Raw genomic sequence first — 72,089 nt, forward strand, 5'->3', positions numbered from 1 at the left:
AAACATCCCGTGTGTCTAACAAGCTATTTTTTTTATAGAACACTAACTATTTATTTGTATCTAGCCTAAGATTTGGGAGACGTCCGCTTTCGCGTCCGTTACCTAAGGCGTCAGAGCATTGTAATAACTCAAGTAGGGTAAGCGCAGAAGCTTGAGCGGCTGTAGTTAGAAAAATATGCTCCGAATTGCTTTTTTTTTTTTGTTTAATTGTCCTTGTAATGCTAACGTATACACTATAGTACCATTTCATTTAAGAGAACATCCTATATTAAAGGAAAGACCTGTGACATTGGCTTTTTCCTCGTAACGCAAATAAAGACGATGCAAGTTAGATCTACCCATGTAGCACAAGCAGCATCCCCCGACCGTAAGGCTTCTCTAACAGATAGCACCTAGCCCGGCAGGAGGAGCATTGTTTTAGAATAGTTTTCTGTTATTGCGGGAAAAATAAAAAAGGGAAACACGATCACCGTTCGGAGGCCTCAGTATGCGTATCCAGTGAGCGGTCAGGAATCGTTACTGGTCCAAACGTCATGAGTCCTTCAAAGCTGAGAGGTTTCAGTTTTTGTCTGCAGTCGACGGCGTTGACGTTGTTCAATTTTTCGATTTGAACGAATTTGCAGGAACTTCATTTGTTTTAATCATGAAAATCGGATGGCAAAATCTAACCTTCAGCCAGCTTCCTCCGCATTTTGTCACATATTAGCTCTAAATAAAAGCAGAGAGCTTTGCAAATTGAACGGGCTCGTGGAGTAGCGCACCGCGTATCTAACCTCTATAACTTATTCACTCCAGGCTAAAAAAACTAAATAATAACCGACAGGAACAGTAGCTTATAATAAAATCAAATAACAACAACAACAGCAGCAGCAACTAATAAGTCAGCGTCGTTGCCCAAGGCAGTTTCTATTCTGCAGGAACCTTGATGGTTGCCAGAATGATGCAAAGTTTTGCCCCGTCATATCCTGAAAAGCTTTATTTGGGCTTCGTCGGCTTCCCACTTATTAACAACCGCGTGCGGAATTGCGTATGGAACAGCAACTTTGGGCAAGAGCGATCCTGTTAGCTGCGCTGTACCTAATTGAACGAAGTAATGAGCGAAGTAATTGGCGTCACATGCTGAGGGACGCCATAACTTGAGAAGTACCGGCATAGTATTTTGAGCCGAATTTCGGCTGGAACAACGTTTATATATCGTGAATAAAATTGGTAAATAGGAGAGGGATGAGAATAGAGTCCTAAGGTACACTTGAAGGGCCTGTTTCTCGAGAAGTGTTTTAATCGACTATATGATCTACTTTTACTTTGGTCAACTTCACAGTTATAATATCGTAATTGTCATAGTCGAAAGACGCTGGCAAGGGTGCCTTATCGTTGTTTTGAGTACCGTTATTACCGATACAACAATTCTCGGTAATAACTAAGACCAAAGAAACACCACAAAAACACTTTTCAAACTTTGCGAAATCATGCAGGCGTCTGTATGAAGGCGGCGATGACGAAACAGAACAAAAAAATTGAAAAAACTAGTCAGTTTTTATAGTATAGTCGTACTATATTTATGTTTTTTTGTGCGCATTTTCCAACATATAAATTGATCAAGTGTTGTTTGCAGATGTTAATTACTTACCTACTGTGATTTGTCGTAAGTAAATGCGTCTTGATGTTTAATTCTGGATTGTCATGGTAGCTCTCCAGAATATTTACTTTTAGAGACGAACGCCCATTTATATTGCAAGTTTCTGCAAACTCTGAAATTTTACGTCAAAAGGTTTCAAGCACATTATTTCAACGTAAGGATATTCAAAATTTGACTCCTGAGAATATCATTTTAGCTCAAAAATGAAAATGAAATGGCCCACAAATTTAATTTGGATTCAAAATTCTTTATACTTCATTACCCTACCTTGACCTTAAAATAGGATGTATTCCGAAAGAAGGACCTGAAATTTTTTTAAGTACTAACTGTAGCCCGGACGATAGGATACCTCATTCAGAATAAAATTATTTGTGTTTTAATTATTTGCAATTTAATTGTTAGCTAAAACAATATGGAAGAGATAAACGGTTGCTTAGAATTTACAACGGGACGATCTGTACGGTTAACGGCTGGATACCAATGTTTCTTCATGAATCAGATAAAAATCTTCCTGGAAATACCAAACGCAGAGGCTATCGAAATGCTAGCTGGAGGGTCCAAACGCTTCGTAATGTAAAACTTATAATGTTTACAATGCTGGAAACAATGATTGTTGGCATTGAATAGGACGGATAGTGCTAATTATAGGAAAATCAAGTAAGTGTTCCATTGAAGTTTTTTTAAATGTGCTTTTTTTCACGACTCTTTAGGATCTGTTTATTTTATTGTTCTTCTTGTTCACTCCCGTGTTCAGCTAAAAAGTCGAGTTGAGTAAGCACGACATCTCATGAGATTTTTTAAGAGAACAAATCTTAGTCAAGTTAGTACGGATGTAAAGTCTAACGAATTGCTGGCAGGTAAATAGCTTGAAAGCGACAAAAAATCTTTAGACGTCAGAGTTATTGCTGCACGACGGAAACAACAAACTGCCATTGCGAGCCTGTAGCAATAGTGCGCTACTTAACTCGGAAATTACGATACGAAAACCACTCTGTGCAGCCTTGATCTAGAGGCAATGACAGAGGTACGAAGAGTGTCAACAACTTACCTGTTATGTCCAAGCGCCCCTTACCTTTGGTCGAAAGCGTCGTTATCGTGAAGTTTTACTTGCGATAAGTTTTATCTAAAGTTCCCCAGTTCAGCGAAGAAATCAAAGGGCCCGGCGTCGGGTTTTGGTTTTTACTGGACGGATTAATGAGGTGGTTAGAATCGATTAATCTTTCGATCAGATCATGTCCTACCTCTAGTGACTTTGTTTGCTCTAATGGACATGATCGCCATTTAATCGAGGTTATTATATGGCAAACCCTGGTCACTTCGCCAATAATTGCCATCTTAAATTTTTTCATCAAGAAGTCAATTGTCGGATTGACTGTTGAGAACCAGCTTACCTTTAGGGGCATACAAGCATAGTAGATCGCTAAAAGCGACAATGCAATCATCCAATTACGTTTGCATTATCTAGCACATAAATAAATTTGCATTATCAGAATGAGTTCTTCTATAATTCTGACTAGGGTAGAACATGGTAGCAATTCAGGTAAGGCAGGCTAAACCAATTTTTCTTGGGATTTAAGGACTGTACGCCACGCCGGGTAGGAATTGAAGGCGTGATTCGTGGAAAACGTACGTCAGACAACCCGCCCAATGATCTTCTGCCAAACAGAGTGTTTCGACAGTAACAGAAACAGAAACCTTAAGTAAACAAAGTCTAGCCCGAAGCAAGTATCTCTTGTTTAAAAAAGACCGTTTCCGCTGCAGAGTCCAAGTCACCTATTTCTGGTCTTAGTCAGCCTAGAAACTCTGTCGCCCACAACCGACTTGTGTAATAGGTTTACCCAGGTTAGGATCGATGCTGTTTCATTTTTTCAGATCCTACTGAGCCCTATTGGACACAGTAGGTTTTTACATTTCCCCTGCCTCAGCATCGATCTCAATAGGTGTACTGTTAAAAAAAAAGTTAGCTTCCATTTTTGTCTGAGTTCGCCCGTGTACATACCTAGTTGAAGCTAAGCCATTTACAAAACACTGAATACTGTTCTGATCTCAGAGTTAGCTTACATTCAAAAAAACGAACGATGATCGATGATCAGCAATGCTAATCTATTGAACTGTCTTGAATAGACGGCGCAGTTGGTATGGAACTACCCAATAGAAGGTTAACCCACTTCTAATTCACGTATCAGAGGCCGTCACGGGGGTCAGCTCGTTGGGCCAGGCCGGATTAAAATTATAAAAACGTAATTTACCAAAGGATGTTGAGAATTTTATTTTTGTCGTTGCGTCCTGGCATTGAATCCCGTTACACAAGGGTATCGTATGCTTTTAAGCAAAATGAATTCACTCAACTACTTCTGCTACAGTTTGAAACTTCATCTGTTTAACGAGGCATGCTAGTAATAAAGATTGATATGTTACGGTTCCTTGGTAGCTTTGCGTTAGTGTCATCGTATCGTAAATACTGATCCTAGCGTTTTTTTTTGCTTTCAGCAACAGAGCTCTACACAGTAATAGGCGAATAAGATATTTTATGTATTTCTTATTGCTTTTATTAATCGTTGATAGGAGCGAGCTTTTAGGAACTTTCCTCGTGAAGATCTCGGTCAAAAGTTTCCTTTACTGAGAGCGCTGCTAAACTTCCAATGAGGCATAATAACACGATCATTACAGATGGAACCCATTGATAAGTGGCTTGCCCCTGCAATGCGTAAGTTTAGCTTATTGATCTACTTATCCAATGGAACGGTGGATGTCACATATGCGGAGGGCAAAATCTATCAATCGGCATTTTATGCACAGGAAAATAGATAGAGAGCCTTTAAACACGTAAGGATGCATGATATGATGTCATCAATCAGCCAGATTAGATGCTGTTCAATCTATAGTAAATTTTATGCCTAGAGAGGTATTGGGCATTGTTTGCAATCGCACGTCTCGTAACATTTTACCAGCCATATTTTAAGCTAACCTTATGAGCTTTGTAATTTTCAGTAGCTGCTCAGCTGCACATATTACGCACCGTGATAGCTCGTTGTTTTTTTTTTGGCCAAACAACGTCAGCTTTGCAATAGTCTCTAGAGGCTAATTAGAGGTGTGCTTGTGTGCAAATCGAGCCCATTTATTCTACAAGTAATACTTTGCAACGTCAAAATAGAAACCAGAGAGTGCATTTTTTTGGACGTTGCCGGCTAGGGTCACGATTAGAAGAAAATACTTGCAAGGTAATCTATGAAGGGACTAAGGAGACCAGCCAGATTAGCACACGTGTAGACGAAGCCAGCGATTAAAGATCGCAAGCCGCTGGGATAAAGCTCGGCTAGATGCACCCTTTGAACAGATCCATGAACGTCCATACAAAGTCGACATATCACTAAGCTTGCGAACCGCGCAAACCAGAAACCTGTTAACGAATAAGCATACGCAGTTACCGTTTTTAAACTAATGCAACTTCTAATATATAAGTTCGCATGTTTATAGGTGTCGCTGTCAACATGAGGTATGGTCATCGACCGTTCTTAATACTACAACGACATTGTGCAGCTTCAAGCCAATACACATGTCGTATCTAAGGTTAAGAAGGATCCAAATAGAGTACATGCAACCGCAGTAACTGTTGGATGCCAGCTCAACGGTTGCAGGGCACAGGAGCAGATCCGCATAGCACATGATCACTGAATATTCGTCCGATAAACACCGTATCGTCTACGTCCGTGTGTAGCTTCATTATTTCGAATAACACACGTATATTCGCTACGAAATCACTTTAACCATTGTAATGCGTTGCTGTTTACTGTCGGTTTTCCGCAGACCAGGTCATATGTAGCTTCCCTGGGATAGGGCGTACCATTAGAGAAGATATAGTAGACGCTCATTGCTCCCGCTGTAATTGTAAAAGCTGAGGCCGCCGCTATCCGTCTAGGAGTTGTCCGCACGACGATCGTGTCCAGTACTCGGTTGGGAAGCTCGCAGAGGGAAGTTAAAGCAAAACTCAGGAACGGGTTAAGTCCCACAGTGACCGATGACACCGTCAGGTGATACCAGAGAACATACACAACCATTCTGGATTGGTGTCGTAGTACCGAAAAACGGAAATGTACATTTATTAGTCATCTACTATATCCTCTGCCTGGTAAGACCAGCGCGGTTAGCACCGCTACTTATAATTATTCCAAAATAGATTCAGTTAAATCTTGTCATTTTTTTAATGACACAGGCCATGCTTACTTGGTGCATGAATCCTGCAGAATGTAACAACGTGATGTTTATGGTGCTCAGAGGTGCTGTTAACAAAAGGCCCACCTACTATACGAAAACATCGAGCCTTGGCTATGAACTCGCCAAAAATTAAAAAGAAAAAGTGAATCTGCAAAAGTAGTTCCTCTGTTACTTACAAGACGATCTGGCTGAGTATATTCCTTGTGAGATAGATGGTAAAGCATTTGTCAAAAAAAAAATAGTGTATATTGAAAGCTTGCTCTACTTCACAAAGCTCGAAATTTTGGGTGCTTTATGTTCCCAGATCAGAAAACACACTGAGAGCAAACGTGAATTGTAGGATTAATTTTTCGGCTATGGTTTTTACGAATGGTAGGTGAAGGCTAGCCTCCCATTGCGATACTTGCGTTGCGTACTTGGAGTAGCAGAAGACAACGGTTGAACGCCAAAATTGTTCGCCAAATAGTTTAACAATAGTCCCTTTACTTTTGTGAGGTATCTGAAATTATTTAGTGTAGTACCAAGGTATTTTGGACTTAGATTGAAGGAAGCAAATATTGAAAATGAAAGTATATAGTAGCCATTTATATATAGGCATATTTTCGATCTGTTACAAACATAACAGATCTAGAAGTGTCACTTGTACCGTTTGCAAAACATCACATATGCTGTATGAAATAGAAAAGCTAAAGCTACTTGTATGACCAGTGCTCAATTTTTTTGTAGTTTCGTTAACTAAAAAATTACCAATAATTTCTTTTCGCTATATATATATAGTTCCTCCTCGTGGCCATATAAAATATTTACAAATGCTTTCGCAAACCTGCTTCTTTTTTTCTACGAGAACTTACCATGGCATTCCGCGTTTTAATGTCGTCGATAAAATTATTAATATCATCTACTGTGATGTCGTCGGTGACGGAAAACCGATTTTTCTGCCGGCTACGAAGGACTTTAATTAAAGTCCTATGAGCTTGTGTAAGCCGGCCCGTTTCAAGTAGCCATCGTGGAGATTCATCGATAAAGCTTTTACAGAACAACAAAAAAGAGCAAACAAAATATTATATAACTGGCTCACGCTTATAGCAAATCTATACCGCCAACTCGTATCGATAGTCCCTAACCATATATTTACTTCAACCTAATAATACGAAGCGCCATTAACATATGGTACTTCCTAGATGACCCACAGAATGCCCAATAAGGCTATCAGCTATCAAGTAAGTGAACTTCGTGTAAGCCATTACCAATAACTGTTTATACATAGGCTAACATTGTCGACAACAGTCTCAAGTTAGTTGAAGGGTAGGGATTGTGGCCTTGCTGTTGATTTGCGTCCATATATATGACCGGCTGACCTAATGGACACCATGTACATTTTCGCTTTGTCTAAGTAAAGTTATAATTAATTAGAGAAAATACGTATAAGCAAAAGAGTAGTTAAGGAGTTGATTTTTTCTGCACGGCGAAAAAAGCTGCACGGCCGACTAGAAGAAGAAGGCGCAACGCACAAGGTCAGACCAAGCAGAAGCACGAATGGGGCTGCAATGACGAGTTGCTGTACTCTCCAGTTCGGGACGAGATACGAAACCACAGGCAGGAGAATCATTCCTACGGTCCATCCTAGACCAGCGGTCAACGTTACCACGTAGCGTTGATTAGCAGAAACAGACTCGACCACTAGAAATCATACAATGAAGCCAACCTTTATACGCTTTGAGAAATGACCCGATCATCGCACAACACCCTAACATGACGAGCTGAGTCTTCAAGTTGAAGCAATATTATTTTGAGAAAACAATTGTTATTATTGGCCGAATGTACGATTTACGGTTGATGTAAGCTTTTCGCTCCTTTGCCGCATCGGCGTTCCTGTAGAGTCTGCCTAATGAAACATAGATGCCGATATGACAAATTAAGTATATATGTATATACGATTGGTTTCCAGCAGAAATGTTTGAAGCGGTACTACTCAGATGGATTGTCTCTGGAAGACGTTTTTTTTTTGAAATTGCAGTGTCTCGTATGACAGTTTTAACATCTTCTATACGGCAGCTGATTTACCACTTGAAAAGATAATTCTACCCTACGTCTAATGTGTCGCCAATATTTAAAAGACGAAACTACTATATATATATATATATATATATATATATATGAGAATAATGCTTTTAGATGTAAATAATGCAGTATAAAATAAACATATATTATAATGCAAAAAACGGATAGCTCCATAAGGGTGTGTATATATACATAATTTATAACCAACCACCTAATACAGCTGGGATCGAATCCTCAGTCCCCGATTGTTTACATCAACTGTGGTAATTCTCGTTCTGACCGCGTCGGACGGCCCGAGTGCTTAGCAGTAGTTTCCTAAACCAGCGTACAAGGTTAGCGTAAATTTGTTGCTGACTGCAATACTATATGTGGCCTTAGCACACTAATTATGGCAAACGCCTTTGCAACATTCACTGTTTCATACCACCTAAACCTTCAGGGCTGCATTAAGCCCTGCTTCCTCATGGACTTAATTCTCACAAGCCTGGAAATAATTGAAAATTTCTGAAGTGCTGTTGAAGCACCATCCATGCCTGAAGTCATGATGGCGAATCCAGTCAGCAACAGTCGAAACAACTATGAAGAAAGTAATTATCCTGAAACAATCTAAGGGTATTAAAAGCGGCCATCATTAAGCCACGATGTTGTTGTAAAGTATTGGAACCCGTTTTTGCTACCGCAGGGGAACGCAGTTTGTAGCGCCTTGAAAGCGGATGTAAAAGCTGTGAAAAAATGTGAAGGTGACAGCTTTATATAAAGCGTGGCTAACATAGTGTACCACAATCTAATGGTAGGCCGAAGTTGACCCTATGTAAATGATTGGTATGTTAGGTTTGGCCAGCACGGATGTTCGGCACTTACTCAAGCGATTAACCTATGCTTAGTGATAATAACTTGAACATCGCATATTTTACTAGCTTGCGTTATTTTGAAAACAGTAAGCGTTTTTAATAGTCGCTGAGTGAACTGCGTGGTCTCACGTTTTTCGGGAGGGGATACGTTTTTCCTTATGTGGCAGAGAACGCTAACAGTTAGCACTACTGATCTGCACGTTAGCAATCGTCTATATATAGCCACAGTTCTTCGTATCAGATCGAATGTGTCCTTTGCTGTCATCACAGCTACGGTAAAATGTCTGACTGAAGAAGCTTACGGTGTCTACGATTTTCACGGTTACTGTAAATTTATGACAATCGCAATGGTGTGCAGTCACAGCGCCTTTAATGACGAATGCAAACGTGATGAGGAGACACGTACCGCCGCTGACCTAGCAAAAGCGTTGCGTTCGTAACGATTACCTCCTCCAGTCAAGCCAGGACCCCGCTGATTTCGCCCAGGGTGCATCGACGGTTAGCGCCAATCCCGCGGAATAATGCGTTCGATACGAGCGCACAACCAAATCCATTCCATTGTTACCCGAGATGGAAATACTACGACGGAGGCCAGAGTGGAGTTGTTAGAACGTTCCGGTTTTCGTGAGACCACCACAAGCTCAGCTGAATTATGGACGGTTACTAGCACCAAAAAGACGACTGAGTATTGGATAGATTCCGATGGTCAGGCGGATGGGCCTGTTGTGATGCACGAGTTCTGTTGAGCTCCAGTGTGGACAGTTCGACCGTGTTCGGAAATCGTCCAAAATCCACCTGAAGATGCGTTTTCGCGATAGCCAGAACTACAAACTGCTAGAGTAAAGAGTTCACATGATAAACTAACTTTGGAGGTAAACCGTAAATGTAGTAACGCCAGCCGTTGTTGGACTTCCTTTGGTAGCACAAAGACGGAGGGGAAATCTTTGAAAAGGAAGCACTGGAAGCGCGTACCCATTACCTCACAGATACTTTCTTCAGGCTGTTAGAGACTTCAGGCTGTCCTGAAATTTGCCGAGAAGGCTGTTTGACTTAACTGAAACTTATGAAGAAACGCTGGCACGAAGCGATCTACTTTGAGCAAGTAATTTCTCTGTCAGCTATTTCACAGGCCAGCGAAACAAATGTACACGCTCGTTTTTCATCATCTCTACGTAAATACCGAACAAAATTGTGGCTAATAAAAATCAATTGTAGTTTTCGATTTTACCTAGCTCGCGTGTCCTTCTGTTGATTATTAGGTTTTCCTATCTCGAAATTTTTATATAAACTAGCTCGCCTACAATGGCCAGTGCGCTTCATACGTCAGGTGAGTCATCTGTGATAATATTTCGTTGATCAGAGACTGCGTTTATCTTTAAATATGATTAGGGGCTTCCATAGGTCACGATGCCCAGGTTCACGACACCGCTCGAGTTCGCGATAGATTCCTAATGCGTTTTCCTAAAAAAGATCCTAATTACGATTTAGCACATGTGAAGCTGGATGGCATTTGTTATTGCACAGATATAGCTGGATAGCATGTGTTCTGATATGTCACGTCTGTTTCGAAGCCACGTTACTGGATTCGTTTATTTCTCCCAGCTGGTCTTTGATAGAGAGATACTGCTCGCGTTCACGTTACATTATATAAGCGTTAAATGAAGAATGTCAACTATGGATTCTTGCTGGATCACTTGAAACTAAACAGAATCCCTAAAATTATCCTGTTAGTGATCACGTCAAGGACAGCCACGAGTGAAGGTCCTTAAAAGACTATATGTCGTCGATAAAAATCGTTCTAAATAAATTGCAGCCGGAAATTTTGCGCGGTAATAAAGCATGTTTAGGTCTGACAGATAAATCGAACTGATTTTAAAGTCTGATAATATTCACAAGTCATTTTGATTAAGCGAAAATTTCGAGCAAATCCGATATTAGTCAAGGGCCCTTCGCCGGCCACCCAATCTTCGGGGCAAGTTTAATAGCAATGAAACAAATGAACAGAGTGCCGATATAGGCGAGTCCACGTTATGCTGCACTTTTCTTCAACCAGAGAATTCGCTGAGATGTTTCACACGTTTTTTTCTTCCTGCAATAGAACCACGCGCGTGCCGCGTTTGGAAAACCTTAGTTCCCACTCTTATTATATATAGTCAGAACGATTTAAATATATCTTTAAATTTTAGCTTGATTTAAATCTGACTTGCTATGCGGCGAAATCAATGGAACTCTGCACCTGACTATTTTTTGCTTTACTTGCACCACTGATCACTCGTAGACGACTCCGTAGAGTTCTACGTAGACGTAGAAAGTGTATCTTGTAAAAGTTTGTCATGTCTGACATATAAGACATAAAACTGTAGTGATGTTGTCTCTTTTTTTCGCAATTCCAAATATCTAGGCGTTATAAAATCGACGATGTTACTTTACTTATGATAATTTCCTTGGTAGATGAGACTCAATGGAAAGGTCGTAACATAGTACAGGTATCAGATTCTATCTTTATCTAACCTGATGCCCATATAACAGTGTAATACTCTCATTATCATAGGCATGACGTAAGTGTGCAACATGACCGAAAAGGACATCTGTTTCGTTCTATTTTACGCTCGCTGTCTATGCTGTAGGCGTTTTCAGTGTAGCTGGCTTTTGCAAACGATGTGTGCCTACGCCCGGATTTGAACCTAGACCGCGTGTCTGTAAGTCTATCTGGTCCAATATGGTATTTCTTACGCTATCACGAAACGGAGAGGAGATCTAAGAGCTGCTGTGGCAGTTGATTCATAGAAATACAAAAGGTGCCTGAGTGATAGCGCAATAGGTAATATATTTGTTCGCTAAACTTAATGACATGCGGTGGGCTACTTTTAAATCTTGGCATATCCACACTTCGTTTCGTGCTGGAAGCCAGCCGTACGAGGTAATACTCAACGACTTAATTCCCGGACGTAAAACACCAAAATTATTTTTTTAGGCAACTCAAACAACGCCACGAGGACGGCGCTAGTCTACATGCCTGAGTAATGAACTAAGTATAAGTTGCCAATGTCTTCCGACGTTTGTCTACGAGTGTTTGCTGGCTAGAAAAATACCTTCATGGGTGCCTGGTGTACGACTGGGTCAATCATGACCAGTCTGTCTAAGATTCATTGGCGACAGGATTGGATAGAAATGCTTTACCCATTGTGATACCCGCCACGTCGCTATTAAACAGTGTATGTGAACGTAGATAATGTTGTCTACCATTAGCCGATACACTAGCCAATGGTCTTGCAGCAAGCTTGCTGTGACGCTTTCTAGAGTTGGACCAACTGGTTGGATCGCCGCGCATAGAAACCGCATTATAGGAATCATTTTCAACGATAGCAAATAGAACTGCCAAGCTTCACTGAGCGGAAGGATTGAAAACCCTTTCAGATGGTCGTGTCTACTGAGGTTTTTTTTAAGTCTTGGTACTGTTATTAAATTGGTGCGCATCAGTATTGCTGCGTGCCACGTTGAACTGATCACTATTATATTGATGCAAACCCTAACTTAGTTAGAACTAACTTATAACGAAGTTAAAGTTAGTTCTAACTCTAACACCTAGTTAGGGTTGGGGCTGTCCGTTTAAATAGAAAGGCGCTTGACATAAAACTAACAACCTGATCTAATATTTGCTTCGTTCTTTCCCATTAGGTATGGATGTTGTAACCGTATTCCTGTTATCATTCCTGCAGCTTCTTTTTAACGTAGCTAGTTCTCTGTTTGGCACTATCCGAGTGAGATTTTAGAGTGGCTCGCTCACAAGAAACCTGGGAGCAGAAAGCGTATGCATCTAGCGGTCCCTTGGGGTGCAATAGTTTTCTATTACGGGAAAATTACTCTTTTCTGCTCGGCTCTACATTTAAGACAGGTGTTCCCATATGAAAACATTCTTCGACGATTCGAGCTTAAGTAACCGTGCTGATAAAACTTTATTTTCAATACTACTATTCGCGAGGCACGCGCACGCCGCACGCTTCCACGAAATCCAAGCACGTAAATATAGAACTCGTTTTCAAGACCCAAATACTACGCTATACGGGCCTTATTATGAGTCCATTAATATTGACAAACTCTCCACAGTGGGTTACTGGCTTAATCTCGGACCGTATTTAAATCAGTATCGTGCAACGATTCGCGCTCGATATATGTATACATAAATATCGATAGATAGACAATAAGTCAGGCTTGACATGAATTTCTTTTGACGCGTAGCTTTTATTCTAGCAAGCGTTGTTTTTGATTTGTAATCCCCCTCCATGCCCACGTGATAGCTTAGCAAGTAACGTATTCACCTGCTGGTCTTAATTTGACGCGCTGGGTAGAACTAGACAAACAACGAGCAACCTAGTTTTGAAAAAATGCATGGACCACTCTTATTTATTTTAGGCGTAATAGGAACATTCAAAGTTGTCAAGCTTCAACGGCTCTACGTGAACCTCTGCAGCGGTCAGCAAGCTGCAGTACACACAGACTATTTCAAAACAAGCGATTATTCTTTATGTAACCGGTACTATTAAAGCAAGACTTAGCGCTGCAATAGATTTGAATAAGAAAAAATGCTAAATCAGCTTCATTTACTTAGGGTACATTTTAGAGAAGGAGATATCTTCTCACGTAATCAGGCGAACGGTTCATAGCTCGTCATCCTCATCAAGAACTTTGATTCAATTCAGTCGGGTTGTCATTTAGCATCCGTAAAATATTAATCTATTCTATAATATTTTTAGCCGGCCAGCAGCGTTTTTGTGTCTTTTTCACTGCGTGCGATTATAGGTTTTTTAAATCACACACTTCACACGCTCGTAGAAGATACAGCTTTAGTCATTCAATATGAATGTGTTGGGCTTATCATATGAGCCTTACCTTCGTAGATCTCTCGAGATATCTGACGGACAGCTTTGAACGTACTGACGACGGTACAACCGAATCTATACGAATGCTATTGAATCATTTGTATGGTTAACTCCAGCGTAAATGTATGAAATAGTACATAACAATGGCTTACTACATGTCTAGTAGACGGTCACTCTGTGATATTTTTCAAAGTATTATCACAGTCCTTTTTTGGTCAAACAAGATGCGTGTATCTGGGAGAAGGCTTTAGGTACAACTATTAAGATATATGAATAGGTTTAATGCTCACGCGCTCAATGGGGTCAGGAACTCGAAGTAGATAAATAAAGTATATAATAAAGTTTCATATAAGATCACATTACAAATTTTGGATTTGCTAAATTCTGGATTTTGGACTCGATCAATTCTGTCTTTCCCTCTTCCGCCCTCCGCCTCAAGTTTTTTGTTACTTACGTTAAAGTTTATTGGTAGACAGCCAATGGATAAGCTGAACCTTTGGAAAAAGCCGATGTCCAACTGTGTAAGTGGTTTGGGATTACCTTGATGACAAGATAAACGGTCAGTCGCTTAAGCTCTACACGGATCTTCTACGACATAGGATGGACGACGATCATTTCAGCGGTAATGGTGACGATCTCTCGTTCGATTTGAATCTGGGGGGAAACCGTCGCTGTTTTCTGATCGACAGCAGCAGTGACAGGTTTAACAAACCGATCTTATATTCCCCTATGGAGACAGCCGTCTTGAAAGCGTCAGTCGGGGCTCGCTCGGTGAGATCCGAAACGATGCACTGGCGGTTACATTGGTAGTAGCTGTTTGTCCACTGACTCAGATTGGGCATTGTTCATATCTATATCAACACCGGCATTGACTCTATTAGTGACACGCCATAAGAACGTCAGAACGGGCTTAGGTGTCAAATCCATCCTGTACGATGTCCGTCAACTGAACCTATCATGGTTAGACAACTAATAAGACATCACATAATCTAAACTTAAAGGGCTGTTCAGGCGTTTTGATATGATGGCATCCAATTGATCGCCAAGGATGGCAATGAGTCCACGCACATATTCTGTTAACCTAGAAAAAAGCGGTACAAACTGATGTAGAAGTTTAGCTCATTTATACAAGCGACCGCTCAATCCGGTGTAGCATCTTAGAGTACAAGCTGCAAGTGATTACAAGTTCCTCAAAAGAAAAAAAATAGTTTAAAAAAAATGACTCATTCGAGATGGGGTAAAAAGTTGCTACTATACCAACATAGGGCCGTAATGACAATGCGATTATCAGTAATTAGTTTATTTCATTTCAATAGGGAATAAGTAGAAGTATTATGGCTCGGTTATGGGCAAGCATCGTGCGTCTGCTGCCTTGCAAGACTAGTTTTTAACTTAGCTTCGTGCAACTTATTTAATAAAACTTCACATCCGGTTAGTAATTTGATTTTGAAGTTTAAATTAGCAATTAACTAATTTAGGTGTGATTTGAATAGACATTGCACACTTACTTTCAGTTGTTTCATTTTTGTAGGAAATAATAAGCTGTGGCAGCTGACCCAGGGTCAAGTTCAGGATATTGAAAATCTAATTTTATAAATAACTTAAGTCTGAAGAGAACACGTACAATTCCGAACTGCTGTAAAAACTACTTTTCAATATGATACGCCAATACATCATTCTCATCAAGCTAACTCTCAGAAATAATATAATTGACAACATGACAAGTTTTTCAGTTATTTATTCTAAAGTATAAATATAGATATTCAATAATTCTCCATCATGATTACAATTACGCCATTGATGTAGCCGAAAATAGTAACGATATATTTATACATTTTAAGCACAGGGGGAACTAAGCAGCTAAGTAGGCAGTATAATATTTTCGTCTAGCAAAATTCCGTATAATATTTCCACAATTGCTTTTCAAATTTACTTTTAGCAGCTGTTGAGGATTTAATTAATTGTCTATTTTTTCTATTCTCTAAGTAAGTATCGTAAGGTAAGTATCGTTTGTCAAGTTCTGCATGTTTAACAACTTACATAGAATTGTTGCTGCATCGTAGTAACCACTCGAGCTGACAGCGGAAAAAAAACGCAAAATATTATAGACGGCCATTGAGGGTGAGCACGCAAGAAGGACGCCCATCAATAGGCTACAGACGAGTGAGATCACGCAGGCCCTTTTGCGCCCGTACCTGAATCGAATCGTCACTTTGCAGTGTGGTATAATGCAACATAGTCTTTTTTCGATACGATTCATAAAGCAGTGAAACATAGAGCCACAGGTCACACTGACTGAATAGGTAGGTGCACGTCCTACTTTCGAGCAGCTTTATGGTGCTACTGATGTTTGAAATTTATAGTTATCGGCCCAAATACAAATAGTTATTAAACTTTTCATCTATGCAACCTGTCAACAGTTCTGAAAAAAATCACTTACTCATTTTCATCAAAAGATCAATGACAGTTAAGATCAACTTAGTAATCATTCCTAACTTACCAGTCGGCCACATGAGAGAATATGGTCGTGCTAAAAATAAGTCCAAACATATACAAGCTCTGAGATAAAGAGGCTATCCATCTCCGGCCGCATACGAGATCCCACTGCAAGCAAATCAGGTGAAACACTCAACAATATGTGCAGTAGAGATATTGAATTGCCGCCGATACTATAGCTACATACACAAACAGAATGGGAAAAAAATATCTTTGCAACTTAAAAGTCGTTATTATAGTAGCAGAAGAATAAAATATCGTAAACAAGTTAAGTGTACAAAAAGAAAAAATAAACTTTTCTCTGGTTATTAAGACATCCAGCTCAGCCAACATCTACACATCAGTGCTGTTTACGTACGAAAGCGGCTACCTGTCCGCAAAGATTGCTAGACTCGTTATAAAATGCCGAATGCTGACTTACAATTAGGACCTAACATTTACAGTACAAAACTGGTGTGGTATAAAAAAAGTTGTTCCATTTGTCAATGTTTAGAGTTTTAAGCCCGGTATTGCCGTTAGACGTTGCTCAATACGGTTAACTAGCAGCACGGAATAGTATGTCTACGTTCAGCTCCAAGCCTGGACCCCCGTGTATTCTTAAACTGATTATAACTAGCGCTATGTCTTGAGTTTGATACCCGGTATCGCCGTCAAGCTTTCGTTAGACGGCTGGCTCCTAACACTAGACGAAATCTACCTATGCCCAACCCGTAGCAGATTTTAAATAGCCAGCTTAGGCAATGAAATTTAACTATGCAGTAACTAAATCCTGGCGGGCAATGTGGACAATTATGTTGTTAAAGATAAACGTTCTTTGTTGCGATCCGTCTACTGATAATGACCTTCTTTCACTAGATGACAAAAACGATCGAGCTACGTTTTTGGCGGAAATTGGCTTTATATTTGGATCTGTTTGAAGTACAGATTATCGAATACGTACCTCATCTACCAGCGTGGTCCCCTTGTATACAGAATGGTCAAATGACCAAGCGGTGCAAATAACCATATCGCTACGCTCTGTCATACTGCTGTTGTCTGTCGTCGAGATATTATGATCATGCGTATCTATGACGGAGTCTACTTTCCGCACCGTACACTGGTCTTCGTTTGCCATCCAACCGGGCAGCGTATTACAACGAAAGTTTTGCTCTGCCGGAGCTGCGAACACTACCGCCATAAGCATCATCGCCGACGGAAGCCCTCGAATGACAGCAAACGTAATTAGCTAGATATGCAAGCAACAAAAAAAATTACGTAAGTCAAGCAGATTTTCTATTTACTTAATTAGCCGTGTGAATCTTTATGTCTTAACGCTGCCGCTTCATTTTCAAACACGTCGTGTATATATATGTGTATATATAAAGTTTAATTAGTTCATTTTACATATAAACAAACGTCTTGTATCGATCTTAACAGGCTTTTTCAAAATAGTACGAACTAAGTGCCTGACCGTTTATTAAAGCTGATAATTTAGATCTTTGCTTACTATCGTGGGGCCATGAATCATAAAAGCTTCGAAACTCGGTGATCTGGGCCACTGCCTAAAACTACTGGTGAACTACTTGGAACAGACGCACTAACGTATCTGGAAACGGCACGTCCCCGAAGATCGCTGAGTGTCTCTAAAACGTACAGCCTCGTTGGGAAAAGGTACTTACAGTAACAGATCATCAGCTAGAATTGAATTAAAGGTTAAACCCCATCAAAACCTAAACCTAGAAAAGAGAGACACTTTTCCTAAGTCATTTTTAGCGGTTCTGGTTAAATCATCAGACATTTCGAAAGGCATGCCCAGATGTATAATAACGTTTTATAAACAGGCGGAGTGCACGCTCGTCTCTATAGACATCGATTTTTCTATTTTGTCCTAACCTTTGAATCCTTGAAGTAACCTTTGAATCAACGCAAAGATATGAATTGTTATTGGCTTCTTTTCTTGTCAACGGCTGCCATACATTTGATAAGCGAGTCTGACCGTGATACTTATCATGGTATCAGCACGTGGATGACGTCCAACTGTCGTGCTGATAGACGCGTGCTGCATGAAGCGTGCTCTGTCTGTTCAGCGAGTCTTTAGAGGGACTCCCTGATTACGCTCAGAAGGCTCATATAAACGTCCCAGATAGAAATTAATAAAGTATAGTTTAGGAATTTACTTCTTGAAGAATATTCAGCTTTTTCATATCGTTACCAAGCTAAAATAAAGTTGATCTAGCATTGAATTATAGATTTTCATTATTATCAATAAATGAGTTGGTCTTTTTATGAAGGTGTTTCCCTTTTTATTTATACTCAGACATCAACTTATGAGACCACCTCACTTAGTTTTATTTATTCGCTTAGAGAAAAAAGACTAGTTTGCCGGTCAAATACCCTGGGAATTAGCAACACGTTCCTGTAACATAAATTATTGATATGTGTCGCATCATTAAGAGAACGAAATGACCATGAAGCCCTGATCGAGAATAAAATGAGACAAGAAACTGAAAATTGATTCGTCCTTATGCCACTTTATGTCAAATGAACTTCAAATCGCTAGATCGCTACTAAAATAGTAATAAAAAAAAATACGACATAACATATTGTTATGCCCTAACTTTAAGGGCATGAAACAGGTGTTTACAATTTCAGCTAACTCTATCACTATCCGATCCTCTTAAATACAGCTAACCTATGGCAGTCATTGGGATTCTTATTTATGAACAACTTTATTCTTAGATAGTTCGAACTAGTGATGCACTTTATCCGTAAGTTTAACGGGCCAAATGCCGTTAAAAGGTCACCTTTGCGCTGTTTGTACTGACAGATCTATTCTTCAAATAGTCTGTAAAACAAAATACAATTGTCCTATTGTGGTACAGCTCCTACAAACGTCTACCATTGAATACAGTTTCCTTGAAAGCGTTACTTGGTACTTATTTTTTTACCTAGTGTTTTTGCTTTGGTACTCTAATATCTTGCAGTTACAATAGGCTCCCATGCATCATGGCAGAATTAACCATCTAGCACGCCCTCATAATCGATGCTGCTTTATTTCTGTTAATAAAAAGTTTAAAGAAAGTCAAATTGTCCACTTGCTATCCAACTACAATTAACACCTATTTCTTGACCAGCATTATTATATAAGTTGTATGTATTTGACCCATTATACAACTGACCGGAATGTGCCATGTCGAGAATACTCCGAACAGCGTGTCCAGGCTCAGGCCATCGTTTCCTTTTACTTCATCCTTCCGACAACTTTTTTCAGCGGTTTTATCCATACCGTCACCAACAGATCAAGTTTCACCGCTACCTCACCGTACGCACACCGTAAGCCACCAAGTCACTCAAAATGTTTTCAAAAAAATACAGAGAACAACACACGCTGCTCAGAGCCGTCGAACGAGCCGTTTTTGTTAAACCTTAAATTCTCACCGCGAGTAATAGCAGTAAGAAGAAACACAGGTCGACGTAGTCCTATCCATCTTACAAATTGCATTAGTTTTTGAGAAGGCCACGCGGGGGCAAGGATTACTATAAAGAAGACATATAGAGTGCAGTAACACTAATGGCAAACCAACAATTGCTGCTTCTAGCTCTGTTTGATCGAGCTATTCATGTTATCGAAGCGGCCCCCATTCGATTGCTCACGCCAGCGAGTACTCCAGAACGCTTGAACTCTGTTCTTTCTTAGCCATCTTCCGTAATCGATTACGTGCTCTCTCTTCCAGTTTTAGCACTCTCATCAAAAGTATTCGGGCAGAAAATTAGCACGTGTCTTTCACTAAATTTCGGTATAATGCCCTTAGAAACGTAGTTCGAAAGGTAGTCAAACACGATAGAGCTATGGACAAGCTCGCCAGGGATGCGAGGGGGAACGCAGCGTCCTTTACTTGTACATAGAAATTGGGTATGGCAGAGGATACTTAACATAAGCACATAAATTAAATCGTTTCATTTCGTCCCTACGGTATCTATAGTAATGAAACAAATCCGTGACGAAAATTGATGGTTGCAGTACTTCGTTTCCGCTCCTTTTGTCTGGTAGGCTAATTGATAGAGTCCTCAAAAACCTTCAACCTCAAAAATTTCATTCTTCTCAGACATACGTAGGTCTATTTTGTAGAGAGTTTTTACTTTTCGCCGTACACCCCCGTTGAATAGGCATAGTGGACCGTTAAAAGTGGCGCCATTACTTGTACTCGTTTAACGCCAATATGGCAGCAAAGCATCTAGATGCCGATAGAGTTCATAAATGGGAAATGAAAACTGTAGCCTATTTAATTAAATCGTTTACCCTCGACGACTTCGAATAGTGACAGGCCATTGACGAGCCAACACTGCTAGTACCCTGCAGAATTCAAGCTTTACTACGTATGATAGTTATATTATTTGTTGTATCTTAATATTGTTTCACCTCATTTTGTCATTATAGGCAATTATAGTAGGATTTTTAGAGAAAGAAACTGATGCTTCTCCATAATTGTTAGTCAAATAGAAACGCTAGCCCTGGTCCTGTGCCATGCTCGCTGGAGCGGTGATTGGCCTTTAGAAACTCTTAGATACCTATAAGCATGAAAGATCATTCTATTAGTTCTTTGTCAAAGTAAGTAAAGCACCTGGAGGACATATTAAAGATACTTAAAATATTCTAGTGTTTTTATATGTCCTGCTAAGCTTCAACTCTTTGTTTCTGGTAGATGAAATGGGCAAATCTTAATTCAGATTAAATCATCAGTCAAGCTTTTGATGCTGAACATTTGTTTACCGTTTACGTCCTTCCAAGATCAGAGTTCGATGTTATACCCAAAGGCTAATTTACGTGTAGGGTACATGTAAATAGGAGAGCATCGGTCCTAACAAGACTTATCATTCAATAGTACCAATAAAATCACAACAGCTCTGATTATTATTATTATTGTGTGTTGCTTTGAGGATATAATCACGGTAGGGGTGCATGGCACGTCGCGTAGGCCTTCTACGATACAGCTAGAGGGCTTAACGTTATCTACCGAAATCGCACGCAATGGCCTGCCCATTCATACGTCCCTATATATTCTAGTAGGGTCCAAACATCAAAAGAGCATGTATTGCAAGAGTGTACTATTATGTATTGATGTGCAGTGCCACTGGAACTCGGACGCGAGGTCTTGACATCACTATTACGTAAGTAGCAAAGTGTGTGCAGTCGACGTCACGAAGTATACGTCGTCATCTACAATGTTCACTAGAGATAGATCGCACAACGTTTATCGTCACCCTTTCCGTACACCGGCAGATCCTAACATTAAAAACAGAAGCCCATGAAACTGGGATCTCATTTCGTTGAAGCAGCACGTCCGAGCATCAGGTCAACTAGTGATCTAGCTTGACCGATGACTTGGCAGGTTCTTGTGCCAAGTTATTCTAATGCATTAGTAGGACCTACACGCCGATCTAGTGAAAGCCGATAGCCGGTCTTTGGTATAGCGTGGTATAGGTTAGTACATGTATGTATTTTTCGTTCATAGCATCGATTGTTGTTTCAGTCAGTACGTTTTTGTCGTATTTTGCTGGTTGAATAGATTCTAGTTTGTTTGTCTGGATTAGCTGGGTGTCTAGCTCGTTTATGAAATTCTGACTATGCCCTTAAATAGATCTAGATGATTATTCAAACTCTGTCGTCGAATTTACCCCGTAGGCTATACTTGCATCCTAGGATTACTAACCTTAGATCTAATGTGCCAATAACCTGTTTGATTTCAGGACAACAAACACTCGAGGAAATTCGCTATTACGGCGTACAGCGCGCAAAAAGCCTTGGGAGCGTTGAGCGAAGGGGTGGGTTAAAGTTGGCGATTTATCTCGAATGTACGCAGTGAATGCAGCAGTAAAGTAATACATGAAGCTGCCTAACTTGGTGAAGTTTTAACCTAGCATCGATAAAAGAACAAGTTACATGGTTAGCGTTGTCGACGATAAGACAGTTCCATCGTATAGCCAACAAAGCAGTACTGAACCGCACAGAAAATCACGGCCGAGTGTCAACTGTAACGTGTTTCTTTCGCTAGTATCTTGCTCTATTGTGGTCGTTTTGAAGCTGCATTGACAAAACCGGCGAAGGTAAGCCAAAAAAAAAGCTTACCAAAGCAACTCGTACAAGTAAGCATAACCTCGACACTAAGCACCCTCGTGCGTGTCGATTTCATCATTCAACAGCACGTCCGACGCTTAGTGCACGCAAACAGACAACAAAGGATAACAGCGCCAAAAATAGCTCTAGTTCCTGATAGAGAGCACCAGCGGTCGTTGGAAGCCTCTCTGGCCTCGCTGTCGAATGAGGAAAAACCCGAAAGAGCATTGCCCTTGTGAACACAAGTCTGCGCGAACGCAGGTAAAGTTATAAATATTATGGCTGCGTCAAAGACCTACTAGTGAAGCTGAGCCTCAATCGTTAAACAGTATGGTATAGCGGCTTTAACATTAAAACCCTATGAAGATGATGGTCAAAAGTGTTTCTTTGCCAGCTAAACCTATTTGAATATTAGACTACCATTCCCGTGAGTGTGCCTGAATTGTCTATGTATTTAATATTTCGCAATTCGTGCTAAGTTTCAACTTAATGTTATTGGAATGGAGGACATTCATACAAAAGAGTCTATGAGGAACTTGAAGATGTCAACTTCTTTTAACCGTCACCGCGAAATGCCACAGTCTTTTTGCAGCTAGCCAGAATCGCTCAGCGTAGTAATTATACATTATTTCAAAATTACGCTTGATGAACACGGAGATCAACGAGAGTGTGCCGATAAAAGATGTATCAAAGTAAAGCAAGTATCTAAAGTCGAGAGGATAAGGAGCCTCCTCTATACGCATATATATTTGATCGCAGTTTTTACCGGAAGTACCACTTAGAGCGTGACGCTCTAGTCAGTAATTAGTGAAAGTGTATTTAATGCGAAACAGAGATGACTTCCGTTAAAAACATGCAATACAAGCTGAAGTTACACAATGAAGCAGTGCAGAAGCGCTGACCAGCAAATCCAATTCGGTTTTAACTTAAAGACGCATTAGCTGATCGAACGAAAACATCGAAACAGCGACTGCTTTCAGTAATACTAATACTCACTCATTTTTCCGGCTCGATCGAAGATTTATCTCTGACAAAGAACGACCGAGGGTGCAATTTGAACGGGACCGCTGTAGATGACATAATGAAAGACAATATTCATTTAAAAACTCACTTTCGTATCTGCACTAAGTTAGCAAACATTTTACAAAATGTACAATTTAACTTACTTTACTTATCTATATTTCAAAGCAAACATTTTACAAAATGTACAATTTAACTTACTTTACTTATCTATATTTCAAAACAAACATTTTACAAAATGTACAATTTAACTTACTTATCTATATTTCAAAACAAACATTTTACAAAATGTACAATTTAACTTACTTTACTTATCTATATTTCAAAACAAACATTTTACAAAATGTACAATTTAACTTACTTTACTTATCTATATTTCAAAACAAACATTTTACAAAATGTACAATTTAACTTACTTATCTATATTTCAAAACAAACATTTTACAAAATGTACAATTTAACTTACTTATCTATATTTAAAAACAAATATTTTACAAAATGTACAATTTAACTTACTTATCTATATTTAAAAACAAATATTTTACAAAATGTACAATTTAACTTACTTATCTATATTTCAAAGCAAACTTTTTACAAAATGTAAAATATATCTAATAATACATTGAATAAAATATGCTACGATTAAGCATGTTTAACTTATAAATGCTGCCATTGTGTTTTCGTTGTTATGGTTAAAGGTACCGATTCCACAACTAAGAGGTTTTACTTTAAGTAAAATACTGGAAGTGGAACATTATTAAGTTTGTAGTTTATAACTTTATTCTGGAAGTGCATTGTTCAAACAAAACGTACGAGGCAACTCAAAGTTCTAAGTAGCTGTGTAGGAAGCTAGTTGTTATATGCATTGATAAGTATTTGTGTTGCCTTAATTTAAGCGTAAAGAAAACGAATCAATCAAGCTATAGCTATTATGATTTTCTAATTCATAGATTAATCCACCGTCTCCTCGGTGCGGTTCGTGTGATAGCAACATTGAACGATACTTCTACTCTAATCTCATGAACCTGATTTACGCTTAGCTGTTACATTGTTTTTATTTTAGCATTGTTTTTATTTAGTATTTTTTTTTCGTCTGCTACTTGATACAAATTTATGACAAATTCTGTTGTGGATATCTAGTTGGCAATATTGGTTCAACTAAACAACCATACAGATAGCCTACCTTCGGGGCCTGCCATCTCACATGAAATATGAGGAAGAAAGGTCAACATTTATGTTACTCTTCAGTCAATCAATCCAGTGATAATGCCTGGGAGTTTTTGCGCCAAGCACGATTGACTCGTTTATTGGACAAGCTCGTTTATGCGTAGAAAAAAAAAAGCAACGATGCAGGTGGACGTTATCGAACACGAAAGAGCGTCTTCTAGCACCGAGTATTATTTATTTTTATGTAGTAGGGAACAATCAAGCTAACGGTCTCTTAGATCTAATATTGCTTTCTATTGCATCTTTGTAGTTTTGGGGGACACTTGTTACAGACGTTATACCTGTTTGCAACAATTGATAACATCTATTATTTGACATAGAGATATACTAAATTACCTTTTTGTACATTGTAACGCGTGACGACTTGATAAAACGGACCCATATATCAATCTTGTGCGCCGTAGCGTAGGCTCTACGGTTTACCTAAACTGTTTTCGTTCACTCGTTTCGCAATGGGTCGGCCTCTTCAGGATAAGTGCACCTTCGCTCGCTTGCCAAAAACTATATTCATAGATCGCTATGGGAAGCAGCTGCATCGTGTTTAAAATCCGTCTATGAGGTAGAATAACATGGAGTAGCCTCTTTCACATATATACATATATATATATGTGGCAGTGTGTTGAAATTAAGGGAAAACCTTGTCGTAATCGGCATGCGTTCGTCCGCGAGAAAAGCCATTTCTTTCTGGAACACAGTGTCGAACAACGGTGACTCATTATAACAATCGAAGTGAAGATCAGTAATTATCGAATTTTTCCGCGCCCATCAGTATTTAATAAGAAGCAGGCCATTTGCTCGAAATTGACGTTCTCATGCAGCAGCTTTTCGAAAATTCAAAAGGCACCTCCATCGGATCAACCAAAGGCGAATAACGTCTTAAGTTGAAGCTATAATCATGGCGGACACTGAAACGTAACCTTCAAGAATAATACGTTTACTACATGCGAAAGAAATACGAGTTTAGAGAAAAAAGCGTACCAAATACCCTCACTTTGGACGCGCTTTTCTATGTACGTACATATGTGTTCTCAATAGCGGATAAATCCATGCCAGTGATAGTAAACCGAACATTGTCGAAAGTCCCGCCGAGCATAGGCACACTGTATAAGAGGAACGTTCCTAGGCGCTTTCCGAGCCTATTCGAAATTCTTTAACTGGTAAATTTACCCTAACAGATTTTACACTTTTGTGATGATCGATTTTATTCCCAGCTAATAATTCTAGTTTAACTTACGCATACTTTTGTTGGGAATGTGCTTATTTTGCTCGCTCACAATGTGCTGTAAGGTGTACAGCTCCCACTGAAGCGTAAATCTGCGCATGAGCACTATAGCACCGCACACTTCCTTGAGCAGTCAGTACCGTAACGGTTGCCAGGATTGAAAAGTCGAGGATGAAACAGGGTAACTAAAAATGTATTGTCTAGACGGATCTTTTCAGAAATAGGTGTGACTTTTATAGCGGAAAACAACTTGTTTACTCTAACAAGTAATAGTAATAGGGCAAAATATGCTTGACAAAATATTTTCATGTACAGACTTAATAACACACGTATTCTTAGGTTAAGCAGAAACACGACAGGACTCTTCATATAGAGGTGTGAATAGTCAGAGGCGCATTTTACCTCGCCCGCTTTTCTTTTGTACTATATATTTATTTGCCACTTATTTTTAATATTGACATTATAGAAAAAAAAAAAAAAAAAGCATAATTATTTATTTATAAACTCTGTTACGATAGACAGGATCTCTTCCAGGTGGACATGTTGAAATCTTTAGAGTTTCTTCGAATTTAAATACAGTCAATGTTAGCATAATCGACGAATTCTGCCGTTCGTGGTCCAAAAGCGGCCAAAAAAAAAAAAACAAGTAACTACCGTTGTAGTGAACGGTTCATCCAGATGTGCTTGCTGTCCTTCCAATCAGATGGCTCAAGAAGAAAAAATTTAACATGCGCTCTGGGCTGAACTTTTCCTCGAGTCTGAGCCGCAGATATTATGCTATGTAGAACTTTATAAAAACCTGCTTTGCTAAAGCGATCAAAAATGCCGCTGGTTATGCCGGTGATGGGAAAGTCTTTCGTAGAATTGCAAAGTGCACCTATTAATAGAAAAGCTTAAAGATGTTACGAAAACGTGTAAAAACATAGAAGCAGCGTTTATTGATGGACACCAGTGCGCGTGAAAGCTGTAGATAAAGGAGTTAGGTACGAAGTCGCTATCCGACTTCGAAGTAAAGCTTTTGAAATTGCCAAATTGATCTTGTTCAAGTTTATCGTGCCGGTAGTTAATTGCGATGGTTTTACTAGTTTCCAGAATCATAAAAGTGCTAACTGCATGGAGTCCGCGATCATGAAGCTACAGCGAACAAGTTCAACATAAGGATATATTTCTCGATGCTGACGAGTAGACGGTTCAATATCGAGAGGGTCTGAGAGCTATGCTTCACGGGCAGCATGTCCCGCACAACGGAGTCCCTTACCTCGACATTTAGTGTTTTCCCCTTAGTTTTGTAGAAGTTTATCACACGAACCACATCCTCTGTCCGGAACCCTACGAAAATGGACGAAATCGTAGCTTTACCTGGAAATCCGCCCAACTTCTAACACAGTCGCAGTGACTCTCGAGCACTGATTATCATGTCATACAACGTATGCGCGCTCCTTGAAATGCTGAATAATTTTGGAAAGATAATTTCTACCGGTAAGAAGTAAGGCAGCATCATCGTCGTACACTGAGCTGTGGAGATAGACGCATGCTGAAAATAGTAGCGACACTTTATTGTTTATTGGTACCGTAACAGAGAGTCTTCTTCTCACCTTTAGGTGGCTGGAGCTCAATAGAATCTTGTCATTGTCACAGTTAAACTTACATATCAACAATACGGCACGGCTGGCCAGTAGTTACAACTCGTTTCCTTAGATCTAATATTTATGAGGCGTCAACTTATATTCGTTGTATGGTGAATCGACGAGTCGATAGGAACGGTAGATAGCCAGCAGCGCAACATATTCCAATACGGATCTGTCATTATTTCGGCAGCCAGTGGAAGAATACGAGCTGGCAAGGTCGCTTATCATCAAGTTGTTATTATCACACGGGCAGACTCGTAGTATCTTTTCGAGGATTCGATCCTCCATCCGTTGTCGCCGAAGAGCCAGCTCTTCTATACCTACTATAGAGCACTATACCTTTATTCATGATGAACTGTGACAGATTCCATCATTTACTTTCTAGGCATAGTAAAGGCACAGAACACCCGGAAATACTCGTTCGTTATCGAGTGGTTCGGTGGTGCAGCGGTTTTCACGAACGGCTACAGCGAGGAAGGCTACTTTTTTTTTTTCTAGCTTGACCCAGCGCGCAGTTTGCGTTGATGTTGCCCGGTGATAGGATTTAGAAAAGGAAAACGGTGTCGACGAGAATAAGTGGAATTTGACATAAACTTGCCTTTATTTCTATATCATACACAGGCACACGACTAAATCGGATGTAAACATCTAAGCTCTATTCAGAAGTAAGCGACCCTAGAGCTTCGATAATCCTCTTCTTGCTGATAGGAACAAGTTACGTTGAAGTAGAAAACGATAAAAGCAAAAACATGTAGTATCCAAATTATACATATTAAGTCTTTGTTATAATTTCTATCAAAGAAGCAAGTGAGATGAAATGGTCGAAATATCCTGAATCTTACCAGTATATTACCTTCATAGCTGAGTCAAACTTCTTTCATTCATAGAAAGGAAATAAAGACACAGCGTAACCTGAATGTTATGAAAGTGGTCCTTGTATGCTTTAGTACAGATATATGTGGGACGTTCATAATAGAATATCCTCAACTGGAGTAGAGAAAAAATGCTAGTACACCGTCTTACCATCATGAATCTCGCTAGTCACTTTTGGCTGCTCGCTTATTAAGCTCCGACATTTACATTATTATTAAGGATATAAAAGCAGCATAGTAATAAGTGTTGGTGTAATAGTTGAGTGCACGTGTCTACCGTACGGCACCCCCTGCAGCTCTCTCTTCGGTTTTTCAGATCAGGACTGATTGGGCAAACGTCAGTACGCCTCTGTGGGGATTTTGGCGCTGTATTGATCTGTATAGCGTTTCGCACAGATCAACTCGCTTTGTCTATCCGTCTAGCCTTCTGTGCGCCCTACCATTCCTTTGACTTGATTGTAACTCATCGACCACGCAGAGATGCCGCCGTTGCTGGAAATCCCAGCGGGCGCGGCGTTGTGCATGGCGCCTGAACAGGGTAGTAAGCAGAACTTATCAGCACTTGGGACAACACGAGAGACAGATTAAAGACTAGACATAGAGTATTAAGGTTAAATTTATTGTGGACTCTTTTTGCCTTCCGCTACTTCGCCAGTCGCTAGTCGTTTCCTGGCTGGCCCAGAGCAATGTGGCACGTGTATCGTATCACAAAAACAGGCATGTTCACCTACGATGTTATTCCCAATGCCGCTGTCTTATAGCTAGGTGAGGAGTAAGACTTACTGCTACGGCCATAGCTGTTTGTTTGATTCTAATGACTCTCGCTAGACCTGATGGCTCAACACACGGCCCCTTCGGCAGCCGTTAGCCATGACGGGGTCACCACTATTTAGCTCCACCACCGTCGAAGAGGCCATGGATTTTGCCGCTGTAGTAAGACGCCGATCTAGGGAACGAACGAAGCGCCCCGTTTGTGTATCTTCTTCGTTTCAATGAAGGCAACAGCTGCGGTGGCAGCGGCAGCAGCGACGACTAACCCCGTTTCAGCGTCGCGCTTCTGCCCAGAACCGGCAACCGGTATTGGGGAGCACGCGAGACCAGCCCGGGTCACGCTGCAATCTTTTCCTGACTATTCTCGTTGGGGTCGACGATTTTTCTAACACAAATATACCAGCGGGAAAGCGGAATAGCTAGGAACCTCACAACAGCACGACAAATGCACATAAGGCAATTTATAAGAATACCTAAAGCACGGGCGGTCACTAATGTCGAATAGATAAATGGCAATCGGTTAGGGCCAGTGTGTTGTAAATGAAATGTCCTATTAAATTAGTGAAAAGGGAAAACTATTTCCTACGGTTTTAATCGAACACAAAAATTCAGCAATGTTTTATTCTTTCCAAGCTGTTTGCCCAAATAAAAATGGCCGATCTGGAACGAAAGCTGTTAAAATGCTTGAGCGTTCTCGCTTCTGCACGAACTGTATGTATGCATCTCATAATTCTAATAAGAAAAAATTATAATTTTAAAATATACCGGCAGGCTACGCTTCATTGATAACCACGGTCGCTGCTGTCCACCATATCTTCAATCGAAGATATAATGCGGAGCAGACATCGATTATTATATTAGTTGTCATTAATTTTGGCGTTTTCCGGTTTTCATTTGCATGTCGTCATCGAACCTCAGCTTTGGAGCGTTCTACCGCTATGTTTCGAGTTTTACGTCCGCCATCGCCGTTGCATGCATGCCACCTATCCACGTTCAGCGTAGCTGACAATATAAGTATGAACTGGAATAAGAAGCGCAATATAGAATAGTTCCTAGGGGTACGTTGGTCATTTGATGCGAAAAAAACATGGGCTATTCAGATAATAGGCAAATCTGTGACTGAAATTGTTTACTCAATTGAAGAACTTTGTAGCCAGGACGGCATTTTGAATGTAGACTTCAAAGCTGTTTCAGTGTGTTGGCCTAGCGGATAAGTAACGCTTACAGTCAGGAATCAGTACAGATCTTATTGTCACATACTTTACCTATGAGAAAGTTGATTAATAGACATTGTTGCAGCAGGTGTTAACTGTGCTCGGTACTTACTTTCTGTGAATTGGCATGACCGTTGAATGGGGGAAACACAGTTCAGTATCAATAAATAGTCCTTGCTATATTCAAATCACCTAGCAGATGGAGCAAATTACACAGTGATCATTTTGAAGACGACGTTGATAACGTCTATTGTACAAGTCACTTTTCGAGGTGTATTCCCTCTTTTGCCCTTTTCGGTATGGCGACACACCGTACGAAGTTCGGAACAAAAATGTTGCAATTTGAAAATCTATAATTTTCGTTTCCGTTTTGCTTACCTTTATTTTCCACCTCATTCGCACCTTCGACTTTTACGCCTGGTAAGCCTGATTCCCTTGAAACGGTACATACTTTGAAAATTTGTATTTTTTTTTTGTACCTAGATTCGTAGCTGTTGACCGAAACATCAACTGTTACCCCAGCTGTTCACTAGTAACATAAAATTTCTTGATACTTTAGGTTGAATCTACTGATGAGTAAATCACGTTGAAGGAAGCAAGCGTTGCTGGAGGAACAGGCCCACCTATAAATAAAAGTTTTGAACTCAAGTACGAGTCAAGCTCTCGATAAATAACTGACTACCTCTGTAAATATTAAAATGATTAACTATTTTTTTACTCTTACTCATGGGTCCAAACAGCAAACCGCACGGGAAAACAATAACCCATAGTTTTTCTTAGCAAATGGAACCACATATTCTAAACGGAAGGTTAGACTGGCCTGCACGCCACAGGACAAAAAAAATTAGAATCGAAAAAAATCTTCCTGTTACCATGGTGTGACTCGTCATTTTCTGCTAGAGCTAGTAGATGATCGATGGCTTATCCCTGCAAAGCACTTGTTTGCTTCGTTAGCCTAGAGCTCCACGAAAGGAAAGTTTTTTGTGATTTTTTTATAGCCGGAGCCTCTAGCTTGTCCGAATTTTTTTACACTAATCCCAAACACTTGCTTCGTAGAGATGTTGGAACTAAAAGTATAAGGAGGTTCTCTATGCTACACCAAACGCATTCAACAAATGTCGATTAAAGCTTTGAAAAGCCAAAAACTTTCGAAGTCGCCTTCCGGCTACAAAACTATTGTAGGCGTAGCCCATAGCGGTTTGTAGAATGAGCTGCACATTTGGCATTCTTCGCACACCAGGTCACTAGATTTTCGAAAACAGGTTGTGGTCCTTTCGTGGCAATTCGGGACCCTATCGCAGAACAGGCACGGCATTCGTTTAGTTAGCTAACAACTAAAATGTAACTAACTTTAAACCGGGCAGGCAGGCAGGCAGGCAGGCCCAGCTGAAATACGGCCAATGTTCAAGGGTCCACCCGCTTTGCTACAAAATATTCTCAGTATTGATTAACGACACGCCGTCAATTGACCCTGATCGGTCGGTCTCGTCCATAGCATTGCCAGCCATTACTTCTCTGACTTTAGATCCATCGTAATATTGATATATATATATATATACAGAGTAGAGATTTCACAGAGCAAATAGATAAAGGTTTTTCTTACTGTTTACATTTGTGGTGCCATTCGCAACTAATACACAAACATCATCTAATACTTGCAGCTATTGAAATGTTGTTGAAATCAGCCATTCAATAAGGCATAACGTCAAAAAACATCTTTAAGTACTTCCGCAGTTTCTACAGCCGCACAAAATCTTCATATTCCCATTTGACTAATTAGATAATTATAGATATTTAGCAATATGCTCAATTGAAGATTTCAGTTTATAGTTATGAATAGGCCATATTCTATTATGGATATTGCACGAGAGTTTTTTTACAAATGCTGGTAAACATAATCAGGGAATCAGAAAGGATGAATATAAGAGGTAATAGTTGGTGTTTTGTCGTAAATGCCTACGTTTCGTAAACTTACGCGCTAAAAATGACTCTAAAAAGCTTTCCAATGATCGCGCAAGGGAAAATTTATAACGTAGCAAAAATTACTCGTTCAACATTTATCGTCTGCAAACTTGAACTTTGAACTCGATACTTCGCTATTATTAACTACTAGTAAATTTGATGCTATTTCATTCTATTGTATTTTCCTTTTGGTCGAAGTGATCGATTCTTATTCGCCAGACACCTTGTCTTCCTAATGCAGATAGCATATTAGGTCTCATTCAGCCTTGATCAGAGGTTCCAGCTAATTTTATGACTTTCGGTATAGTAATTTTGCGTCGCTGATGGAATACCATATTTAGACTTGTCATATATGGCTTCTTTGCTATTAGGTAGCGCTTGCGAACTCTCTTGATTTCCCTATACAATTTATGCAATATAGATACTTTGTGGTGGGACTATAGCTTTACATATTTCTATGATAAAGCGAAGCTTCTTTTGCTTAGCACGTTTCGTAAACTGCTAAAATTGTAGGGTTCTATCGCCCATGCGTACGATCTATCTAGCGGGCTATCATAGCTTTTCTAGTATTTTACATTTTTTAGATTTTCTCTCTATGAATTAACTGCTACGTGACCATATTGGCACATTGACCTAACGTCTGGGTCTACGAACCACATACACGTACACATGCACGGAAGAATGCAAGTCGTAATTGCATAGTTCAATTAGCCCTCCTCTATTGGGTTGGCAACTCGACGCCCAACTCCATTTCTGCGTTCAGCTTCTTTATTCTATAAAGCAAAGCTGACCCGAGTCTTGAAACCGGGTACCTCCGGGTAATAAACACCGTCGTGTAGCCATTCGCGGCCATTTTGCTGCGCTCATTGAGCCTTAAATTGCGGTAGAGGTATTCTAGCGTCAGCGTGAGCAAAGCAGTGCCACGGTTAAAAGACATATACAAGAAGATTTCGTCATGAAAAGAAAAAAATGGTAAACAGGCAATTTCGGCGTCATTGCGTCCTCGTCATCGTTCCTTAAACGATCGAAAGATCCGACGAGCTGCTCGAGCCACAGTGGGTGAAAGCTTGATAGCAAAGTGCTCTTTTTCGAGAGCCAAGAACGAAACATTCATTACTCGTGGACGAGCCCCATCGGCGGCTGCTGCTGTCGAAGCTCCGTCCGATTTATATAGCTTGCGGCTATGGGCGATTCACCTGTCCGCGAAAATAATTTTAATTCTCAGATCATGATGGGCATCAGTAACGTAAGTACTAAGAATTAGATTTTTAAGCAATAACATCTTTATACAATTAGGCATGAGAAACGTTGGGCCAGAATATGCGCGTTTAGAATTTGTATTCTTGCCAAATATGTATTGCGACTTCGATATTTTTCAAAACCGTTTGTCAACCCAATGGCATACAAATCCTGGCGAAAGCCAGCGCTGTCGAATATCTCCTTGTTGACATAAAATACGCCAAACGCTTATATGCTTTCCGCTTAGAATGGGTGTGTGGCAATGCGCATGCTACGTTATGTACTGCAGGGTCACTTCGAGCAGATCGACTCGTGCACAGCGGACGACGTTAGATTCACTCAACAGGCAATTACCATGGTCATGATGCTACTTGGCGAAGGAGCTACCCTGTCGACGGTTGTGAAGTGTAATGTGGCCCGTCATTTTACTGATTTGATCTTTCTGACGGAATCCTATGTGCCGGCAAGAGCATATGACGCGGTCAATAAGTCAACTAAACGAATCGCGTCTTTTGCAACCTTCGGTCCTGATTCGTCGGAGTAGATGGATTAATTCGCGGTACACGCTGTACGTGAAGGATTTCTGAGCCCGTTTCTATCTCGAAATTAGTTTCCGATAGAATTGTTCTTCCTTAGGGAACAATTTTGTTACGAGGGGTCGGAAGCGGCGAAACTTGATGGTGCACAACCTAAGATAATGCTCAGCTTAGCTATTAGGTTATCTATTGATAATTTAATCTCAGCAATATACTGACGTCATATATACATACGGCCTTTTCGCAAATCGTGCTTAAAATCGTTGTGTAACTAGAATAACAGGTTCCCGTCTATACGCATGACTAACCTATACTCTTTTCCGGCCTTTGCATGAAGTTTTGGCTAATCATGATGCATCTAAAGAACAATCTGCTTTCGGTCGGCATTAAATGTTTTTGAAAATGCAAGTTCTGAGTGAAAAAATTGTTTCCAAACAATTTTTTTGCTAACTTCTGATTGAAACGCATCTCTGCTCCTTTGCAAGTGCACAATAAACGTTCCCATTATTTCCAATGCTGTTTATCTATCTCTTGTTAATTACGCTCTTCTTTCCTTTCTTTTGTCCTTTTGTTAAGTAATCTGTCGCATTTGCACATCGTCGGCTTCTTCTCGTAGAAAAGATTTCTGGAGAATCTCACGGCCCGATATCGACATGTAACACCCACACACACATATATATATACACATCTGTAAGCAAAAAAAACTGTGCAGATCTCGTCTATACACATTTGCACTTAGTTGTACAATGAACTACCCAAACTTCTCTCTGTCACAGTAGTAACGTCAGGGATGTTAGCGGCATGCAGTAGAACAAACGACAGATGATAATGGCAAAGCAATAAAGTGGGTTTTTGAACTTCGTTGTCACCCGCGCTCACGCAGAAGGCAATTGCTAGTTGGTCAAGAAACGGGGCCGGGAGGGGGCAGAACAAAAAATAAACAGTGACTCGGTGATTTAATGAAACCCAAGTCATGTATACTTTTTTATGGTTTGCTCGTTATTACCTGGTTAGTTTTTATGTGGCGTCTTGGTATAATCAGCTCACCTGCTTCGGGTTACGTCGGCGTTACTGACCTCTCGCCACTTATTACCAATGCGAAAACTCTGTTGGAAAGTTCACAAATGCCAAAACACGGGCCACCAGCTGCAACGGCCCCTTTATGGCAGGCAAACTGTTACAGTTGCCCAAACAGCTAATTTTTATTTTTCCAGATCAACAAAAGCTATACTAAACCTGGTAAGAATTTCGAACGGACAGAAAAAAGTATATATATTCTGTTAAATATCGTCTCATTTTTACACTTATATCACGCATATGTATCTATATATTAGTTAGTATGCTCGTCTCTTGAGCGTCCTTTGAACTACATATGGCAAATCTCATATATATATATATATACGACCAACGTTAAGAATGGGAGTATTTGTACCCCTGGCCGGGGTTGATATCGCGCTAGCAAGCCATGCTTATTCCTACTTGTTATTGAGTAAGGATAAACACTCAGTCGCACGTTTCTATGTTTAAATGCACAGAAATAATAAAGGAGTAATTTTCCAACTTAACTTTAAGTAATACCCGTGATGAATTAAGTAAAAACTATTTGAACGCTTTTTCAAATATAAAGGTTGTAATAAATATTCAAAAACACTCAAATTTGATGAAGAGAAATTGCCGGCAAGCCCGCGACACGTCCGCTGTAACTAATAATTTAATTATATTTTATTAATAAGCTAATTTTCCTGCATTGAAAGTACGTTCGAGACCATTTTCATCGCATAACCGTTTCAGTTCTGGGTGGTGTCATATTTTTCCTCCAAGAAATTTGTTTTTTTTTTTTCGGAAGTTTTTCGGATTACTTCATCCTTATTACCATACATTACGTAATTACTATGCTAACGCTTAATATACTTACCGTAGAACTTTCACTTTGTCCGTAACAACGGCAAAATATATATATATTGAAGACACTATATAGTCACGTTTAAGACAATTTTATTATGACGTTATCAATCAAAGTTACTGATATTTCTCTCAAGAATCTGAGCGTTTTAGTTAGCAAAAAAATAGATCAAATGTATAAACGCTTAATCAGCATGAGCGGTTAAAAAAAAACCAAGACAAAATCTATGATTTACCAAGATGGAAAATAATAACAATAAATATTACTAGCAACTATTTTTGCATTATTCGTTAGGACCGGCCTGAACTGTCTTAATGTAGCATTAGTAACAGCTTTACGCTGAGCAGACTTTCAATGAATAAATGCGTTTAGACATCGGATTAACATCTGTAGAAATATACAAAACTTCAAAGACGATAACGAGTTAGATACCTTCAGCAGATATGTTTTCCAATTTCAAAACCAGCTGAAAAAACTTCTCAAAACAAAAGCCGTTATTTTGGTTTTTATAACCGTCTCATAAGATAAGACTCGTTAATATTTATGACGCATAGAAGGCAGAGTACATTACGAGAAAAGTATGATTCGGTATATATTAGAAACATTTGCGGTCTAAAATGTCTCAAACGATCTAAAATGTCGAGTTTTGAAAAACGGAAACACGCTACATGTTACTGAAATTTCAAATGTCTTTTGCCTTTCTGCCAGCCTGAGACAATTTTAGGTGTAGTTATATAAATTTGAAGAGGAAAAACTCTCTACTGAACAAAACAAAGTAAAAACTTCGTAAGATATATATATATATATTAACTGGTTCAGCCACTCGGTGGCGATCTCCGTGGGGGCGGTGTTTTGATTCTGGTTTTGCTTTCAATTTGCTCTTTGAATTAGCTCCACTCTACAAGTGCCAGTAACCCTCCTCCTGTCTTTCTGACGTTTCCGCCCGCGATGGTGTGTCCAAAACGTAATAAGAACCGGCAAGGAGGCGGAGAAGGAGGCGGAAAAGGAGAAGGAGACGGAGAAGGAGGAGGAGGAGGAGGAAAATGAGGAGGAGGAGGAGGAGGAGGAGGAGGAGGAGAGGTGATCGGTTGAAAACACGCTCATGCCATCATGATTTCAGGTAATCTAATGAAGTCGACGAAGAAAAACGACGTCGAACACACCAGCCAAGTATTGGCTCATTCTGATCTGTTGTTTTTCTTCTTCTGTCGCGTTCCCGTTTAGCCAGCGGCTAGGATCGAAACAGTTGTAACGTTATGCAGGCCAAATGCTAACGATAAATTGCAGAAATGACAGCACCGCTGCCGTCTGACGCAGCAGCTGCGATTAAGACCGCGCTGCACTGAATCCTTTATATAAAAGCGGAATAGAATCAACAGACATTGGTCGACGAAACGGCAGATCGTATCGATGTAACCAATAGTTCGATTGATCTCGATCAGGCGGTGGCGTCAGATCGAGCCAGACGGACCACGATAAAAATAGCAAAAGTGAAACTACACTTTTTGCCGTTGTTGTTATCGTCGCTGTCGTTGTTCTCCGGTTGACAACAGTAGTTATTGGTTGCTACGATAAGTTGACACTTTGATAACTTTTTTTGGTTGGTCTTTCTTCTTGTTTGCTCCGTTATGGTAATTCTATCCGTTTTTGGTCTTTAATATAATTATGGTTGCACTTTATACTAAATATAATGTTTTCTTTGTATGGGGCGGGATAAGATCGCTCATGAATTTCTCTGGATGGTATCTTGATTTGTTTATACTTCGTTCGAAAAGAGAGGTTATTGATGATTTGGTTCATAGAACGGCTGCGGAAAAGGCAAGAGTGCGTCTGCAGATTACGTCGCCTACGAGGCCTTAGTTACGTTTGTCGTAATTGCAACTTTTGCTGTAAAAGTATAAAAAAGCTTGCTGTAAATGTAAAAACAGTTTATGGGCGAGTCAAATTTGTATGCATGCTTGCACGGCTGACTAATGTAAGTAATTACACATAGCACTTTATCGCTCTGATCGCGTATTTATTCTTATTCTATGATTGCGACGCGTCTGTCGAGGCGACTAGCTCTATAAACTTGAAACTGTTTAACTTAGTTCGAAAATACGCAGGATATACATTTGATTAAAGATTAAAATTAATTATAGATGTAAATTGTCAATTTTCGAAAAATGCTCGCAACATTTTTGCGGATTTTCCTCAATCATGGCGGCATTTTCAAAATCATAATCAATACAACGCTTCGTCTGCTATGCCAGCTAATCTAGTCGACTCTTACGTTTCCAAGTTTGCGCTCGATATCCGTACCTGCAATAAGGTGGTAGAAAAAAAGAACGTTTTGAAACGTGTCTCACTCGTGGGTAAAACAGAGTCAAGTGAAACACTTGAGGTCGAGAAAAGGTAAGATTTCAGTGTGTACCTAATAAAAGCCCTACTAGCTACTACTAAAGAAAACTGCTACTAATAAAAAAAAAATGCGTTTCATCTGTCTGAAATTAGGAGACAGCAATGGGCGAATTAAAATGTTCTGTTTGGAATCTTAGTTAATTAACGCCCGACCACCAATGTTTATATCGAAAAACTTCATAAATTATCATAACTTCATAAAAATTTGTCTGAGGGACTTCAATGAATCGAGAATAGTGACTGCGAATTAACGTATACGTTTCAACACACAGCCGTTGTCTAGGGTAGGGCAAGTAGTCGTAGATGTGTTTACCTGACGAAAGCATCATGTAAATGTAAAAAAAAAAAAGCCTAAACCATGCAGTAGCTCGCTTTATTAAGATTTGGATAGGACGAGTTAATAGTATCGGTAAGGACTAAGTGGTAATATTAGACAATACTATTAATAAAAACTACGCTAGTTATTACTAGAAGTGTTTCATCTCGGTCCAAATTAAATAGCTATCGAAAATGTCTCGTCTTTAGGGTAGTTATTTTTAATATAGCAGTTGAACCGAAACCCGGTTTCGAAATAATGCCGCAAATACATCATTTGGCCGACGACAGCTAACATGACGCCAGCGTTGGGCCTCATCGAAGCGCGAAGCAACAGACGCCGCTAGAGATCATGTTATTTTTTAGGCATAAAAATTCATATTGGAACAAGCTTGACATCCTTTTTAACTAATAAATCGCTTTATTATCTTCCGTCACTGTGCTGCTCCTGCTTCATCGCACTTTAATTGCTTCAGCGTATCAATTTGTAGATTTTCGATTGAAACAAAATTGCATTATTTATTTGTGATTTTATGATCGGTAGTTGCACTTAATCGCCAGCCCTATCTGTTTGTCACGGGTCTGGGCACAGCGACACAACCCGCGGCCCTAGATGTCCTTTGTTGTCAGAATCAATCACTGTGCCATAGTTTTTATCGGTGACTATTTGCTGATGACACTACTTACGTATGAGAAATCCCCCCACCCCCCACCCCCCTACAGTGATTCATCTTTCTCCCGCCGAATAGCATCCCTTCATCGACGTTATGTTATTTCACGGAGTAAACGGACTTTGTGGTCGTGAAATCGTATCGGACTACGCCGACTGAAACAGAGTGAGCTGCTGCAATTAATTACTGCCGCTATCCGGCATGACCAGCGGTCGGCGTTCTACAGTGCAATTATCTTAGTCGGTCTCGTTCGTACGCGCGTAACGTGCACCGTATGCGATCGAATCAGCGTCCACGTTTTTTACTTAGTTAGGCAACAGAATCTCATTAGCTGACGACATCATACAATTGCGTTCTTTTAGATGAAGGAAGCTTGCTGGTACGAGCAACTGTAGCTGGGGTACAGATGCAGCTCAATGGATCGTTGTAGAAGTGTGAAATCGCTTATTTTTTCCAGGTGTACCTTTTCATCGTATGTCAACGATGCTACAACGACCATCTGGCATACGGTGCGATCAATGGAACGGCTAGATTATCTAGAGCCGAGTGCATACTGGTTCGGTAATGTTTAGGCGACTGGTCGACTCAGCAATGCTTTCACCGTCGATGGATTATTACCGCTCTGTCGACAAATCCGAACTATATCAGCTTCATACAGGCCATATGTATAGACATGGTATTAGTAACGGTAGGACCGTTTTGCATTCGCACATTGAGGTCGTGTAGAATTCGGGTATATCACCACCCCCATCTGTACTAGTGCTATAACTAATTATAGATATTTACACCCGTTTTTTCACCACCGATAGCAGTCCCATTACACCGCACATTGTTACTATGTATGTTATTCTATATTGCCATTGCATTAGTATGCAGTGTGTATATATAACCTGCTGGTCTGCCTATATGTAGCGCTGTTGTTGTAACCGTGTCGGTCCCTTGGCTGCGGTTCTCCTGCAGCGTCCGGTTGGCGGTCTGGCTTGCCTCCTTGCTTGGCCAAAAGTCTATCTTGTGACGGTGTCCCACGGTAGCTTCTCACGGTCGATGTATGCTTACAGCGTGCCGGTGTGCCTAGCAGATCGCGCGTAGCTTGCAGCGTCTTCGCACCGCCCCGTTTGTCGTTCACTATCTGCGTGTGCGAGCGTATATGTTCGATTCCGCATTCCAAGGATGCCGGCCCTCGCGACCCCTGTCGACGCTTACATCGGCCAATCGCGGTTCTTGGTCCCTTGACCCGTTGCGCATCCGCAAACATCGAAAACAACAACTGACGGATCGTGTATATATATAAAAAAAAAAACTATTAACACTATCAAGATCCGCCGCAAATGCTGGCTTCGCTGTAATGTATTGTAATAGCTAACGTGTAATGGCACCGAAGTGAAAAACGGGGTTACTCTGTTAGCTATTGCAGATATGTTTGCGATCCGAAATCGGAGCCGGCATCCGCGTGGCGGCGACGTTGGGCGGCCCTTTTGCCTGTCTGCGAATGCGTGATGCTGACTGAAAATTGCACGTGCCGCGCACGCTATACTACTGCAAAGATCGCCGCCTGTGGCATCGCAGTCACTGCATAGCATCAAAAACAAACACGACGTTGCGTTACTAAGCTATGTTGATTTGAACATGCGTGTACGTGTTATGGATCGTATCAGCACATGCATATAAATACAATATATCTATATATATTATCTCAGAACTTGACAAGCTCCGCTTACTCGGGACCTGGTGAATCTAAGTCCACGAGAACGGCCAAACGTATGCACGGCATTCGAACGCAGCCTGCATCTCTTTTGACCGGGATGCTTATAGTCCTGTAGGCCACATTGGCCTGAACTTTTCACGGCGTAATCTGTAATTGGGAATACTCAGAACAGTACGATGCGCACAGAGAGGTTAAACGCACGTGGAATGACCTTGGCAATGCTTTCTGGCGTCTGCATACGGATATAACAGGACACAGCATAAACGCCATAAACATAGTAGAGGTGGCTCTTTCTGTCGCCATTTTCCATAGACAAATACTAATACTGCTGCTACAGTGATGAAATAACTCGATATCCATTTCCAATTATTGCCCATATCTGTGCATTTAAATCGATAAAATGCCTATGTACACACGAACCCACCATTTCGGCGGGTTTAAAATAGGCAAAAAGGTTAATCTGGGCGTTGAACATGGCCATTTGGTTGAATGATAGCGATGATTTGAATTCATCAAAATAGACCATTCATGCACATATTGCCCGAGGTGACAGCGCTTTCAGTGCGATGCGACCAAATTATAAAGAAGGCTGAACGTCTCAATATGGTATAAACGGATCGGATGACCACTGATTTTCAGGCGTTTCGCCTCCTATAAAAATGTTTTTTTTTTCTATAAGCTGTATTGTTCACAGGCCGCGAACCTCGAATAGAGTCTTCATTAGGTATAAGCTGTTGGGGACGGGGGTAGAATACTGAATCACTAATATATCTCTTAAAAGTTCAGTACTTTCTTTAGTCGATCACAAAATTACATGAAACAAAAGCAGAAATCAATAAGATAGTAACAAATATAAACAGCGTCATGAAATATGAGGGTTTTGATTAGTTCCAGTATATATTCAAAGCTTATTTCAACGAAACAATGAGTTTCACAGAGTGAGAAATAGGGGGTATGGAAATTCGTTGTACGCTTCGAAGATGTACTAGGCGAGCCTTATCTATTGTGACGAACTGTGTGACTGTTCGCACCTTTTCATAAATCGTTGTCACAACAAGATTCGGGACCTTAGATTTCAGTTACAAGTGCCTCCTCTGTTCTTTTAGTTACGCCCTATACTGAATGAACGATCCCGTTCGCCGCGGTAGCTTTTGACAAACGAAACTTTGGTAGTCGTAAATGTTGTAAGTACTGTGTGTGTGTAATTCGTCTTATAAACGATGTATTTTAGACGAAGCACATTTCTAGCAAGTTTAAAGAATTTGTTACAGGTTTCTTATTCTACTCTTCTCTACTTTTTTTTTTTTGCCTAATACTTTGCTTAGCCAAGAGACAGTAGCTGGGATTTTATTTAAACGTATTGATCGGCGCCATTTGCCTGTTGACCAAGCCTCCCCGTTTCGGTAGTCTGTAAGATAGTTTATTGAAGGCTCGTATAGTGCGGCCTACAACTGGCCCGATTATTCACTAAGCGTCGTATGAGTTTTCACAAGGTTAGGTTATGAGATTTAATTTTAGAACCAATTTTAGAAGGTGCTGATAGAACTCTAGCTTTGCTTAGATGATTTGCTGTCTCCGGCAATTGCGACTCCTACGGGATGCCGCGTACTGCATGCTATGTATGCGTGTACAAAGACTGTCGTCGCTGTCGTTAGCATTATCATCCGCCACTGCCCATTTCAACTGTCACCGTCACTTCTAGCATCGTATCGCGTCGCAAGAAACTGGGTCGACTTTTCTCTCAACGTCAGTTCTGCGGCTGCCAGCCCTATTCCTAATGGTCGTCTGGAGACCGTCAGCGGGGGCTAGTTAACATTGCATTCATCACCCTGTTACGGCTAGCACCGATCCCTCAACAGAAGCCGACATGGACTTCTTTCTTTTAGCTCCGAAACCAATGGCAGTGGAACTACCTGCCCAGTAGCGATATCGATCCTACTATTGTCTACCAATGCACTTGGTATGTATTCCACCGTGCACAACGCTGCAATAGTAATAACACCAGCCGTAGAGGACATAGCATTGCGTACATAGCAGTTCTTATGTCTCATGCACCATATATAAGCCACGTGTAGTCGTCTAATATATTTAGTGTATCAAGTGGAAGGTAGAAAATAGTAGCTGCTCCTTGCTTACAGTAACAAGGCCCTTTAGCAGCGCCTGACCAAACAAACCGATTATCTGCCAGAGGATCCGTTTGCCTATTTGCTTGTAGCGTGCAACAGGTCCGAACGAACATGAATAGGCATACGTTAAACGAAATTGTCATCGGGCAGAAATTACAGTCAGTACGCGGATTCATAATCGGGCCGAACACGCGGTTCAACTTCGGCCGCTGTGACTGTTGCTAGGGGGATGACGAACTACCTAGTAGATATTCGGTATACCAACTGGCCGCTAACTATAATTAGCACTGCGACTGCCCCTATTGCCGTTGATCACTGCGAAGATGGTTAGGACGTTCGGCCAATACTCCCTTTAAGCTCCCCGTACCGATAACGCTAAGATCGTGTTGTCACGACTGGCGCTGCTGTAACGGTCGCGCCCGCTTCTTTTAATATCCTGTCTACCGCTTCAAAACAAACACTTCAGACGCACATAAGCGTGATCGGGAGAAAGTCGTACGTAAAACGCATGCAGTTGCAGTAGCCACATGGGGGCAGCAGCAGCAAGCTTGCATTGCCCCAGCAGCGAGGCAAAAAAATCAACAATGGTAACAACGACACTAGGGACAGTGGTATGATTAACACAATGGATGCGAGTTGCGAATCAGCGATCGGCCGGCGCCAGTACACGCTTACCGAAACCGCTAGGCTGAATGAGGCGGGTTTTCTATAAGAGACGGATAACAGCAACGAGAGAAGATTGCCGGTAATGATGATAAGGCATCTTTGGAATTGAACGGGGCCAGTGAATATGCTTGTAGTCAAATACAACAGCCAGTCTAAATATATATACACATATATATGATCCAATGTAGAAAAATGGCTCGTTGGCAGAGGGCACTTGAGTTAGATATACATATTAGTCCGCGTATCGTGTGGGGCATTGTGAAATTACGTAATACCTATAGCTAAAATGTATATATAATGTACAGATTATGCTCATAGGCGTTTTTATCATAAGTTTGATTGAAGATATTCTACAGCTAGGAATAATATATGCGTTAGGCGTAGCAGCTATTGCACTAGCTATCATGTAATTAGGCAAGCGTAAGTAGTACTTACTTCTGATATTCTATCAGGTGTCTTCTTTAATGCACAACAAAAGGAAAAAGCACACAGACTATACCGAAACTATCATGTTTTATAAAGACAACAGAATAACTTGAATACAGAATCCCTGATTCGTTTGTGTGTATGTTATTACTGTGACTATAAAATACCTTGAAGTGAAATTCTGAGTTAGCAGGAAGGGTCGTGTTGGAAAGCGTCTATCAGAGCCACTGACAGACCTGAACTATTGGGGTGTGGCACCATGGTATCTACAAAACCACTAGATCTTCTGGCTTCGCTTGGGAATGGACGACCGCTACCAAAACGTCTATAAATGGATATTATAACAGTAATAATGGAGACCTTTAACTCGAGACCCCTCGCACACCAGTTCAGACCGCCGAAACCACTACAGACGTCCGCTAAATGTAGGTCATTGCGTTGTTTGTGACAATGACCATTTTTATCCTGACGTCGCGCTCGACCCATGACATCGTTTATTTCGTTGTCTATAACGAGCAGCATTAATTTTATCCAAATGCCGCTGCCGTCGTGATCAACGACATATCACTCTCATATCAACTCTTGCCGTTGGCGTGTGGTTGCGTCTAGAGCCGCCGCTGCTGCTGCTGCTGCTGCTGCTGCTGTAGCTGCCCCTTCTGCTGCCCCAACCGGAAAACAACGTCTGTTCAGCATTGACGGCATCTAGCCGCCCATATCATCATCTTCTAGGGCCCTGCAACCCCGCCACGTCCTTTGCGACTCTCCGTGCCTAGGCAACGATCTCCGTATTCCTGATTTGACAGAGCAGATACCGTATTTCCGCTGCCGACCTAAATAAGCGTTGCTGACTTGTTGACGTGGACAACATCTCTGAACTCACGTAACTATGCAAGCTACTGAGCCTGTGGGTCTCTCTGGACATCTTTCCGTTCGACTGCGTACACGACCCGTACCGTCTCCGGACTGACGCTGTAGCTAGTCGCCTACGTGAGCGTTCATGGCTCTATTGCATATGTTCCACTGATACGAAAAAGGAGAGGACGCCTACACCGCTTGCTTAAGCGCCAACACGTGCTCATAGCCATTGCCTCTTGTTTTGAGCTGGCAGCTTGTGTCTGCGATCACCTTTTGTGGTGGAGACGCATAGCACCTGTACAAGACCTTCTTTTCGTCGTCTTCTGTCGCTGGCGAGTACTTTGAGGCGGTCACAGTAGTGTTCGAAGCAACGGAATGTTTTGCCGCCGCCATCGAAAACAGCCGTTGCGGTCGTCTCCCAGCTACTTAAATGCTTAACCGTCCGGCACCATTAGACACAGCTAGCGAGTACGTACAATATACAGAGCTACAGAATCTATTAAGTAGCTAACGAATAGCGATTTATTCCGCCGCAGACGCCTGCAACATAATTGCTAAATAGCGGCGAATCATGTTAAAAGTAGTAACTATGAAGCAACGCTCAGTGACAACACCGGACGTACGTTTAAAAGATTTATATTGAATCGCTATCGTTACGAGCGATTGCCGCTTGTACAAAAGCGACCACCATGACCATTGTTGGCAGGCTGCTACGAACGTTGGTGCCGCTGTGCCATGTTAACACAATTCGAGATCAACAAAATGGACTCACACGGATTCCTGGAATTAGACGCTGAGAAATTTCTAGGCAGTCTGATCTTAATATCTGGAATATTGCCATTGCTGATTACTGAGACGATATATGTTCTAAAACGAACGATTTGTTTTCTAGTTCGAGAGTGTCTCCTAACGACATGTATCTGTCGGTCCCGGAATTCCCCCTACATAATACTGTCTAATGGCCATATTATAAATTCGAAAAAAAATACACATCTTCAGCATCACAAAATACAAAATAATATTGTGTATTTATAGAAAAAGATATAAATAGGCGGAGTACATATGTACAAACGATGAGCAGGACTGCTTGTGTTAGATTGTTGGAATGAGTGAACACATGTAGTAAATGTTGATCATTGCACCCTCGTCAACTCATAGCAAGACCGTTGTCTAACACTTCGCTAGAAAGATTTACGATTCGAGAGGGGGTTCTAGAACAATAATAACCGTATGATAATATGTTGTTTTTTTCATTTAGTGGTATTCGTTTTACCTTGCACATTGGAGCTATCGCTCTGGAGACTCTCCGGCGTTTTATTATTGCTTGCCGTGCAATTATTTTACCCACTTTTAATATCTATTGTCTCGGTAAACCAATTTATGTTTACATAGTATGCGCTACAGGTTTTCCTCTTGGGGTATATTAGCAATGAAAACTGTATAAATATATATAAATCTGGTAAATTTTAGGTAAGCCGCAGCTTGCCTAGGTCCGAACCCAGACCGAAGACTACAAAGAAAGGCACTCTGCGTAGACCTCTGACGCGCGCTCCTGTAAACGTTACTTACGTCTTACGTTGATTTTTTTCTATTATATATTTTTTGTTTCTCTTTTTTTATGAATTGTAACTTTGCACATTAAGTTTACAGTTACGCTTCAGCGCTAAAATTATAGCTTACGGGATGCAATTTTAGCTTGAAGTTAATCGTGCGCCATTTTGGAATAATTAAATGCCAGCTCGAAGAATACCGGTCTGGACCGACAGACTTTATAGTTCGAGCTTTATTTTAGCCTAAATACATAAACCTTGCGTTGCGAAGTTCATCGTCTCGGTCCACCTAAACTTACATGCAACTGAGAACCAGACTTGTGCATGATTTATCCAGCCTGCCGGCGAATTCTGCTTGTAGAGCTATGGCCGGCTAAATTCACACAGCTTCAATCGTAACCGTAAGGTCTTTACCGTAAACATTTGCTTTGTTGAAAACTGAACTTTATAAAGTAATAACTAGAAAGAGCAACACTGTATATATCTTTACCCTTGAAATTAGAGAAGCAAGACTGTGACCGAATTTGTTTAGGGAATGAAATAGTCAATGAAGCAATTATTTTCTGTACAAAACAACAAAAAAGTATATTCGGTCGTCCGTATATAACTGATACAGCCATACGAGACTCGTCATTGAACTCTCTAGGAAGCCCCACGGCGACGATCGTCGGCCCCACATCGCATATCTTTCGGCTTTCCCGCTAGATCAAAGATATACTGCTTTCTCCTCGCACAAAAAACTGGAGCACATAGAGACTTCAAGCGCCGCGAACTTTAATCTTCTACGAATGAAGGATATATTGCAGTGTGTATGGATACATTGTGTTGAAACGCTTCTAAATAAAACGAAAATCCAGTAAAGAGTGTTCAGCTTACTCTTTATTACTAACTGGATTCAATATATATTATTCTAACATAGAGCAGAAACGTGCGCCTAAACAACGTCATAATATAGGTAAATCAATAAATCAGATGCACGTACATGCGTATGTTAAAGAAAAAAATCGAGGTCACTTAATCTAGCCGCCGGAACGGAATATTATCAACTTTCTAAGATCAAATAGTTTTATAACAGGGGCATCCTTATCAGAAATATTATATAAGGTATATTGCAGAATATAATTATCCTCTATGTAACTGGACGTACATTTAGGTATAGTAGTAAATGAATGAAATAGATGTAACTGTAGCTCACCTTATTCGGTTGTATCAGCGGCTTTAATAATGAAAAAAAAAAAAAAGAATTACAAAAAAAATTAGCCGGGCTTCTCATTCCACAGTAGCCGATGATAGAATGCAGATGGCAGAAGAGCTTGAATGATTTTCCAAGTACGGCTTAAGATTATTCCAGATTACATAGTGTCCATAAATCCTGCTGTGTTATAAAACAATGCTGGTCCAACCTTGGAGGCTCTGCGCTGCTAACTCACGGCAGTACGACAATTCTGTGAGTGTTAGAGCATTCTCACGGTTCCTATTTCGACCTCAAATCGAGGACTTACTTGGCGCTCCAAAATTGATGTATTTGATTAACTCATCTTCCTGGAAATGGATAAGATTACTCGATTCCAAGTGGACTTTTTGCTTTTTCAGAACGTCGATTAATCTCATTTGCTTCTTAATTAGCACGAGTAGCTCAACCTTCTGCTTCTCGAGCACCTGGAAAAGAACAAACGGGAATGATTTTCGTCAGGAGGCGTGTGAAGCCGTGACTCCCCTAGCGTTGCCGGATACCTACAATTTCTGAAACGGCAGATTAGGTTCGTCCTCATCGGGAAGCGCAAACCCGATAGCCCTGCGTATACACAACACAGCCTTAGTCGCAGGTGACGACAGGTGACCAACTAACCACTGGAATCACCCATTTTATATGTAAAGTATATCTTTTAGGATGGCCGACGGACCCTATCGCGTATGGTTGTACCGCTAAGCTTATTCGTTTTTTGCAAGAAAATTCTTGTTTACTAGGACATGCACAAGAACATACACATATTCAAACATGTTAAGGGTACCAAAGCGAGGAATTTGGGGTCGGCACGCATTCCGCTCACGACCAAAGATGCCACTTCACTCGGTGCTAGATAAAATAGCGTCTTTGTCGAAAATTGACAAGTTTGTATGGCACGCAAATTTCCGGTAATAACTACAAAGCAAAATATGAAATCTTATACTATCGTTTCTTCCGTAATAACTATATTATTACATTCCGGTAATTTAAGCATTGACAATATAAGAAACATTTCTAAACGGACGGAACGTTTCTCATATAGAACTAGCTTCACAAAAATTATCAATCACAAATGTTCAGGGCAATATAAACTGGTTGGCTGTACTCACTGCATATTCCTTCCACAATTGAAATTAATAGAAATACTTTACTGAATTCGATACTTATCACCTTAATCGTTCGTTTGGGACTCATCGTTTCCGTATAGCTCGTTTACCGCCATTTGCTTTTCCATTTATGAACATGCGTTAAGCGTGATTTCCGGACAAACCATATAAAATAGTTGACATAACAAAGATCATCGTATCATTAGATAGGGGGCGTAATCAACTACAATGTTACATCAAGAACACAGATAATTTACGCATACTTCTAAACGTTTATGCTGAACCAGGTTCGTAAAACTTAGTATTATTCAACTCGCTTTTGCATATGAATCTGTACGGGAAAGGCCATCATAAATTCCTGCAACGGGTAACCGACATTTTTTTGACGGGGTTTCTCCGCAGCGAACTGCCGAGTCCCGCAATAGCGGTCTGATCTCCGGCTACTTATTTTTTCGTAGCACACGTATGGCAAACCTCCTTTATAGTCAATCAACCAATCTGTGTGCGATCCTCATATTTTCTCTGACTAAACAATATTAGCTAGCGTACACTGACTGAGATTAAGGCCCAGCCGTAAGATACCTATCACAAGCGACCTTCGCTTTGAAGCGGAAACTACTAAGTCATGTTCATCTGGATTACGTGTTCCATAATCTATATGACTAATCAGCAGTTATAATATTCTATCACATTAGAACTGTAGCGTCACATCGTGTGTATAGCAGGCGTCTCAGAATAACAGAGAAATGGAGATCTCACAAGCGGGAACGTTCTCTTTTCCTTCCTGCACATGCTATTGATCGCGATGTAACAACGATTGCATGAGCTCAAGGCTCAACGAAACAGGCTATGCTGTTTGGAGGGACTATGACATGGACTAGCGGCATGGAGGAACAGCAGTACCTCCGGCATATTATTATCATTACTATTGTTATTACTGTGATATGCTACCCGCCCACATTTGCACTACTTCCTCATAAATACAATGATATTTCAATATACTAGAAATTTGGATTGTGGGCATCGAAATCGAAAACCAAAGAGAGGCAACAAACGTGCGACTCGAGAGCGCGACTCAAGTAAACTGGACCTTCTCGGTAGGCCCGACACGAATCGTGTCTGTCAGTAGTCACTGACGCAAAAGCCGATAGGAGGAGCCTAAGACGGAAAAAATTCGCGAGTTGTGACGTATGCGTACGTTCCCTAGAATGATCATCATGACGGCAAAAGCTAAACTTTATTATTTTGCCACGCTACTAGTCGACTATTACAGGAAACGTGGAGGAAGTGGTCGCTTATCCCCTTGCCGACGATACCATTGGCTCTACTCGTTGTCATTCAGAATTGTTACATCACATCTACGACTGCACCGATAGAGATAAAGCATTCACAGAGAATGCCATTGTAACCGTGACAATAGGAGGAGACATGGCGACATTGGACCTTGGCTAGGCAGTTAGTTATTCGGTCGTCAGCGCATGTATATGATACGTAGTCTCAACGCCCGTTTCCACACAGTCACTGACTCAGTCCCGTTGGTCACTCAACACATTCAATTTTGAACAGCTAGCTATACCAGTCACGAAGTATGGAAGATGGATGTTCCAGCGAACGAACCGATGGCGGTTATATCGGGTTAAAGAAATTGACCACGGGGCTCTTGATCAAGAACGCTGTTCTATATGTAACTAGCGGTGGGAGAGCCAGAGGTTAGCCATATACCACACTAGGATGTATGGCGGCCTTTTGTTGAATCTTAATCGGGCCCACACATACGATGACGAATACAGTTGTCCTAGTGGCAAAAATATCCTTACACTAGCGGGAGGTTGGCCTTTTTATTGTTTCCTGTAATGTCCCCGCTCTCGTTTGCCTTCTTTAGAGAGTTAGCGAGAACAGTATGTCATTCACTTATAGCGACTACATTATTGCAGCTGGTAAGTGGCCCACCTTAGCAGATGGTACGGCAAGCCACTCAATGCACGTTGAGTGTCCACTCGATCAAACTGTGATTGATATAGAGGACTGATCAAAGGTGGGTATGCTTATAGTATTCTTGCTTTTTCAAATAAAACTATGGTTGTCTGGCCACGACTTGTGGGGTCAGCGTACGAATCGTCAAACCGACGAGATAACTCTAGCCCAGATAGTTCGAATTGTGACAGAAAGGTGTTCATTTACCTCGTCGCTCGATATTTAACGTTCAGGTGAACTTTTTTTTCAAACATAAGCTGGGCGTATATGGAAGAGGGAAAGCACCGGGTACGAGCAAGCTTTGGTTCCTCATGTAACATTTCCAGGTGGTCTGGTACTTCACGGTTCATTATCATATTATGCTGTCTCATTCATATACGGGTTTGCTGGGACAAGTATATTGATATATCTACATTGGTGTGAATAGCACTTAATTTTAGTGGATAGCATTTAAAAAGTTCGGCTTTTCTCAGCGCTCATTTTTAGGCTACTACAACCTTTTTCATAGTTGTTTTTTTTTTTTTCTTTTTACTTTCTTGTCACCTGGTCAGCAATTTTTGTTCATGTTACCTGTACTTTGTCAAGTAGCTCGGTGAGGTTGCGATCCCGAGCCCCGGATTCATCCGTTGAGGAACGCAAGATCTGCAGCTCCATCTGACAACGTGATAGTTCCGCTTCGAGATCCGACACCGAACGATTGCCACCGTGACCCGAAGCCATCTATAGACATTCATTCCGAAGTGCATCGTGTTAGTTTTTTCAGATTTATGCATTTGTTATAATAGAAACTCATTGCTCGCAATGTTTCCTATTGCTAATTAGAATAAGACATACTTAAATAGTGCCTCGAAATACTTTGTTAAATCACAAAAACAGCATGAGGCTCGTGAATATCTTCTACTACCAGCAATAGCATTTCACCATCGGCTCAACATTGCTAACGACAGTTAGCTAATATTATCATGTACAATTCTATACGATCCTGCGAAAACGCTAGTGACGAGTGTGTTTTTTTTTCTCGTGCGGCAGCTGTTACTCAACTTTTCTCTTGTAAAAATTTCATGTCTGGTAGAAAACCACCATCTTTAACGTTCAGACCTGCTTGTTCCCTGCGTTCATGGTTCCAGGTATCAGGGTTTGGTCTCTAGCAGATTTATCGAAACACCAAGATGCTATCTGGGCCACGATCTAATTCGCTCTGAGCTCTGTGTTCACGTACCTTTAAGACTTGTGTACCAGCAAGCAGAATGGAGTGTCGATGCCTGAACCACCGCTGGCTAAAGGGTCCTTTTGATGGGCTATAAAATCCAGTTAGATATATTATCACTATTAGTTTGAATAACGTGCTTCTCTGGACATCACACCACTAATCTCGTATAGTTGTCTAACAGGATCAGGAGCCTCGAACGGACGCACGTAGTTTTACTAACAAGATGCGTTTTTTGTTGTTGGTATGATCGTGAGGCTGTAATATGTGTCGATCGACCGACTGTAGTTGTATTGCATTGAGAGTGGACAGCTGGGAACTATTCTCCACAGCAACGGTTGTCTGCAGTTAGGGTGCGCGAGGGCGGGTGCTCGGAATTCTGGTGCGGCGCTATGGAACACCAGATTGCCACCAAGCAGCCCAGCTCCGCTAGGGTATCGCAGGTAGATTAATATACTATGTAAACATGTCTGATTTTTTCCGTATGCATGTAAACATATCGTACCAATTCTCGTCACCTTAAACGGCAGTCTATTTTGTTGAACCGTATAAACATTACCAAATTTAACCACTTTATTGAAAGTTGTAGCGTACTGACGTGCGAAAACGTTCGAGTTTTCTATATAGTTATACAGAATAGTTTATCTCTGCTAAAAGACAATCCGCACATATGCGCAATAGACCCGTTCGGCTGTAACTACGTAGATGATATGCTCGTCTTGCGTTGAGAACGAGCTATAGGATCAAGCAACCTGAATTAGATTCAAAATTATAATGTCTAAATCTTATCTATCAGTCAAACGTACCACCTAAACATTTATGGACGGTTAAATCTTTCAAGATCTACTCATAGGAGGAATATTGCTTGTTGTCCCAGGCGATGCCATCTCCTCAAAGCTAACGTTCGTCTATTTTATCTAACGCCCACGACAAATCAGAGTACCCTACGTATGGAGATATAATACGGTTGAGTACGAAAGTTCAGTCGAGGCACACCTGAAAAAAAGTCTTCTTTGTTAAGTGTGATTCGACATAATCGTGAGAACTAAAAAACAAACTTGCTAGTGGTTGTAAGTTCGAGCTCACTTGCATATTAAGCAATTGCCATTAATTTATGTATCGGACAATTTGTCAAACGACCAAACCCACTATCAGGTTAAGTTAGGTCAATCTAGCAGGAACTGATTGGGAAGATGTGACATTGGCATCGGAAATAACATGTGGAACTTCCTATGACGGAAACAGACCGTGTTAATAGTATTACTTGTCCTTCCAAACCGCAAAATAATCCTACTTTTAATAGTTTCAGCTATATCAAATAGTTAAGAACTGTGTAATTAGTAAATAGTGTCTGTGTAATTGATTTGAACTATTGATTTATTTATTACGGATACAGAGAAGAGCTGCATAGCTGACCCTCTTCTTACTTCAAGTCTTCCTATCATACGATAGGTGAAATATTACGTCTCCGGTCTCGTCTCGCTTTTAATTTTCTGATGATGCCATTTGCGACCTTAATCAATCTGTTCTTCGACAAAGGTACTAGTAGTGTACGGGAGAATTTGAAGATGAGTGACTATTTAAATACCGAAAAAAGCAAACTTTTACTATGGAGGACTCAGTTTATCACTCTGTGCATAGAATGTACGATACTTTTACTAATCAAATATTCTTTGTAATTAATGATTGTGTTCTGTCAGTGAACGTGAATGAAGGAGCACATAGAACAGGTAAAAAAGATCACGGGACGCGACTTGAATCTCTGCGTCAATATATATTTATTTTTACCCACGTGTGTCCTATTTGTTTAACAATTTCGGTCACTCTAAATCAAGTCAAGCATATAGACGCAGGCTAAGACGTCACTGTAATACTATTTAGTCTTAATGCCATCTATCCATTCATTGAATAAGCCTCCTTTTCAGCTTTGAAAATTTCGAAGTTCTAGGAACTACTTTACATTTCTTGACCCCTACAGCATGCGACACAAGCTTTAAATTTGTTTTTTAAAGATATTTTGACTTATTGGGCCATAGTAATGTAATTTCATTAGGTTTGTGTTTACACATAGCGACGTTCGTACTGTTTATAATTTAGCATGAGATATTATTTATTTGACGGTGAAAACATCTCACGTGCATCTGCGCTGCGAGAGCCCGACTGTTAACAAGTTGCCCTCGGGCATCCTACACACAGTAAAGCATTGCTACCGAAGTAATCGGGGCTTACCATCATCAGCTGGGCGAACTGCATTTACTTTGGGAAGATTGAGTTTACATACTCGTGGTCTACCGGGCCAAATTCGACCATATGCCCAACAATATTTAAGGAGAACACCTAAACAACAGAATCGAAAGGCACGGTCCAATTGCTGACAGTTTTCGTTTGAAGAAACAGTGTGCTACGATCTTACCTGCCAAATCGATAACATGAAGCCAGCATAATGGCAGATAAAACTTCATCTCTGCTGCTGCTGCTGCAAAAAAATTTGAAGTAGATGGAATTCGACTTATCCATAGCTAGGAGATGTCTTCATATTAGGCTGTGTAAAAAGAAAACTCATTGATTTGCCTATTAGGTCAGTGTTTCAAATATATAAAAACGAACGATGGGTTAGCGTCAGCTCATCTCGTGATGGTCAGAAGATTGATAGGGAGAACATATCATTTTTGGCGCTTTCATTAATAATTAAAATATATTCAGATTTTAATAGGGGTCGTCTGGCCCTGTCAATAATGGGACAATATTAATTAAAAAAAAATTTCGCACTTATCGAGATTGTCATACGGTAACGTATGATTGTAGAGACGCTACGTGGGACATGAGACAAGCAATATGTCAACAAAAACCCGAAGCTTAAACGGCGGTTTCACGTCACCATAGAAGTTTGATCACACCGATCAACTACACCGACACGAAGATAATTGTTGAAAACCACAGCATGTTGCATAAAAGTCTGAATAAAGTAAACTTATTTACTGCGGGATTTATTATTGACGCTACCTTTGCTTTGGAAATTTGGAGATCGATCTTTCATATTCAGCCGAATGGAGCGTGACGTGGATAGACACAATACAGCTATAAAGATAAGTGTTTAATAAGAACAAATTCAAAGGGAGTATCATAGGAAATTCAATTCAAATAATGTGCGCCCTTTGTGATTGTGCAGTGGCAGTTATTAATGCAGGCCAAGCTAAATGTATCATAGCCAAATAGTATCAGGGCAAAGCCCGTTTTATGTACACCCAATGCGAAATTCGGCCCCAACTGTGGCATTTACTTCCGCTGAAGCCATTTTTTTTGTTAATTATCATGTGCTCCGAACTAACCGGATCTTCGTTACGTTCTTCATAGGAGAAAATTTTCTATCATTAGGTAATGGATATAAGCCGTGCATTGGTCCTAGATGTGGCTTATATTGAATATCTTAAAAAAATAAAAAAAAAAAAAGCGTTCATTGCAAGCGTTAGCCTTCGTTAATTTCTACTACACAGCTAGATATGATGCACAGGTGATATACTGGCTCAAATAAGGATGTTGGCTTCTTAACCGAGGAGGGGGTCCACTTCTGCGTTTTCTAAAACGTTGCATGAATTAAGTTGAGTAGGCGAAACCCTTATTTATTGGCGGAGAGAAGCATATATCTGCGCCTATTGAGCCTTACCCAAGATTGTTCAACTTTCGTTGCCTATGGGTATTCGCATATTATACAAACTGCTGGCGCAATTACTTTGTCATCACATTTTTAAAAGCGGAATTTTTTAGCACCATTCGTAATGTAGTGATTTTAACTGACCCCGTCATTTCAAGAGCGAAGTGTGTGCGGTCTATCATGATAATAAAAGTGGTAGTTCGATTGATTATACATCTTTGCTCAAGTGAAAGGCACCGAGGACCGGATGGACTCCGTTGTAAACTTGTCCAACGTAGTTAATAGTTAATACATTAGATTCAGCTTCAGGTGAAGTTAAAGAGCTGTCACTGACTCTCAAAAGTCAAAGCAGACTACACGTTCCCTCACAAATGGCGCAGCAGCGGTGTAGCTGTGGTGGCAAATGATGAGCCGGATTTAATACCTTGTATTGGCAAAAACAAGAACCTACGCAAATACAGGTTAGTCATCAACAAGAGTCAAATAACAATGGGAATAGCTTTGAGACTTAACTTCAAACTTTTATAAACTGTAAAAATTGGAGCAGTTCCGCATCATCCAGTTCGGCACATCTGAATAACTGTTCAACTCCGGGATTACCCTCGTAAAGTTTAGATTATAATACTCTACCCTTTTGTCAGTTGGCTAGCAAAATTGTACTAACAAGTCTCGTTTACTTGCTAGTCTTTTTAAGTTACTACCACTTTGAGCACGACAAACTAAGATCATGAATTTTGTCGTAATTTAATTTTGGCAACAACCAAAATTTCATTCTCCCTATAATAATTTCCATTTTCATAGCGTTACAAAATAAGACACCGGCTTACACCATTTCTACCCGATCTGACTCATATCATAGTCGGAAAAAAAAAAACATATATATATATATTAGGTATAGTTTAAGTACAATCTTACTTAGGACAGCAACAAAAGAATATTTCGTTAGTTCCCCTAATATTAGCCAGCGACTGAAGGAGAACAGACGCATATTGTTTTCATCCTACTTTGAAAACTAGACAGGCTTACAAAGAGAATTCCCATACTTTATATGTCTATTGCCCGTATGCATATACCACAACCATAATTTTTCTATTTCGACAAATTCTACTCATTTTAAAGTATCAGTTACCAGTGAGACGATTCTGCGACATCGCGAAGAAACCAATGTACGTTTATTGCGGTAGAGTCTTCAAGCCGTCGTGTAACTGTATGACGAACTTCCTCTGTGTGTGTGTGTGTGTGTGTGTGTGTTTGTGCTAGCGTGAAAGTTTTTAGGTTGAAAAAACGACTGGCGCTGTCTTCTCTATGTTGGGCCACCGCTAATATTGTGTATATGTAGTCTATAGTAATGTTGACGGTGACGTGTCGGTATGTTTCGACGCCGAAATATGCTAAATGTTTCAATGCTTCAGCGGCGTCGGCCCAATGATTCACCGCTGGCTCTGCGTAGGCATAGTTGACATTGGCGCGTATAGCTATATAATATAGCATTAACATTAATGGCGGCGTTGACGGTGCGTCTCTGCTGCCGTTGACCTTCGTTTTACCTCTGAGGTAAAGCGCACGCAGATGGGGAAATTTAGGCAGAATAAGCAAAGCACTTCACATCGCTAACTAACCTCCCGATATCTTTGCAACAGCTGTTATCACTATCGTACGCCGCTTCTCGGTCAACCACGTGCTCAACTGTCAAAAAAAAAAAAGAACAAACGATCGTATCGTGGCCTTTACTCATTCTTCTACATAACGATTATCTTCAATACAAAATCTAAATAGTACTGTCTATATGTGTATAGATAGTACCGCTGTTATAAGTTTGTTGTGTTAGGTATATGCTAATGCAATTATTACTACTATTATTGGTAATTCAACAGTCTATGATGAATTTATCGTGAAATATATGTACTGCTGTTTTATTAGAATATTTGCGGATCTTACAGACACACACACAAACGCATATATGTATGTATATATACACAGAAATAACAAATTCAAGGATCAACGCCTCTGCGATGTTTCAAAGACCTTTCCTGTAAAGGTTTTGGCCAATTGAAATGGGGCTTTGTACGGGACGATACGTGAGTCCTACAAACAGGTGTAACCGAGTCGTCAAATGGGAATACTTGCTACTAGTTTCAGAAATTTTTACCTAGACACCAATCGTTTACGTCACGATAATTCTCAGAGTTGCCGAAGCATCACTGGAAAGCTTACCGTCACAAATGATAACTCTAGCCAATGAACGGGGCACAATAAAGTATTCTACGGTAATCGACAAGCGCTAAGTATCTCCATTTGATGCATTTCTTAACGCCAATCCATCTGACTTTCAATACCTGTCTGGTGCCAGATGTAGCGTGGTATTAATGCACCACTTATAGGAACCGTTATAGTGTAGACATCAATCAGAGATACGTTAAAAGAATTGTTCAACCAATAGTCGTTTTCTAGCCTTTCGACAAGGCATAACAGTAACGTGGCCGTTTACCGCTAGGACAATCGGGTTATGTATCGTGCACTAGAAAATATGAAAATTTTCTGTAAGTGGGTCATGAATCGTTCGAAATTAGTTCAGCAGGCGTCAAGGGCTGCAAACTCCTTATATAACCCTAACTGAATAAATTAGGTACAAATTTAATTAACTAGAATTCATCCTTTCTAGTTCGGGCTAACACCCCCTAAATTCGATACGCCGCAATATTTTTTCTGCAAAGGCTTACGCTCGCAGTTCAGGCTAAGCTTATCCACATGCAGAAGTCTCTAGTTCGAGGGTAATCCTTCTATATTTTTTGTCAGGATAACGAATAAAATGAAAACGATCAAATTATAATAGCTCCTTTTAATTAGCCGTTCGATACTACTGAAGTATATTTACTTTTATGTGTGCCTGCGTGTGTGTACGTAGGTTTCATTTATTCTATCTATCTATATAATGCAGTTCTTTCAAATGTCAGCTCTGCTACTGCCGCCTACGGACACCATATCTGCCCACTATTAGTGATCTATGAACGCCTAAATGGCTTGTACTTTGAGCTTCCAGATTTTGTCGATCCAACAGCTGCTTTATACAGAAAACACTGCCACAACAACTGTTGAAGCTGAACGTTAAAAAAAAAAAAAAAAATATATATATATATATATATATATATATATATAACTCTCTGTCGGTTTGTATGAGATTTTGAAACGATTATTTTTCCAAATGGCAACTTAACGTTGGATCTGTAGTAAGATGATGTTCGTAACTTGCCTATGAAACTTAATTTTATCAAGCTTCGATAACAATACAGTACAAGGCTGACGGTAGCTAATTTAAGGCTACCATCAGGGTTGTTAGTCCCTCGTGGATGTGAGGCAGGAGACTACTTTTAACAGAATATCAGCACAAACCGTTACCGCTTGAATGAATGGTACACTTTGACTAAACTCATTTTTGCCATATCCAGGTAATTTTATTAGCTAAACATGAATCGGAAAATTTGTCGGGGAGCAACCGTACTTCAAAATAACACGTAAGTAACCTGTGTAATTTTACTCCATTTGGCCAATTAGTTATCGGACAATCAGTTTCATCAACTCATAAACAACGTCTAGCTTGAAGACAGCCCCCATCTTGGCTTAACTCATATGTCTACTGTCTTTTGCCTACTCATCGGCCTATTTTCGTTCGAGCCTCTAACATTTTTCAAACATGTAGTACTTTGACGATGACGAAAAATGCTGGAAGCTGCTAACAATGAGCAAGCAGAAAAGTCGCAGAGATCTAATGCAACAGTCTTTCGCCGTTAACGCCGGTCGGAGCAGCAGGTTGATAATACGATTTTACGCCGCCGCTGGCGTCGTCGTGTTGGAATGATTCAGAAAATTCCAAAAACGAAAGCAGCAAAGCAAAGGTCAGGGAAATTTTAAGGGTATGATTAACGTGCTAGGTCGTTAACGGTAATGATGCCGTAGCAGTTGTAGCCGTGCTGCTGAACTAGGGTACCTATTGTTTGATGCTCACTGAGGGGCACCATCCCCACCGAACGGACACCGCGTACTCCGTTCCTTAGCAGCAGCAGTAGGAACGACAATAGCGGGCGGTAAACCGTTGAAACCTATGTGAGCCAACCTCCAGCGGCTACTCAGCCGGATCGACGGTGGCGGTTGTCTCGGCGCCTGGCAGCAGTTTCCTCTAGGCCAGTCCCGTCCACGACGTCTTGGCCCAGCCCGGCCTGAGTGTTTCAAACTAAGTCTAAAGGCCTCCGAAAAATCGGCCGCTCGCTTGAAACAAGGCTCCCTCCCATTAGACTAGTCGTGCACGGAGTTGGTCTATGCTGAAATTCCCTTTGAACACTCGGAAGCAAAGAGAATATTACTACTACAAGAGCTAAGCTGCTTTTAGATCATCTCGCTGTTACGAAGAAGACGATAAAGGGGCAGGGGGTAGAAAAAACGCCGACCGAGTGACCTGAGGCTGAGTGCGAATATCACAGTGGTAGTCACAGTAGCAACAAGGATATGGCTTACAGCCTACGAATCCTATGCTCTACTTCTCAACGGAAGAACTCTATTGGAGGGACGAGGGGGTACCATGCAGCCACCGTATTTTGACGCGCTACACCGCGCGTTAAAGTTGCCATGTCCTAGTAGTGGAGTGTTACGATCATTTGAATCGAGTTCTAGATATAACGTGAAAATGCACGTGTGATTTCGTTTGTTTAAACGTACCATGAGTCTGGGCAAACTCATCAAGAACGAAAAATAAACTCAAACAGGAATAACCAACTAAATACACAAAAAAGATCACTAGGGAAGCAGGCGCAAACTTATGCTACATCAGGCTCGTGATTCGCCTGGAAAACCTGTAGCAATGCGGCGACCGTTCTTCGGGCTGTACAAGCAGTTCGTATCGCTTTTTTCCCGTAGCGTTTGCCCTATCTGCGACTGGAAAACATGGAATTTGTACCCCCGAACATAAGCCATCCATTGTTTAAGAGTCACATGCTTAACAGTGACAAATGGTGCAGAGGACCTAGCGAAGCGTTGCCAAATATAGTAATTGTCCGTTATTTCGAATGAAGCCGAAACGCCCGCTGAATTAATCCCTTAGACAAGGCATAGCAGCAGCGTATACTCAATGAGCATTGCATTAACAAGTCATTTAATTAACAAGTAAATACACATCTGACCTCGAATGACGTACCAGCCAAACTGTTCAATGAATTTCATACTGAATGAGGCCTGTGCCACTATTACCATGTGTATCTGCTTCCAACGTGTCCTGCCGTTTGTATCACTTTGGCATCGATACAAACTCCACTTTGACCTTATGTCACCCGGTTATTGATAACGCACTTCCCCTATTACATTTGATCTAAACGATTGTGTAACAATAACGTAATATCGTTGCCCACAGCCTGTTTTTAGCGCACAGAAGCTAGTAGCAATGGTCATAGCGCTCCTTATGACCAAACGATCGAGGTGTGTCTGCGTGTTTCGCTGCAAAACATAGCTTTAAAAACTGCCGACCAATCCCTACCAATAGATTCGTTTGGCGACCTATACCAAATTCCCGCGGCAGCTACTAGATGCTGCGCGCTTGTTAGTCGATACTTGCGATTACGCTGCCGGCGGTGACGCTGATGCCGGCGCTCATCATCGAAACAGTCCACGCTCGGACTGGTTTGTTCGCTTAACCAGACGCCACGCGTAGATGAGATAATTCGTTAATCCCTGTTTGGCCGGCGACGTCATTGGCTGTCTTTCTTTCCCTGGGTTTGCGTAAAGCCGCTATCGTACTCGTAACAAATGTTATAGCCGGACTAAAAAATGGTCTAATACAATTAATAATGTTATACGTTCTCGGGCGGTATTTAGAGGTTGCGGCGCTGCTTTCGCCTGATAAGCAGGGACGCCTCCCATCACGGATGGACGCATCGCGCGTATCGAAGATGTTTTTCCATATTTTTTTTAGCAGTGCTTGTAAAGCTCAGCCTGTTTAGAGATGGACACGCATACTGAAACCAGACTGTTTCGCGAACATGTCCGTGTGTTCCGAAAGAGTTCAGAGGAAAATACGTTTTCTAGTTGCAGCGCGGGAATAACGCGGTGGGCCTTCAACTCGACACAACAGGTCCATAACCAGTTCTGTGCATGCAAACCACATCAGGTATAACAAGATGCTTCTTGTCTAGCGTTGAGGTGCGTCCAAAACAGGAAGCGACGTCACGTATTGCGTCAATGATTGGCCCTATGTATCTCGACAAATATATTTGAACCCTCTCCCTTAAGCTAGGGCATTTAAATTTTAAATGGACACTGTTGCTCTCCAGGAGCATTGCTGGCAGCAGTAGAGAGGCAGGCAGGGGTAGACTGAATGGAATGGAGCAAAGTCAAAATCAAAATGCCAGACCCGTGGAGATAATCACCTGAAAGGAGAAGGAACGAGCATTAGACATATAACGTCACTGCAGCGGCGACCGTTGTTGTAAATCGGCCCGCGTCACCAACAAGCCCGGCATAGCAAATGGCCTAGTAAAGGCAAGCGTCGCTTATTTTTGGACGCGCCACTCAAACGGGGTGGAACGACCGAATTTTTACCGAAATTGAATTTCAGTTATCTACGAATGTTTGCAAGGAATGTAATGGAGAAATTTTTATTATGAGAAGTATAAATAGAAATGTACAGATATATTATTATTTTTATAGCTAATTAAAAACTACTCTACAGGGGGTGCTCTGGAATTTTTGACGGAAAAAGTAGCTCAGGACCCGCGACAAATCGTTAAGACTTTCATAGCATCCAGTTTTATAACTAGTAGTTTTTTTCCCTAAAACACCTACCAAAGATGTTCGCCACCAATGAATCGCGCTGTTTTATTATGTCAATAATAACAAAACGAGTTTTTCTATGTCCAGAGATTCAGCAAAGCAAGAAATCGAGCATTCTGGATACTATACATGGATGGGTGGGTGGGTGGGTTTCGTACTCAACGCCTCTGTAGTAGCGCTTTTTTGAAATTTAGGCCACTAACATTTGTAATAACTGTGACATTTTTTGCATTTGTGTCGTTTTTCTTAACAGTCAGACACACTTGCGTTAATTAAATTTAACCAAAACTATCAGAGTTGCCGATTATACTTTACTACTACTTTATAATAACTGTAGTAGATAAAATGTAGACGTGCTAGGTCGTATCGTTATGTTAGGAAAAATATTTTTTTTGTCGATAATACGCGCCGTGTGAAACACGGTCGACAAATGTATTTGTTTATCTAACAATAAATAATAGGCTTCCTTTCGTTTAAGTGAAACACCTGGTGGTTTATAATCAGCGTCTATATTAGATACAATAAATGAATGTTTCAACAAACATACAATGGAGATATAGTAGTAATGCGTTTTGAAGGATACCACGAATGTTCCTTCTTTTATTTGACGATGGATGTTGTGTTTGTATCAAGTGACACATACTCGACACGATCGCTATTGGGTTTCTACGATGCCGGCCTGGTCTAGGAGCGATGGTCGCTAGAAGTTCAATGAGAAGTTGGATTCAGTTTCAAATAGAAATTAATCAAGTTATAAATACATTTAGACAATTAATGGGTTCAACTAGAGATCCGTTGACAATATTGACTACGATTCGGGAGTGTAGAAATCTGATCTCTATGTGGTTAGATGGAGATTGCAGGTCTAGGTGAATACTTCCAATTCAAAATACGTCTATATGGCCTAAATGCTTCACGCTTTCTGTTAGGCATCGCCTTCGATGCTTAGTTCCAGCACAAAATGGCTATGTTTATAATAGAGGTCGAATCTAGACCGTCTCACGCGTCTCTAAATATAGCAAGCGAATAGGTTACCATTGCATTATTATGTTGTTACCATGGTACTCCAATACCGAATTAGTGGATTATATTTTTACCGGGCTTCACCTTTCCATAGTAAATTATATACTTTATTTTACCGGTTGATCATATATTCAGTATTTTAGGAACTAAACGAATCAATTCGCATTTACGTCTTTTAGTTACAACAGCACACTACAAGGGCGCCAACAGGACATCTCCGTTCCCGTATGCTGTGTGAGTTCTTCAATCAGCGCTTCTTGGCAATTGTTTCATTCATTGCCGAGAACACTGACTTTCGTATGAAAGCAGACTCGATAATAATGTTTCGTTGCATTGCTGCGAAGTTTTGAATTTGGCGCCAAACTGGTTAGAGTCGCCATTTTTTTTTAGGAAGTGTTATTCTTGTATCTATGTCTTGCCAAATTTCAGCTCAATCGGAGTACGTTCGAATTTCATTCAAACCAAGATTGACGATTACATGCATGATAACAATAATCAAGTTGTAGTTTATCATTCAGTTTTGCCACGAATATGGCACCATGCAAAATGTTGCAGGCAAAGGATCAACGTATAAAGAAAGTAGCTGATGAGCAGCTTTGGTGGTTTCAAGACGTTTCGGATTCGTATCTGTGTATGTCTCGAAAAACCGAAATATCGATGAAACGAAAAGAGAACGCCACAACATTTTTTTTCTCGCTGATTTTACAATTATCAAAGAGCACTCCTTGCGCATGCCAAGGTAAGTGCATAAATGGGTTTAAGGCTCTTGCAACGAAGAAACGTACTCACTGATTTCTAACGTAGCGGTTTACGTCGTTATTGTTGTCTACGATCCTGCAGAACCTTCGAGTTTGGTATGTGTCCAACGAACTAACGAGGGCTGCTATATGTGAATCGTAGTCGAACAGAACTACGTTCAATGATAGGTATTAAAATGGCTATGTATATATATATATATATATATATATATATATATATATATATATGTTTAAGTAATTGTGTTAAGTTTGGCCGTCGAGCAAAATGATGGTGTCTCTTCTAAAAGTACATACAAATGCTATAGAATCTTGTAGATATGGCTATGCAGGATGAATCCACCATAGATCTCCTTCATCAAAACGAGATAATAGAGGTAAAAGCGAATCCCGCTCCACCTGGTCCACCGCCGGCAAGAACAACCGCAAGTTCTCGGCCCTCTAAGGCTGCTATGACACCCGCATTGATGGAAGCAACTTTCGAAAGATGTGCACCGATCGACAACCTCGAGCGGTCTGAAAATGTATTTATATCGGTAGTTCGACGACTGGTAGCGATATTTGCCAGAGATGCTAGCTCAATGACGACGTGAGCGCAAATTCCGCAACTATTTATTCAGACTTTTCTGTAGTACACATATCTCTTGCGGTCGGCCCGTTGACGCTTACTCTATCACCGTTCTAGTAAAGTAAATGACATTGTCGACCCGTTTTTCTTGTGTCATCTAGAAGCATTGAAACCCGACGTGTCCCCAAAGTTTATGCACGCTTCCAGAACTTATTACGTAGCAACGATAGATCTTTGCAGTCTTATGAAATAGGCAATATTTAACTTATTTCTAGATTGTGTATTATTCTCACGACAAGCAATCTAATTTTTTAGGAAACTTATGATTCAGGCAAATTTATATCAATAATATGTCTCATCGGTGTTTTGATTATTCGTTGAATACTAGTATAAGAGGTATTAGTTAGTGTTCAATAAAGTGCATGTTAGGGTCGAAATAGATTATAGTAGACTTCTCAACCGTTCCTGGCTGCCGTCAACGCTTGCGGCTCATACAAAAAGTAGACACAGTTCGTTACTGCTATAGCTGTTGCAGTTTTCCAATAAAACATGTTGAAATATGTTTGTGTAACTAGAAGGGTATTTTTAGAAAAATCAAACAACATCTAGAATTGTTTAATTATCGTTTAAGACTACGGCAATTATTGCCATATGCACAGTATTTGACTCAAGTTAAATTCATGTATTGTTTATTTACTATAGTCACACCATAAATTTTGTTGAAAACAAAAGTGAACTTGGCGAAGAAATTTCACCAATTACTTACGGAGCCATTTTGCGCGGTCCTAGTTTCTTAACTCAAGGCCCAAACTATAGAGAGTTTTTCGACATTAAAAAATAACATGAATTACATTTTGACTTTACATAAGGGTGTAGCAAATTCGAATTTCGTAGCAAATTAGGGCTAGATACGTCAAGCTATTGTAGCTCAAAGAAAAGTACAGTATAGTGGAATCGTAGCACTTTCGTGCCTACTTAGATATCATTGTTATTTGAAGGACCCTACTTCGAAACCGGACGTACCCCCCACTTCGGTCTGGGTCGCGAGCCGACTTAACAACAATACTTAACAAGCAAAGCTTAACAACAATACCGAATATAGGACCTAAATCAATTAGACATCATCGTCCTCAAAATATCTCCCGGGGGCTAGTCTCCAGGCTGTGGTTACTGTAATTTAGTCATCGATGATTTCCTCTCACTCCGAAGACTGCTGGTGATGCACTTTCGTGTACGAGCTATTATAACCGTGGCACTTCTTCACAGAGCCGCGATTTAAGAAAGGATCTTTGAGGCTGTCACAAAAAAGAAATGTTCTATTTAGTCTTGGTATCAAGATAAAAAATCATACCGAACAACGTATTGCAGCTTGTGGGCTGCAGTTCCCAGATCCTGTAGTAACTTCATTCCATTACACAGCATTGTTTTCCATGATTGTTTTTTTGGTGGCGTAATGAACCAGAATGATCCCATCCCAGATAGACACTTCTTTGAGATATGTTTATAACAACCGAATTTACCGAGAGAAATAATTCAGTAGTTACTTTGACATTACCTCTGTCATGGACCCCGTACGCATTACTTATAAACAGCCTAATTCATTTGTGCAGATGAGCGTACCGAATCAAAAACATGTAAACACAGTCTCAGAAAGAACTTCGCATTTTAATGACTCGTTTCCGTTAGAACTTTCGCGTTTGCATTGCTCCTCCTTCTGCTTTTGATTTACCTATATATGTGACTGATAGAGTTTGTCGTTATATTCAATTTCGCCTTTCTAATGGGTAGCGATAATGATAGACGACTGTGTCGATCTCGGCAATGTCTTCTGTCACTTGTGACAAGAAAGACCTTCACTTGTCTTCAGCCGTCCTGGATAACATGAGACCCGAGCGTGGCATCAGCTAGCTATAATTTACAAATGCTAAGGAAACACGACGTAGATCAGTCAAACAAAGGACACGGTCCATTCTGTCGGCTGTTGGCACAAGATTAACTAGGTCAGACCAATGGATAGTTTAGGCCGTTTATTAAACCTCCTATGCTGTAAGTCAGTCGTCTGCAATCTAGCCGTTTGGTTTTCAACATCCAATAGTCAAGCGTGCATATATAAAATAATTTCTGCTACTAGATAAGGCCTGCAGAATCGAGTGTGTGGGCGGAGTAACTCAGTAATATATAGTAGCTAACAAATCTCGCCGACATTGTAACCTGTAGTGATCAGTTAAAAGCGTGGTATATCAACAAACGTATGGTATATATACCTGCTATCGATGGATAACATTCACCTAGTCAATCTTGTTTTCGAATTGAAAATTCAGGTCACCATGCGCGCTTACTATCATCTTAAAAAATCTGACATTGTTAGATTTGGATTTTTCTAGTAGTCTTTCCCGCTTATATGAGCAACAGGCGGCTTTGCCTAATCATTCATCGTCGAAGAAGTATCAAACGTTTTTAGGTAAAAAGCTGGAGTTGCAATTTTTTATATTTTAAAATGTGCACCATTTTGATCGATGATTGCCTGCCATGTTTTTTATTATGCCATAATGCCATCACTGTGCGACATCGGTGGCTTCTGGGCGAACAGCTGGGTCAAGTGTTTCCGTTTTTTAGTAGAAGCAAATTAACGGGATTAAAGAAGTTTTGCAGAGGTCGAAACAAATGGTTTGATGGCACAGGGTCAACGCTGGTGCCGAATAGCTAAAAGAGGTTTAAGCCTGGCATTGTGATTGTTTTCAATGGCTTTCCGTAGTCCTGCCGGCTGTCGACAGTAGATGTCCGAAACAATTGTTTTGTTAGACTCATAATGCATGATTCTTTTCCAATCCCACCAAACGCGCGTCAATCTAAGCTTCACCATCAGAAATTTTCAAGCCGCTCTACCTGAAACTACAATAAAGGCACTTCAGAGACTTTAGCACATCTACTAGCATTAAGTGTTAGTTTTTAAACGTCGACCCAACGAGATTCATAGTACCAAGCAAATATAACTAAAATATTTAGCAAGAAAAATAAGCTACGCTTTCTCAACAACCAATCTGTTCAGTCTTGCACCTCATTACCAGTCAATAGAATACAGGATGGCCTTTGGACTTGTAGGTTGCTGACCTTTAACATGCACAGGCTCATACTTTGTGCCTGCTCTCGTACACAAATATATAGAACATGCAATATGTCATACAAATTAACTTGAAATGCTAGAACGTGGTATCTATTAATCGGCGGAAAAGTAGCTGAAGCAAGCGAATTTTTCATACGTTATCGGATCAGCTGTGAGAAACAGATGCGGATCTCTATACGGAAACGGGTCAGATAGTTGTTATAATGAAAAAATATCCGGGAAAAATTGATTTCAGATGTTTACGAGTATGTACACGGCGTGTTTTAAAGTGTTAGTAGGACTCTGTTTGACAATCCTGATCAAACTAGTATTGTTCATGTACAAATCTTATATCGAATATACCGCGCGATTTTGACATGATGTCCTAATGGCAAAGATCAAATTGCGCAGAAATTCGTTTATATTAAAAAGGAAAGAGATGTTTTGGAGATGGATACCTTTAGATATTGAACTGCTGGAAATACAAATATATATATATATTTATTTCAGTGTGCTATATAAACAAGACAATAATGACGAATGTTGTACACCTATGTAAGCGTTATGATTAAAGAAATCCGCATGGGAATGGGCAGGATCGTTGCTTAGTTCCATCCCATAGGCTTTACCTATGCTCACTATAATAAGCGGGTTCTGCTTCATTGGTAGGCACTACTAGGATAGAATGGTCGAAGAGTGGAAAGAAACAACTGAACAGATCCCAGACGCTCTTGACAAAAAAAAAAAAAATCTAAATAATGAACAGATCATAATCGACTTCATCATCGCGGTACCGTTGCTCGTCTTGGCAAAAGGGAATTAACCTAGCCGCTGTGTCAGGCCTGAACTTCAACGCCACTGGAAGAAGTTCTTGCGTTCGCGTGGGCAACTGTGAGCGCGCACGTGTGTGTCCGATAAGAACAAAAGATCTGTTTTTTAAAAAGCTGTAGAAAGCGATAGCGGCGGTTTGCGGTGACGGTAGTAGTCGCAGCCGCAGCTGCGGGTTTCCAAGTCTAGATAGCGTCTTTTAGGAGGCCCTGAGGAAGAATTTGCACATGAAGAACCTGAAGAATATGATTTTTTTCTCGACCCTTCAGAATGCGATAATAAAAGAAATAGGGAGATTATTACTATTCAGGAAGACGCAAGAGGAAGAGAGAGAGAGAGAGAGAGAGAGAGCGAAGCGACGAAAAACCGCTTCGCTGTGACGCGTTGCTTGCGATGACAGTTGAGTGGATGCTAGGACAATTGACTCGGCCACACGAGTCGGCTGCTAATCGAAGGTAGGAACAACAAAAACTGAAACGAGGAATAGGACTAATAGCGAAGGAGTGTTAGAAAAAGATGTAGGTGGATCTAGGCATTTGCACATTGCTATACTATTTTACAACGATAACCAATGAACAAACTGTATAATTAAGCAGCTTAAACGGCCAACAGTAGGCCAAATGAACTGAGACTCTAATGATGGCAAGTTACCATCGTCGTAAAAGCGAAAATGGTCCCGCTAGCGCATACAACTGGAATCACCAAAAGAACAGAAATGAACCAAGAGAAAAACGTACTATAATGTAAGCATATACGCACTAGGAGTGTCGAAAAATATAAGCAATATAATATTCATGCGCGGGGTGGTCAGACAAACATTTTCGCAAGCTGCTTTAAGTGGTAGTAGTCAGCATATATCTGATATTCGAATAAAACAACATGCCCACAACGACGAGAGCAATAGGTTTCTTTTTGAAGTATTGACAAATATGCGTCAGCTATTGTCTGTGTCATGTCGTCGTGCCAGGCAAGTTCTCACCGAATTACCAACTTTCTTGCTCACCCAAAGTCAACATTTTACCGGCCGCAACTGCCCAAGAAGACAGAATCAAGTTCCTATATGGTGAAAACAAAAGCAGTGCAAATCAGCGAACAATCATCCATTGTTAGGACTTCAGGATTGATTGGAAAGTCGCAAAGGTGGGTTTATGCGTCTTTTGGCGGCTAAGTTCAATGAGGTGGCGGAAAAACCAGCTTGAATTGTTCGCCTTAGGTCTAAGTTTTATATTATCAAAATCAGACAGAGGCTTTTCGAGGACAATTCTTCTAAATGCGGTATAGAAGGTCCTTTCTAATTTCTCAGCGACCGGCCGAAATGACCGTTGGTTTGCTCAAGAAGCGTTTTTACAGCGGCAGAACGAATTTCTCGTTTGCACCCTTACCTATCGATTCTTATAAGTACCCTGTACTTGCTTGTTCCGCTCCTCTTTGAGCTCCAGTAAAGCTCCCCATGAGATAAATTTGGAAACTTCAAGTGGTCACAGAGGCAAAACTGTATACGCGATTTGGAAGGTACTGGGGTTACGTTTTTCGTTTTGGCGTCCACCGAAATAGCTCGACCCCGCCTAATGATTCAATCATCTCTTAGAAGCGACCTGCCACGCGAGCAAAAGTTGTAGATGATTTCGCCGGGAATTTTAAGGAGATCTTGTTCAATACACGTTGACGTTGGCAAACCTAGGCTTTCCCGTTGAATCGTCGTAAGGCGAACTCATATCAGGCGTAAAATAAAAAACGTTTTAATTTAATTATAGTAGCCCAAAAAAAACATGAGAGACAAACCAAGTGTGATGCATTTTTAGACGAGTTGTACAGACGTACTAGGCACAGAAGGTGATAACTGCAAATTTCCATTGTAATAATTAAAATTACACGCTTTAAACTGGGCGAATTAATGGTTCAGCGGTTGATCTCTAGAGTAGTAGCTATTACGGTATTTTTATTTGGGAGATAATCATAAAATCTACGTGCGTTTTCCTTGGTCTATGGAGTGAACTACAAAAAGCCGGAACTAACCGACCTCAAATGAGTATACCTTGTAATTTGTTTCAAGATTACTTTTATTGTCCGTACCTGAAAAAATGTCTACCTAAGCATAAAAAGTATATGTTTAATACAGTTGTGTATAAACTCGATTTTATACTTATCGTTTTCATAGACGGACGCCTGCGGGCACGTCAGACTAGTCACTTTCTTGCACGTTAATGAAGAGAATTAGCAATAAAAAAGCAACATCTATTATATATATATATAATTATAGCTTATTGACAATGAAATGAAGTCATGTTACAGTCATGTTTAGAATGAAATCTGTAAGGTGTGTTTCAAAAGCAGTGCTTTCAGGCGCTGATGACACATATCGATAACAAGTTGACTGGGTTCTAAAGGAAACTACCAAGCCACTAGTAGCAGTGGTGACTAAAATAAGGAGTTTACTGCCAATCTATCCGAATTCACTTCTGTTATCGATAGGACAAAGTAGGGCCTAGCCCCATATTCTATGCTAAGTGTTGATGAGTGTTACCATTGGAAGTTCCTTTTTCTTATCGCTGCAGTGTTATCATCAATAAGAGCAAATTTCCATATAACAAAGACTCGTCAAGCTTCACCCCGCGTTCTCTACCAACGCCATTATGGAAACGCCATGTCGACGCTATTCTACACACATGTCCGCCCGCTTACGTGTGTGCGTGTGGTCGATGGGGCGTGATCCGCGAGCATTTATAGGGTTGTAAATTGCTCTCTCCGGATCAGCGAGATGCTAATTATGATAATGGCAGTCATCAGACACAGGAGAAGTGGTGATGAAGTATGTGTAGAAGTAATGAGAGACTATACGCCGGGCGTTCCAGGGCTGTATATGACATGTGAAACAGGCGGCAGAAGACAGACATTATGGATACAGAAAAACAGTTGTTTTCACTGCTTCTGCTACGCCTCATGCGGCCGCTACTGCTGCCTGTGTGCGGGTGGGCAGTGTTGGTAGCTCATTTAGAACACCCCCTTCTCAGTTGTTTTTTTTTTTTTGTTTTGCTTAGCTTATCAGCGATGTCGTTCCACGTCGGACTCTGAAGACAATACGAAATCACTAAGACAGATGCGCTTTTTACCCGCCTCCGCCACACACCAACAGCTAGACTTAGCCAAAATCAACGATGATAACGATAACGATAACGAAAGTAACAGCAACGCTGACCCAACAAAGTAACATGAGTGTCTGCGATAGATCAGGACAAAGCAAGATTAGACCTCGACGGCACACAAACGTACGACACAGGCGCTTTTCAA

General features: G+C 40.6%; 3 protein-coding genes and 2 long non-coding RNA genes across 19 annotated transcripts; 3 read left to right on the forward strand and 2 right to left on the reverse strand.

The window, feature by feature from the left end:
* Nucleotides 1-3,883: 3,883 nt before the first annotated feature.
* LOC111254602 (organic anion transporter 3-like) lies at nt 3,884-20,643 on the reverse strand. Of its 5 annotated transcripts, none has more exons than XM_086974774.1 (10): nt 19,301-20,641; nt 17,083-17,367; nt 16,147-16,250; nt 15,687-15,721; nt 7,366-7,534; nt 6,706-6,880; nt 6,271-6,353; nt 5,484-5,698; nt 4,858-5,039; nt 3,884-4,337 (listed from the first exon to the last, which is right to left on the reverse strand). In XM_086974774.1, the coding sequence occupies exons 1-10, from the start codon at nt 19,403-19,405 to the stop codon at nt 4,215-4,217; spliced, it is 1,476 nt and encodes a 491-aa protein (XP_086830900.1). In that variant the 5' UTR covers nt 19,406-20,641; the 3' UTR covers nt 3,884-4,214. The 5 variants fall into 5 exon arrangements, with proteins under 5 accessions (XP_086830900.1, XP_022671341.1, XP_022671342.1 ...); XM_022815606.2 differs by having other exon boundaries at nt 15,687-15,841; nt 19,301-20,640; XM_022815607.2 differs by lacking the exon at nt 19,301-20,641 and adding an exon at nt 17,629-19,290 and having other exon boundaries at nt 15,687-15,841.
* Nucleotides 20,644-21,009: 366 nt separating this feature from the next.
* LOC147754587 (uncharacterized) lies at nt 21,010-23,397 on the forward strand. The gene is made up of 2 exons (XR_015316997.1): nt 21,010-21,603; nt 21,870-23,397. It is a non-coding gene; the product is annotated as an uncharacterized LOC147754587 (long non-coding RNA).
* An 8,952-nt stretch (nt 23,398-32,349) lies between these two features.
* On the forward strand, nt 32,350-36,867 carry LOC111254399 (uncharacterized). 3 transcript variants are annotated; one of them, XM_086975723.1, is made up of 3 exons: nt 32,350-33,398; nt 33,681-33,959; nt 36,722-36,867. In XM_086975723.1, exons 1-2 carry the CDS (start codon nt 33,336-33,338, stop codon nt 33,933-33,935), a joined length of 318 nt encoding a protein of 105 aa, XP_086831849.1. In that variant the 5' UTR covers nt 32,350-33,335; the 3' UTR covers nt 33,936-33,959; nt 36,722-36,867. The 3 variants fall into 3 exon arrangements, with proteins under 3 accessions (XP_086831849.1, XP_086831850.1, XP_022670934.1); XM_086975724.1 differs by lacking the exon at nt 36,722-36,867 and adding an exon at nt 34,504-34,993; XM_022815199.2 differs by lacking the exon at nt 36,722-36,867 and having other exon boundaries at nt 33,681-34,441.
* Nucleotides 36,868-37,826: 959 nt separating this feature from the next.
* On the reverse strand, nt 37,827-57,471 carry LOC111254450 (testis-expressed protein 9). 2 transcript variants are annotated; one of them, XM_086975721.1, is made up of 5 exons: nt 57,331-57,471; nt 52,072-52,150; nt 51,423-51,572; nt 47,740-48,203; nt 37,827-38,131 (listed from the first exon to the last, which is right to left on the reverse strand). In XM_086975721.1, the coding sequence occupies exons 1-4, from the start codon at nt 57,444-57,446 to the stop codon at nt 48,030-48,032; spliced, it is 519 nt and encodes a 172-aa protein (XP_086831847.1). In that variant the 5' UTR covers nt 57,447-57,471; the 3' UTR covers nt 37,827-38,131; nt 47,740-48,029. The 2 variants fall into 2 exon arrangements, with proteins under 2 accessions (XP_086831847.1, XP_086831848.1); XM_086975722.1 differs by lacking the exons at nt 52,072-52,150; nt 57,331-57,471 and adding an exon at nt 51,951-52,061.
* On the forward strand, nt 38,086-55,037 carry LOC147754588 (uncharacterized). Of its 8 annotated transcripts, none has more exons than XR_015317716.1 (6): nt 38,086-38,224; nt 39,674-48,380; nt 50,813-50,913; nt 51,404-51,601; nt 51,980-52,502; nt 54,865-55,037. It is a non-coding gene; the product is annotated as an uncharacterized LOC147754588 (long non-coding RNA). The 8 variants fall into 8 exon arrangements; XR_015317718.1 differs by having other exon boundaries at nt 39,674-42,881; nt 44,314-48,380; nt 51,980-55,037; XR_015317719.1 differs by having other exon boundaries at nt 39,674-42,881; nt 44,330-48,380; nt 51,980-55,037.
* Nucleotides 57,472-72,089: the final 14,618 nt, after the last annotated feature.

This window comes from Varroa destructor, unplaced genomic scaffold (genome assembly GCF_002443255.2).
Source record: "Varroa destructor unplaced genomic scaffold, Vdes_3.0 BEIS01000007.1, whole genome shotgun sequence".
Taxonomy (NCBI): domain Eukaryota; kingdom Metazoa; phylum Arthropoda; class Arachnida; order Mesostigmata; family Varroidae; genus Varroa; species Varroa destructor.

What these genes read in the sequence shown, in the direction of transcription:
- LOC111254602 (XM_022815606.2), bottom strand. Translation starts at nt 19,405, where the DNA reads ATGGATAAAACCGCTGAAAAAAGTTGTCGGAAGGATGAAGTAAAAGGA. An exon ending in GTTGTCTTCTGCTACTCCAA is followed by an intron (nt 5,699 to 6,270) that starts GTACGCAACGCA and finishes ACACCAATCCAG; the next exon opens with AATGGTTGTGTATGTTCTCT. An exon ending in CTACTATATCTTCTCTAATG is followed by an intron (nt 5,040 to 5,483) that starts GTACGCCCTATC and finishes ATTCGTTAACAG; the next exon opens with GTTTCTGGTTTGCGCGGTTC.
- LOC111254399 (XM_086975723.1), top strand. Translation starts at nt 33,336, where the DNA reads ATGGGCGATTCACCTGTCCGCGAAAATAATTTTAATTCTCAGATCATG. An exon ending in TCATGATGGGCATCAGTAAC is followed by an intron (nt 33,399 to 33,680) that starts GTAAGTACTAAG and finishes TATGTACTGCAG; the next exon opens with GGTCACTTCGAGCAGATCGA.
- LOC111254450 (XM_086975721.1), bottom strand. Translation starts at nt 57,446, where the DNA reads ATGAGTAAAGGCCACGATACGATCGTTTGTTCTTTTTTTTTTTTGACA. An exon ending in TGTTGCAAAGATATCGGGAG is followed by an intron (nt 52,151 to 57,330) that starts GTTAGTTAGCGA and finishes TGGATTTTATAG; the next exon opens with CCCATCAAAAGGACCCTTTA. An exon ending in CTGGTACACAAGTCTTAAAG is followed by an intron (nt 51,573 to 52,071) that starts GTACGTGAACAC and finishes GAATGTCTATAG; the next exon opens with ATGGCTTCGGGTCACGGTGG.